Here is a 56787-nt window from a genome sequence, read left to right on the forward strand (position 1 = left end):
GTTCCTACGTTTGCTGAGCTTCCATCAGAATCTTGTACAAGGGGTCCTTGGTCCAGAACAATCGTTGTTTGGTTTTAGAATGTCCTTTTCTCCTGTCGAATTAGCAACCAAAGCTAGCCAAGTGGCACGAAGCTGTCCATCATCACCAAACGCAGAGAACGGAAAAAGCCAAAACTCCCGATAAACTTTCAATAATCTGATGAAACTATATTGAAAAAAACATACTTTACGATGATATTATCACATTTATCAAATAAAATCAAAGCCGGAGATATTAGCCGTCTATAACGAAAACTTTTCAGAACGCAATCCAGGGTTCCTTCCCGCGGCTTGCTGAACAAAGGAAAAAGTGGTCACGTCATTCCAAGAGCTCTTGTTCGGCCTCAGATCAAGCTAGACACCCCATTCCACCTCTCACTGCCTCTTGACATCTAGTGGAAGGCGTATGAAGTGCATGTATATCCATAGATTTCAAGCAAATGAATAGGAAGGCCCTGGAACAGAGCCTCGATTTCAGATTTTTCACTTCCTGACATGAAGTTTGCTGCAAAATGAGTTCTGTTTTACTCACAGATATAATTCAAACGGTTTTAGAAACTTGAGAGTGTTTTCTATCCAATAGTAATAATAATATGCATATTGTACGAGCAAGAATTGAGTACGAGGCAGTTTAATTTGGGAACGATTTTTTACAAAGTGAAAACAGCGCCCCCCTATCCCAAAAAAGTTAACAGATTTTTGTCCTCTGATGTCCTTGGGTAGGCAGAAGGAGTCTGGAAGGGCATCAAGGAATCTTTGTGTTGTCTGAGAATTTATAGCACGACTTTTGATGCTCCTTGGTTGGGGTCTGAGCAGATTATTTGTTGCGATTGCAAACATAATAAAATGGTGGTCCGATAGTCCAGGATTATGAGGAAAAACATTAAGATCTACAACATTTATTCCATGGGACAAAACTAGGTCCAGAGTATGACTGTGGCAGTGAGTAGGTCCAGAGACTGTCACGTTCTGACCATAGTTCTTTTGTGTTTTCTTTGTTTTAGTGTTGGTCAGGACGTGAGCTGAGTGGGCATTCTATGTTGTGTGTCTAGTTTTCCTGTTTCTGTGTTTGGCCTGATATGGTTCCCAATCAGAGGCAGGTGTTGGTCGTTTGTCACTGATTGGGAGCCATATTTAGGTAGCCTGTTTTGTGTTGGGTTTTGTGGGTGGTTGTCTTCATGTCTTCGTGTGTCTGCACCAGACAGAACTGTTTCGGTTTTTCACATTTTGTTGTTTTGTATTTTGTAGTGTTCACGTTTATTGGCTTTAATTAAAAATGATGAACACTAACCACGCTGCCCTTTGGTCCGATCCTTCGTCCACAGAAGAAAGCCGTTACAGAGACATGTTGGACAAAACCCACTGAGTCGATGATGGCTCCGAAAGCCTTTTGGAGTGGGTCTGTGGACTTTTCCATGTGAATATTAAAATCACCAAAAATTAGAATATTATCTGCTATGACTACAAGGTCCGATAGGAACTCAGTGAGGAATGCTGTATATGGCCCAGGAGGCCTGTAAACAGTAGCTATAAAAAGGGATTGAGTAGGCTGCATAGATTTCATGACTAGAAGCTCAAAAGACGAAAACGTCTTTTTTTTTTTTGTAAATTGAAATTTGCTATCGTAAATGTTAGCAACACCTCTGCCTTTGCGGGATGCACGGGGGATATGGTCACTAGTGTAACCAGGAGGTGAGGCCTCATTTAACACAGTAAATTCATCAGGCTTAAGCCATGTTTCAGTCAGGCCAATCACATCAAAATTATGATCAGTGGTTAGTTCATTGACTATAACTGCCTTTGAAGTGAGGGATCTAACACTAAGTAGCCCTATTTTGAGATGTGAGGTATCACGATCTCTTTCAATAATGGCAGGAATGGAGGAGGTCTTTATCCTAGTGAGATTGCTAAGGGGAACACCGCCATGTTTAGTTTTGCCCAACCTAGGTCGAGGCACAGACACAGTCTCAATGGGGATAGCTGAGCTGACTACACTGACTATGCTAGTGGCAGACTCCACTAAGCTGGCAGGCTGGCTAACAGCCTGCTGCCTGGCCTGCACCCTATTTCATTGTGGAGCTAGAGGAGTTAAAGCCCTGTCTATGTTGGTAGATAAGATGAGAGCACCCCTCCAGCTAGGATGGAGTCCGTCACTCCTCAGCAGGCCAGGCTTGGTCCTGTTTGTGGGTGAGTCCCAGAAAGAGGGCCAATTATCTACAAATTCTATCTTTTGGGAGGGGCAGAAAACAGTTTTCAACCAGCGATTGAGTTGTGAGACTCTGCTGTATTTATACTACTATCTGTACTTACTGGTGGCACAGACGCTGTTTCATCCTTTCCTACACTGAAATTACCCTTGCCTAACGATTGCGTCTGAAGCTGGGCTTGCAGCACAGCTATCCTCGCCGTAAGGCGATCGTTCTCCTGTATATTATGAGTACAGCGACTGCAATTAGAAGGCACCATGTTAATGTTACTACTATGTTACTATTACTACTACAACAGCTTTGGCTGTTGAAGGTGCTGACGAACCATGTCCAGATAAAGCGTCTGGAGTGAAAAAGTTGAATGAAAAAAAAAGCTGAAGGAAAAACTAAAAATATAAACGGTAATTAAAAAGTAAAAACCGTAAAGTTGTCAGGTAGCAAAGTAAAGTTGGCGACAAAACGCACAGCAACACGTCTGCAAGTTGCAAGTTCAAGAGGAAGTGACGAGCGCTGAAAAAAAACAATAATTGACTGTTGCCTTCTACTGTCTTCTAATTGACTATGATTTCAATATTCTGTTATTAAATCAGGCTATTGATTAGGCATGCTAACATTAGTATGTCCAGCTGTCCTATGCACTTAAGTGTCACCTTCTCCTCCTGTGGTCTGATGTACACCTGTCTTTGCTCTATAGCATTATATCTGTCCCTATATGTACCATTTACTCCCACAGTATATATTCTTATTCCATTCCTTACTTAGATTTGTGTGTATTAGGTAGTTGTTGTGGAATTGTTAGATTACATGTTAGATATTGCTGCACTGTCAGAACTAGAAGCACAAGCATTTCCCTACACTCGCAGTAACGTCTGCTAACCATGTGTATGTGACCAATAACCTTTGAATTGATTTGCTTTGATTTTGATTTAAATGCCAAACTGTGCCGGCAGTCAAATCAAAGACACTCCTTCGATATAAAGTTGTTTTTGACAAATGAAAACGTGTCAGTTTGTCGCTTTGACTCGAATCTAGGTTGTGCTTTTAGATTTCGAGAAAATTAACAACTAAGGAAGAATTTTTAACCTTCTCTCATTGACTTCTCACAGCCCAAACCTCGGCTTGGTCTGCTTGGTCTGTTTCGCAATCATTTCCGGAAGTCTTGCGCCTCTGGGTTAACAAACTCTGTGGCAATAGTAATGGCGTCTTTTTGTAGGCACTAAATCCACCATGATTCATTGGACAAAGCCTCTGGGAAAAATTTCGTTTTTGTCGTTTTTTTTACGGTTTCCCTAAGGTGCTAACCAGCTTTCCAAATTATAGGTTGTGAATTTTGGTAAAAGGCTTCAAATATTTTACAATCCTACAAAGTTTGGTAATAGGCTGCAAAGTTTGGTAAAAGGCTATGAAATACTGTATTTAAAAGCCCTGCTAAATATTTCAAAGACCTGCAAAATATTTGAAAGTTTTCCTAAAATGTGTTTTTGTGTTATACTTGTAGCCCTGGTTGTCCTGAAAATAAATGGTAAAACACTTAATTATGAGGCTAAATGCCGATAAATGAAAGTCAGATAAATGAAAAGCCAATTATTGTTGGGGTCTCGTGACTGATAGGGTTCATGTCTTCGGGATCGGTGTCCCTTCCACGGGATGGTTGAGCTAACGTAGGCTAATACAATTAACATGAGGTTGTCAGTGACAAGAACATTTCCCAGGACATAGACATATCTGATATTGGCAGAAGCCTAAATTCTTGTTAATTTAACTGCACGGTACAATTTACAGTAGCTATTACAGTGAAAGAATACCATGCTATTGTTTGAGGAGAGTGCACAATTTTGAACATGAAAAGTTATTAATTAACAAATTAGGCACATTTGTCTTGGCAGTCTTGATACAACATTTTGAACAGAAATTCAATGGTTCATTGGATCAGTCTAAAACGTTGCACATACACTGCTTCCATCTATTGGCCAAAATCTAAATTGTACCTGAGCTGGAATAATACATTATGGCCTTTCTCTTGCATTTCAAAGATGATGGTAAAAAAAAAATACAAAAGAGCGGTTGTTTTTTTCTTTGTATTTTCTTTTACCAGTGTTATATCCTCCTACATTCCTTTCACATTTCCACAAACTTCAAAGTGTTTTTTTTTTTTTTTAATAGGTGTGCCTGTGTTTTTAAAAATTGAATATTCGAAACATACAATATACTTGCAGTGAAGCCGCTCAACAACTACATCATACCAGTCATCCAACAGATTCTCATTCAGAGCGACACACAGAAGCATCCAGGGTCAATGCCCTGCTCAAGGGCATGTTAACCGATCTACCACCAGGCCAAAAAATGTGAACCTGAACCCTCCAAGATCCCCCCCCACAGTTCCCCAATAGCTGTCCCTCAACCATTCGAGACCCCTCCCACAGTCCCCCCCAGGAAGAAAAATAAAAATACAATTAATTCCATTCCCCACCCCCAAGAACCCCCCAATGCACCAACAACCAAGAGAATGAACTAAAGAGAAAAAAGGAAAAGACAGAAGAAAACAGCAAGCAACAATGCAATTAAAAATAATAATAATAATAATAAATGTAAAACAAAGGACATCAAGGACAACTAAAGTCATAACAGCAATGCCAACTGTATATGTTTGTTTGCATGTCTGGCACTATTACATGTATGTGTGTGTTCTTGTATGTGTTTATTTGAATGAGAGTGTGTGTATAGGCATGTGTACAAACACCTGCACGGCATCAGCCTCAGGCAAACCAGCATTAGTTGTAAAAACACTGCCACTTAGTGTCATTCAAATGTACTTTTTATTATGTTTTATTTTGATTATTTTAAATGTTTTACTTTTATCTTTGACCATCATTCTATCTTCCACACAGCAACTCCACTCCCACTTGGCTCCACTTCCACATACCAACCCTCAGCTTCCCTCAGCCCATCTCATCTATCTCTGCTGGCCACCCACTTCGGGTTTCTACGCAACACATATCGTTCCACTATGCTGTGATGTTTAACGTACAATTTCAATCGATCTAATCGAATGGAATCAACAGATTGCGAGTTGAAGATAAATACTTTTACTAAGACTATTAGTATATTAGTAATTGACTGACCCGGTCTCTCTAGATCTCCTAACGGTACTATTTCTAGGGTCAATTTTAGATCAATGCTATGCATTTTCAGCCATTCCTGAACCTGAGACCAGTTTTGATCCTTTATATTGGGCAGACAGACAAGTTCCCTACCTCCTCACGCTGCCACCTGCCTCCTCCATTTTTGGGGCAATGCTGTAATCAATTGGTTGTACTCTTGGATTGAGCAGACCTTTCCGTACAATTCTGATAACTCCATGAAGGACATAACTCTACCATTTCAATTTACAATATAATTTAAGAACAAAATACCCTTTTCAAACATCTTTCCCATAAATACAGGTATTTTATCAACCAGCACATTTGAGTTCCGCCATAATATTTATTGTAATATTTGTTCTATCTTTTCAGGGGGATGAAATTGAAAATGTAGCCAGCTCTGCAATGCTTGTTTGAAAAAGAGTGATACTTAGAAAAAAGTATAATTTTCAATTAATAAAAAATGAGACACGGCAATCTGCACAAAGGCAAAAAGGCAATTTTTAAACAATAGATGAGCTTTTCTTAGTAATCTACTTGAGAACCATTTAAGGCTCAAATAAAAATGTTGAATGAGTGAAGCTTTTAGAGAGAGGTTTAGTGCTTTTATATTTAATAATCTCAACCCACCCAATTCATATTCATTATATAGATAGGCACGTTTTATTTTGTCTGGTTTAGCGTCCCAGATAAAGCAAAATATTTTTTGCTCATATGATTTGAAAAACGAATCATCAGGAGTAGGCAGCGCCATAAGTAAGTGAATAAACTGAGACATGACTAAGGAGTTAATCAGGGCAATTTTTCCAAAAATAGACAGGTATTTACCTCTCCATGGTTGCAGGATCTTGTCTATTTTTACAAGTTTTCTATTGAAATTCATTGTGGTGAGCTTATTTATATCTTTTGTGATATGAATACCGAGTATGTCTACTTCACCATCAGCCCATTTTATGAGCCCAAACAACAAAAAAGACAACATTAAATTACAGCTCTAAAATCAGTCAAGGATAGAGTGTGGTTGTTGCACATCCAGCTGGCTGTCCTCTTTAGTCAGTTTACCTAACTGCAGGCCCTCCGATTTGACACTCTGAACTCTATCTAGAATTAGTTGGTGAACCAGGCAAGGCAGTCATTTGAGAAACCAAGGCTGTTGAGTCTGCCGATAAGAATGTGGTGATTGACAGAGTCGAAAGCCTTGGCCAGGTTGATGAATACGGATGCACAGTAATGTCTCTTATCGATGGCGGTTATGATATTGTTTAGGACCTTGAGCGTGGCTGAGGTGCACCCATGACCAGCTCTGAAACCAGATTGCATAGCGGAGAAGGTACGGTGGGATTCGAAATGGTCGCTAATCTGTTTGTTAACTTGGCTTTCGAAGACCTTAGAAAGGCAGGGTAGGATAGATATAGGTCTGTAGCAGTTTCGGTCTAGAGTGTCTCCCCCTTTGAAGAGGGGGATGATCGCAGCAGCTTTCCAATCTTTGGGAATCTCAGACGATATGAAAGAGAGGTTGAACAGGCTAGTAATAGGGGTTGCAACAATCTCGGCACATAATTTTAGAAAGAGAGGGTCCAGATTGTCTAGCCCGGGTGATTTGTAGGGGTCCAGATTTTACAGCTCTTTCAGAACATCAGCTATCTGGATTTGGGTGAAGGAGAAATGGGGGAGGCTTGGGCGAGTTGACCGGGGTAGGGGTAGCCAGGTGGAAAGCATGGCCAGCCGTAGAAAAATGATTATTGAAATTCTAAATTATAGTGGATTTATCGGTGGTGACAGTGTTTCCTAGCCTCAGTGCAGTGGGCAGCTGGGAGGAGGTGCTCTTATTCTCCATGGACTTTACAGTGTCCTAGAACTTTTTTGAGTTTGTGCTACAGGATGCAAATTTCTGTTTGAAAAAGCTAGCCTTAGCTTTCCTAACTGCCTGTGTATATTGGTTCCTAACTTCCCTGAGAAGTTGCATATCAAGTGGGCTATTCGATGCTAATGCAGTACGCCACAGGATGTTTTTGTGCTGGTCAAGGGCAGTCAGGTCGGGAGTGAACCAAGGGCTATACAGTTGAAGTCGGAAGTTTACATACACTTAGGTTGGAGTCATTAAAACTCGTTTTTCAACCACTCCACAAATGTCTTGTTAACAAACTATAGTTTTGGCAAGTCAGTTAGGACATCTACTTTGTGCATGACAGGTAATTTTTCCAACAATTGTTTACAGACAGATTATTTTACTTATAATTCACTGTATCACAATTCCAGTGGGTCAGATGTTTACATACACTAAGTTGACTGTGCCTTTAAAGAGCTTGGAAAATTACAGAAAATTATGTCATGGCTTTAGAAGCTTCTGATAGGCTAATTGACGTAATTTGAGTCAATTGGAGGTGTAGCTGTGGATGTATTTCAAGGCCTACCTTCAAACTCAGTGCCTCTTTGCTTGACATCATGGGAAAATCAAAAGAAATCAGCCAAGACCTCACAAGACCTCCACAAGTCTGGTTCATCCTTGCACGAACAATTTCCAAATGCCTGAAGGTACCACGTTCAACTGTACAAATAATAGTACGCAAGTATAAACACCATGGGGCCACGCAGCCGTCATACCGCTCAGGAAGGAGACGCGTTCTGTCTCCTAGAGATGAACGTACTGTGGTGCGAAAAGTGCAAATCAATCCCAGAACAACAGCGAAGGACCCTGTGAAGATGCTGGAGGAAACCGGTACAAAAGTATCTATATCCACAGTAAAACGAGTCCTATATCGACATAACCTGAAAGGCCGCTCAGAAAGGAAGAAGCCACTGCTCCAAAACCGCCATAAAAAAGAAAGACTACGGTTTGCAACTGCACATGGGGACAAAGACTTTACTTTTTGGAGAAATGTCCTCTGGTCTGATGAAACAAATATAGAACTGTTTGGCCATGAGGACCATCGTTATGTTTGGAGGAAAAAGGGGGAGGCTTGCAAGCCAAAGAACACCATCCCAACCGTGAAGCACGGGTGTGGCAGCATCATGTTGTGGGGGTGCTTTGCTGCAGGAGGGACTGGTGCACTTCACAAAATAGATGGCATCATGAGGGAGGACAATTATGTGGATATATTGAAGCAACATCTCAAGACATCAGTCAGGAAGTTAAAGCTTGGTCGCAAATAGGTCTTCCAAATGGACAATGACCCCAAGCACACTTCCAAAGTTGTGGCAAAATGGCTTAAGGACAACAAAGTCAAGGTACTGGAGTGGCCATCACAAAGCCCTGACCTCAATCCTATAGAAAATCTGTGGGCAGAACTGAAAAAGTGTGTTCGAGCAAGGAGGCCTACAAACCTGACTCCGTTACACCAGCTCTGTCAGGAGGAATGGGCCAAAATTCACCCAACTTATTGTGGGAAGCTTGTGGAAGGCTACCCAAAACGTTTGACCCAAGCTAAACAATTTAAGGCAGTGCTATCAAATACTAATTGAGTGTATGTAAACTTCTGACCCACTGGGAATGTGATGAAATAAATAAAAGCTGAAATAAATCATTCTCTCAACTATTATTCTGACATTTCACATTCTTAAAATAAAGTGGTGATCCTAACTGACCTAAGACAGGGAATTTTTACTAGGATTAAATGTCAGGAATTGTTTAAATGTATTTGGCTAAGGTGTATGTAAACTTCCGACTTCAACAGTATCTGTTCCTGGTTCTACATCTTTTGAATGGGGCATGCTTATTTAAGATGGTGAGGAAGGCACTTTTAAAGAATAACCAGGCATCCTCTACTGACAGGATGAGGTCAATATCCTTCCAGGATACCCGCGCCAGGTCGATTAGAAAGGCCTGCTCGCTGAAGTGTTTTAGGGAGCGTTTGACAGTGATGAGGGGTGGTCGTTTGACCGAAGACCCATTACGGATGCAGGCAATGAGGCAGTGATCGCTGAGATCTTGGTTGAAAACAGCAGAGGTGTATTTGGAGGGCAAGTTGGTTAGGATGATATCTATGAGGGTGCCTGTGTTTATGGATTTTGGGTTGTACAGTGATGAGGGGTGGTTGTTTGACCGAAGACCCATTACGGATGCAGGCAATGAGGCAGTGATCGCTGAGATCTTGGTTGAAAACAGCAGAGGTGTATTTGGAGGGCAAGTTGGTTAGGATGATATCTATGAGGGTGCCTGTGTTTATGGATTTTGGGTTGTACCTGGTAGGTTCATTGATAATTTGTGTGCGATTGAGGGCATCAAGCTTAGATTGTAGGATGGCCGGGGTGTTAAGCATGTCCCAGTTTAGGTCACATAGCAGCACGAGCGCTGAATTAAGATGGGGGCCAATCAATTCACATGTGTCCAGGGCACAGCTGGGGGCAGAGGGTGGTCTGTAGCAAGCAGCAACGGTGAGAGACTTGTTTCTGGAAAGGTGGATTTTTAAAAGTAGAAGCTCGAATTGTTTGGGTACAGACCTGGATGGTAAGACAGAACTCTGCAGGCTATCTCTGCAGTAGATTGCAATTCATTTGGCAGTTCTATCTTGTCAGAAAATGTTATAGTTAGGGATGGACATTTCTGGGTTTTTGGTGGTCTTCCTAAGCCAGGATTCAGACATGGCTAGGACATCCAGGTTGGCAGAGTGTGCTAAAGCAGTGAATAAAACAAACTTAGGAAGGAGGCTTCTAATGTTAACATGCATGAAACCAAGGCTTTTATGGTTACAGAAGTCAACAAATGAGAGCACCTTGGGAATAGGAGTGGAGCTAGGCACTGCAGGGCCTGGATTCACCTCTACATCACCAGAGGAACAGAGGAGGAGTAGGATAAGGGTACGGCTAAAGGCTATAAGAACTGGTCGTCTAGTACGTTAGGAACAGAGGAAAAGGAGCAGGTTTCTGGGTGCGATAGAATAGATTCAAGGCATAATGTACAGACAAAGGTATGGTAGGATGTGAATACATTGGAGGTAAACCTAGGCATTGAGTGATGATGAGAGCGATATTGTCTCTAGAAACATTTAAACCAGCTGATGTCACCGCATGTGTGGGAGGTGGAACTAAAGGGTTGGCTAAGGCATATTGAGCAGGGCTAGAGGCTCTACTGTACAGTGAAATAAGACAATAATCACTAACCAGAACAGCAATGAACAAGGCATATTGACATTAGGGAGAGGCATGCGTAGCCGAGTGATCATAGGGGTCCAGTGAGTAGTTAGGCTGGCTGGAGACACGGCAATTCAGACAGCTAGCAGGCCAGGGCTAGCAAGCTAGCAGAAGGGCCTTAGAGGGACGTCGCGACGGAGGAAATCTGTTATAGCCTCCTCGTGCGGAGAGTCCTTGTGCGGTTACGTCGATAGACCAGTCGTGATGGATTAGTAGGGTTCCGTGTAGCAAAGGGGTCCAGTCCAATTGGCAAAATAGGTATAGTTGCCCAAGAAATTGGCCGATGGATCTCTTCAGCTAACAGTCCAATATGCTCTAGACAGCTAGCGGGCCGTGGCTAGCAGGCTAGCAGATGGGCATTCAGGGGATGTCGCGACTGTTGGGGAAAAAAAACCTTGGGCAGATTACGTCGGTAGTCCAGTCGTGAAGGATAAGCAGGGCTTTGTGTAGTGAAAGGGGTCCAGGCCAATTGGCAAAATAGGTATAGAGGTACTTAATACATTGAGGTACTTAATACTTTGTTATAGTCTCCTACCATAATGATTAGATCATTTGTTGCCTGTAAGTTCAATAAATTGGTATAAATGTTTTCGAAGAAGTGTGAATCATCCTGATTTGGACCATATAGATTAATGAGACAAATCTCTTTATCCTACACTTTCATATTCAAAAGGATCCACCTTCCTTGCGAATCATTCCTGACTATTTGCACATTCAGATCGACATTTTTGTTAATTAATATCATCACACCCTTTGAGTTCCTTTGTCCATGACAGAAAATGATTTCACCACCCCATTCCTTTTTCCATGCAACTTCATCTAAGGAGTTTCCTGTAAACAGTATATGTTATATTCCTTTTCTTTTAGCCATGTAAAGACTGATCTTCTTTTTTTATAATCTACTAAACCGTTTACAATTATAACTGTTCTGTTTTTATGACAACGCCTATAAGCACATCTGTCATATAGTGAAACATCTCAGTAAGCTGTTTGTGTTATATAGCTACTAGAAATAAAAAGTTGTACAGCAGTATTAGCACAACTGAGGGGAGGAGAATGGGCCAGCCAAGAAAATAAAATACCCTGTCAGATTTTTATTTTACCTTTATTTTATCTGGGAGTCATACAGAGACCAAGGTCCCGTTTACAGACTAGCCCTGAATTACAGAAAATGCATGCATATAAATACAAATTGCTTTTTTTTTTTAAAAACACATTCATCAGTAATAAGGTCCTCAATCTGCTGTCTGAATTGCCCTTGAGGCACCAAAACATCACATTTAAGAATATTTTGAAGCTTGTTCCACAAATAAGGTGCAAGAAAACTAAAAGCTGATTTACCCAACTCAGAGACCGAAGGTCTCATAGACTGATCTCATAGAACAAAACGTATAAGACCTTCTAAGCCTGTGTTAACCACAGACCTTATTTTCGGCGTATATCCCAAAACCCCATTCTTTCCCCATCAATTTCCCCAATAAAAATGTCTGAATGAACCACAGGTAACTAATTTCCAGTTTGTAGGACTACAAAATGACGAGCTCTATTATCTGTGTTATAAACAGATAATTCTGTATTTTGCCAAAAAAAATACTTCATAGATAAGGCCAAACTGTTGTTTATTATGCATTTTTCAGAGTAATACAGACATCATAACATGTGCAAATGTTTACAGTGGATATGGGGTCTGGCAGGATAACAAAATTTTTGGTACCAATCACTCCAAATAGCGTGGTAAGCATCCTTGCAATTCAATCATCTCTGGCCAGGAGTCATACTTGTTTTTGTCTCTATTGTTTTTAATATGCTGTGGGGGGTAAACGGATCAATTAGATTCCTGCAACAGCAACATAACCACATAGCTCATCCAGCTCAAATGATATCAGTAAAAAGTGGGGAACTGCAGGTACAATCCAAAAAACTGGATAACAGAGACAGTGAAAACATATTATACATGTTGGTATGGTATTACCTTCTCCAAGGTACTCTCGACATCTGCTCCTTTTCCTCCAACAAAGACCCAGTTGTCTCTGAAGCCTAATGACTGGATAGCAGAGCTGCCAAGCTCTCTGATAAGCTTCCTTGCTTCTTCGTTCAATCTGTCAATCAATTACTAAACCATTCAGTATTTTTCCTCACTACCATCATTAATTGTATCACTAAAAACAATATGAATAGGCTTGCGATAGGACTTTGTATGAGCATGCAGAGCGCTTCAATTAATTAAATGATTTTGGTGCACACTCCAAAGATCCCAAAGCATTATCATATAGTATCCTGGATGACCATATTGGTCAAGTTCTGCCATGAAAGTTGGTTTAATGTTAAAATGAAATGTGACTCACTTTGTAGCTGGGTCGTCGTAGGTGGCAATCAACACAATGGATCCATTCTCAATGGACTCCAGAAACTCCACCAGAGATTCAATATCTGCAAGACAGAGATAACATGTCAGCTTTTCAACATGATCAATGGTTTTCTTCTTTATTGAGCAGTGGAAATTAGAATTATGTACACTCAAATTGAACAAAATCTATGTATTATTTTAAGAAACACTGTACTTCCGTTTTCAATGTGCTGGATATGGTTGACCAACCCATACAGGAATGATTGTATCTGGTTGGTTAATAGCTCAACATTTATAACAAGGTACAGAAACCGATCATGGAAAGGGTGGAGATGCATTTAACTAATGTTGCTAAGCAGGAAATACAGTGCCTAGTGAAAATCTACACACCCCTTGCAATCTTCACATTTTGCTGCCTTAAATAATAAAGTTTCAAATGATAGACAATGTTCTAAATACATTTTGAAATATTAAGTCTTTATTGCATATGTCTTCACACCTCACAGTTAATACCTGGTGGAAGCACTGTTGGAAGCCATTACAGTTTGCACATTTTTTGCCAAAAACCTGGTTGCTTCTGTCAGGAGGCTGACACTTGGCCGCAAGTGGATCTTCCAGCAAAACAATCCAAAGCATGAATCAAAATCCACAAAGAAATGGTTAATTGACCACAAATCAACATTTTGCAATGGTCATCTCAGTCTCCGGACTTGAACCCCATTGAAAACCTGTGGTTTGAATCAAAGAGGACAGTCCATAAACGCAGACGAAGGATATCAAGGATCTTGGAAGATTCTGTATATAGGAAGGGTCTAAAATCCATCCCAATGTGTTCTCAAAACATTTTGAAAAAAGTCTGTCGTTATTCTTGCAAGGGGAGAGTGCTGGAGTACTGAAAACAGGGTTGCCAATAATTTTGACCCCTTTTTTTAATTTATTACTAGTTTAAAAGAAAATCTGATTAATTGTATTAGTATAAAATAATATAATTTCCCAATTTTATTTAGCATAGAATATAGCCCAGTATTTGTATTATATATTTTTTACTAATCTTTATCAAGGGTGCCAATAATTATGGAACTCTGTATATCCATTGTTTTTGTCAGAATTGCTCAAGCTCAGTAAATTTGGTTGGGAATTATTGATGGACAGCAATACACTGAATATACAAAACTGTCTCTTTCCATGACAGACTGACCAGATGAATGCTATGATCCCTTACTGTTGTCACTTGTTAAATCCACTTTAATCAGTGTAGATTAAGGGGAGGTGACAGGTTAAAGGATTTTTAAGCCGCGAGATAATTGAGACATGGATTGTGTATGTGTTCCTTTCAGAGGGTGAACGGGCAAGTGCCTTTCAAAGAGGTATGGTACTAGGTGCCAGGAGCACCGGTTTTTGTCAAGAATTGCAACGCTGTTGGGTTTTTCCACACAACAGTTTCCCGTGTGTATCAAGAATGGTCCACCACCCAAAGGACATCCAGCCAACTTGACAACTGTGGGAAGCATTGGAGTCAATATGGGCCAGCATCCCTGTGGAATGCTTTCGACCCTGAGACTAAACACCTTCCTCTGCCACTGGATCCTGGACTTCCTGATGGGCCACCCCCAGGTGGTAAGGGTAAACAACAACACATCTCCCATGCTGATCCTCAACACTGGGGGCCCTCATGGGTGCGTGCTCAGTCCCCTCCTGTACTCCCTTTTCACCCACGACTGCGTGGCCACGCCACTCCAACACCATCATTAAGTTAGCCGACGACAACGGCGGTAGGCCTGATCACCGACAATGATGAGACAGCTTACAGGGAGGTCAGAGACCTGGCAGTGTGGTGCCAGGACAACAACCTCTCCGTCAACGTGAGCAAGACAAAAGAGCTGATCGTGGACTATAGGAAAAGGGAGGCCGAGCACTCCCCCATTCACATCGACTGGGCTGTAGTGGAGCGGGTCGACAGCTTCAAGTTCCTTAGCATCCACATCACTAACAAACTATCATGGTCCAAACACCAAAATCGTGAAGAGGGCACGACAACGCCTATTCCCCTGAAATTATTTGGCATGGGCCCTCTGATCCTCAAAAGGTTTCTACAGCTGCACCATCGAGAGCATCCTGACTGGTTGCATCACTGCCTGGTATGGCATCCGACTGCTCAGCATCCGACCGCAAGGCGCTATAGAGGGTAGTGCGTACGGCCCAGTACATCACTGGGGCTAAGCTTCCTGCCATCCAGGACCTCTATACTAGGCGGTGTCAGAAGAAGGCCCTAAAAAATTGTAAAAGACTCCAGCCATTCTAGTCACTGTTCTCTCTGCTACCGCACAGCAAGCGATACTGGAGTGCCAAGTCTACGTCCAAAAGGCTTCTACCCCTAAGTCATTAGACTGCTAAACAGTTAATCAAATGGCTACCCAAACTATTTGCATTGACACCCTTTTTTACGCTGCTGCTAGGCGCTGTTTATCTATGCATAGTCACTTTACCCCTACCTACATGTACAGTGGCAAGAAAAAGTATCTGAACCCTTTGGAATTACCCGGATTTCTGTATGAGTTGGTCATCAAATTTGATCTGATCTTCTCCTAAGTCACAACAATAGACAAACACAGTCTGCTTAAACTAATAACACAAACAATTACACGTTTTCATGACTTTATTGAACACACCATGTAAACATTCAGAGTGCATGGTGGGAAAACTATGTAAACCCTTGGATTTAATAACTGGTTGACCCTCTTTTGGCAGCAATAACCTCAACCAAACGTTTTCTGTAGTTGCGGATCTGACCTGCACAATGGCCAGGAGTAATTTTGGACCATTCCTCTTTACAAAACTGTTTCAGTTCAGCAATATTCATGGGATGTCTGGTGTGAACCACTCTCGAGGTCATGCAACAGCATCTCAATTGGGGTGAGGTCAGGACTGACTGGGCTACTCCAGAAGGCATATTTTCTTCTGTTGAAGCCATTCTGTTGTTGATTTACCTCTGTGCTTTGGGTTGTTGTGTTGTTGCATCACCCACTTCTATTGAGCTTCAATTGGCGGACAGATAGCCTTACATTCTCCTGCAAAATGTCTTGATAAACTTGGGAATTCATTTTCCGTCGATGAGAGCAAACTGTCCAAGCCCTGAGGCAGCAAAGCAGCCCCAAACTATGATGCTCTCTCTACCATACTTTGCAGTTGGGATGAGGTTTTGATGTCGGTGTGCTGTGCCTTTTTTTCTCAACTCATAGTGATGTGTGTTCCTTCCAAACAACTCAACTTTAGTTTAATCTGTCCACAGAATATTTTGCCAGTAGCGCTGTGGAACATCCAGGTGCTCTTTTGCGAATTTCAGACGTGCAGCAATGTTTTTTTTAACAGCAGTGGCTTCTTGCAGTCATCTTTGCAGGATGGCAACTGCTAGGGAGAGTAGTAACAATGCTTAACTTTCTCCATTTATAGACAATTTGTCTTATCGTGGACTGATGAACATCAAGGCTTTTAGAAATACTTTTGTAACCCTTTCCGGCTTTATGCAAGTCAACAATTCTTAATCTTAGGTCTTCTGAGATCTCTTTTGTTCAAGGTATGGTTCACGTCAAGCAATGTTTCTTGTGAATAGCAGACTTACATTTTGTGAGTGTTTTTTATAGAGCAGGGCAGCTCTAAGCAACATCTCCAATCTCGTCTCATTGATTGGACTCCAGGTTAGCTGACTCCAATTCACTTTTGGAGGTCATTAGCCAAGGTGTTCACATACTTTTCCCAACCTACACTGTGAATGTTTAAAATATATTACATTTAGACAAGAAATATACAATTTGTGTGTTATTAGTTTAAGGGGGGGGGGGGGGGGGGGGGGGGTGCAGCTCAATATTAGGAAGGTGTTTGGTATACTCTGTATGTCTCTGATTTTCAAGCTAATTTAATTCAGGATAGACTGGACCACTCAACACCTCTTGGAAAGCCATTTAATGTCTTTGGCATTAAAATGTCCTCAATTCCTAAGCTTTGCACCTTTCAAATGTATTTGATCTTGACCAACTCCTCAGTCCCTGCCGGTGACAAGAATACCCATAACATAATGCTGCCACCACAATACTTGAAAATAAATAGTGATTCACTTCGTGTTGTACTGGATTTGACCCAAACCTTTAGTTTTTAATTTATTCCAAAAGTATTTTTCTTTGCCGTGTTGTCTTGCAGTATTACTTAACTGCCTTTTTGCAAACAGAATCAATGATTTAGAGTGGAGTTTAACACGGCCTTCCTTTTTTCCCCCATACAGGTCAGTAATGTGTCAAGTATTGTAGTGGCATGTTATGGGTATGCTTGTCACGGGCAGGGACTGGGGAGTTTGCTAGGCTCAAAGAAATATGAAAGGTGAAAGGTTAGATAAAACCTAATTTTATTTTTTTATATCATTTATTTCACTTTGAAATGTGGAGTATGTTGTGTAGATTGGTAAAAAAAAAATCCCCAATTTAAACCATTTAGATTTGCAAAATGTGAAAACTGCAATGTGGTGTGTAGATGGTCACTAGGCAGTGTACATGGCCAATTTTTTATTATTATAGGGGGCTGTACACCATCTTACCACCATCATACATGTTAAAAAATGCTGTCTTCATACCCTTCCCTGTGTGAAAAAGAGAGACTAATTAGGTATTTAAAATCAGATAAACACTGAATACAACATGTAAAATATAAGAAAACTGTTAATACTATTTGTGTGTATATAACCTTTTGCCTTACCGTTCACAACAGCAATGTTAATTCCGTACCCTACATTTTTTTCCACATAACCCATAACCCTGAAGAGAACATAGAACAGAGTCTTACAACCTGACAACCCCTCCCCCACAACAGTGAACAATAATAGGGCACTCTCTACATCAAGATATCACTCTCACTTACAGACAGATACATTCCCCAGCAAAAAAAAATAAAACATTGCTCAAACAGAAGGCACTAACAAAGAGTCACTGACCAACAACCAAAACAGGTGGGGTTTTAGGAGGGTTCTGAAAGACTCATGGGGGTGTCTACTAAAGGTTGACTAGCATCAACAGGAACCTAAAAGACACCCACCATGAGAGCCGACTGAATTTGCCCAAGAAAAAGCAAACAAAAGTAAAACCCATACCAAATGTAAAGACAGGAAGTAAAACAAAAGTGTGGCGCAAAACCAGATAAAGCCTTGTTGGTCTACAAAATAAAAATAGGGAGCGCCAACTAAAGGTATTAACCCTTCGGATCTATCAAGACAACTGGAGCAGTGGGCCAGCCACTCTTAAATAGCACCTGGGCAAGCTCAGGTAAAACACCTTCCCACTAACGACATGCAACCAGCACAGGTGTAACACATACTGACTAACAAGGTGATAGTGAGCCCTACATGCTAAAAGTCCAACCCCAAAACATAAATGGAAAAAACCTGTAACAACACACACAGGGATATGTTCCTTACATTTTGTCCTCTATGCAGATTTTGGGTCCAACCACATTAGCAGCTCCACTGGCGATTAAAAAGCTGAAGTCCCCCTCTGGACAGGGCTTTGGGATGCCACACGGACTTGGTCTTTGTCTGGAGGCTGCGCAAGTATTCAGGAGGAGAAACACACACAATCACACATATTAATGGTTCCCCATACCATTCATTTGATGGGATAGACTAGCTTTTTGGCCTTGCCAGCTACAACTTTGTTTTGTTAAAATGTTGAATATGTGGATGCTAGTAGCCCAAACATGTTGCACAGGTGGAAATACACATCCTTCTGATTACTCACTGGTCTCTTGGGGTACATTAGGCACCTGTAGCCACTCTGGACCAGGAAACTCAGGATACCAGGAGAGGGTGTGGCCTAGAGTAATAGGGGGAAGGAGCAGCGTGTATCATTATGAATGGGAATTATTGTAGCGGGTACTTACTCTTGAAGAAAACATGAACTCTTTTCCTGATAAATTCATCAGTAGCTAGGCTAGATGACAAACGTTTATTCAAATGTTATGCCGGTTTTATTAACAGCATGTAATTAATAGTCGTTATCAAATGAATGTGTCCTTGTGTGACAAACATTGTCATCGAGACTTACTTTGAGACCGCATTATGATTAAAACAGCAAAGAAAAGGACTCCAAGCACTGCTATGATTGGAAGAAGGCCTGCAAGATAAATAATGGGGATATCGTACTGATACGGGATAATCACCAAGTCACTTACAGTATATATTGTGGAGAAGCATAGACAGCTGTCAATGAATGGATGACTACAACTGTAAAATGTACAACCAAAGGGCTGATTTCACTCATGTTCAATTCAATTTCCTATTGACATACAGTAAATGCATGAATTATGAGAAAGGCAGTACTCGCATGGATCACAAGCTAGGATCTGGGCCCTACACTAAACACTAAGGTATATTTCTACACTCACCCTACAGTAGAAAAGGGTTAATAACACCTGACTGGCCTGAGCCAGAGATAAATAGAAGACTGCTCTACCAGTAAAACCACATTGTTGATTGGTAGTCTTCACCCCTCTATGGAAAAAATATTTTGTTTATAATCTGGTTTATTCATTTGTTCATAAAATAGGAGATACCATAGTACTCTATACACACTATTAAAACATTCATATATTGAGCAGTAATACATAAAACATGCTGAAAAAAACCCTGGCTTTGCAACTTGTGGAGCCCTGTGTTTTATGCACCCTTTGTCCTACAAGAGATTAACTTGTCATTGTTCTTAAAGTAAATACTGTATTGACAGACAGATTGATATCCAGATTTCTCAGTAAACATAAAACATTGTCATTTTATGGGAAAATATGACTTACCTATGCGTACAGTGAGCATGATATCTGATTACTCTCTCTCCTCTTGCCTGTATGAGAAGCCCCTTATGAGAAGCACAAAAGAGCAAATGCAGCTGGTTGCTAGTCAGGTTGATCCAGTTAGGTTAAAAGCTAAGTTTCTTTCTTCACCAGATTCTTTTACTCAATCATCCCTCCCTTTTCTCCACCCCCTCAAAACATTATACTACTGCAGCACTATGCACAGGCAATTGCCTGTCAAAAACACATTGTGCATTATGTTTGAACAAGGCCTATGCAAGAAAAGAGGCAATGAATCTCCTGGGTAATATGGAACCTTTCCACCCGGAAACACTTTGCTCACTGTACTGGAGGCTGCAGCCGCGATGACACTTCAAGCTGGACAGTCGGTGGAACTGCAGGACCTCCAGGTCCTTGAAGAAAGAAGGACTTGTCCCAGCACTTGGCACACTGTCCATGCCAGTGGAGCAGGTTAGACAAGGACTTTATGAAGTCCACCTGGAGATTCTCCTAGCAAAGCTTCTTCAGCTGGCTACAAAGGGCATCTGGATACAAACATATTTCATTCCATGCATTACTATATTGAGTTAAATAAAGGTTAAATAAAATAGCTGTTGCGTTCAAACCTAACCATCCATTGATTTTAGCCCCTAGTCCTCTACATTTGTACAGATCCGATAACAAGAAAATAATGAGCAGAGTATGGTCCTTTTTATTGTAGGCTATACACAATTGTTGAGCGGGTACTATTTCCTCAAAAAATATATTCCGTCACATTTCTCACTTGAGCTTTGGTCATACTGTGATTTGATTTCTCAAACAATATTTCACTTCCATACTTTTTTGGAAGTAATTTATAGCATATTCATTGTTTGAAAATGGAAACAGCTTTCACATTAGAGAAAAGTAGTCAGTACATAAAAAGTTAACACTTCTATAACAAATTCAGTTCTCTCACTTATGGTGCTAATTTTGTCTTATATTACAATATAATTGCAACCGAGACTGAAAAGACAGGATGAGGTCATTGAGATAATGAGTCACACCACAAACACTTTAAGGGTTACATGACATCATTAGCCTGTTCTGTCAAAAGAAAGAGAAATTCTCAAATGACATTTAAAACAAGTCCACAATGTTACAGGTTGAAGTCTCTGTCACTGGTTAGTTTAATAAACCATTACGTTTAGATGTTTGGAATGTATCAATCACAAATCAAAGAAAGGACGTTCTCTTGTGAGTGTAAAACATTTATTAGTGGTGTGGGGGCTGTGCTTTGGCAAAGTGGGTGGGGTTATATCCTGCCTATTTGGCCCTGTCCGGGGGTATCATCGGATGGGGCCACAGTGTCTCCTGTCTCAGCCTCCAGTATTTATGCGTCGGGGGGCTAGGGTCAGTGTTATATCTGGAGTACTTCTCCTGTTATCCGGTGTCCTGTGTGAATTTAAGTGTGTGCTTGTGTTGTGTGTTGTTGTTTGTTTTGTTTTGTTTTTTCTCTCTCTCTCTCTCTCTCTCTCTCTCTCTCTCTCTCTCTCTCTCTCTCTCTCTCTCTCTCTCTCTCTCTCTCTCTCTCTCTCTCTCTCTCTCTCTCTCTCTCTCTCTCTCTCTCTCTCTCTCTCTCTCTCTCTCTCTCTCTCTCTCTCTCTCTCTCTCTCTCTCTCTCTCTCTCTCTCTCTCTCTCTCTCTCTCTCTCTCTCTCTCTCTCTCTCTCTCTCTCTCTCTCTCTCTCTCTCTCTCTCTCTCGGACCTGCTCCCTAGGACCTGCTCCCTAGGACCTGCTCCCTAGGACCTGCTCCCTAGGACCTGCTCCCTAGGACCTGCTCCCTAGGACCTGCTCCCTAGGACCTGCTCCCTAGGACCTGCTCCCTAGGACCTGCTCCCTAGGACCATGCCTCAAGACTACCTGGCATGATGACTCCTTGCTGTCCCCAGTCCACCTGGCCGTGCTGCTGCTCCAGTCTCAATTGTCCTGCCTGCGGCTATGGAACCCTGACCTGTTCACCGGACGTGCTACCTGTCCCAGACCTGCTGTTTTCAACTCTCTAGAGACAGCAGTAGCGGTAGAGATACTCTTAATGATCGGCTATGAAAAGCCAACTGACATTTACTCCTGAGGTGCTGACTTGCTGCACCCTCAACAACTACTGTGATTATTATTATTTGACCATGCTGGTCATTTATGAACATTTGAACATCTTGGCCATGTTCTGTTATAATCTCCACCCGGCACAGCCAGAAGAGGACTGGCCACCCCTCATAGCCTGGTTCCTCTCTAGGTTTCTTCCTAGGTTTTGGCCTTTCTAGGGAGTTTTTCCTAGCCACCGTGCTTCTACACCTGCATTGCTTGCTGTTTGGGGTTTTAGGCTAGGTACAGCACTGAGATATCAGCTGACGTAAGAAGGGCTATATAAATAAATTTGATTTGATTAATCTCGAGCCAATAAGGTGAAAACATGCTGAAAAGTCTTCTCTAAATAACTTGAAGGCTCTTGATCAGTCCTTGGCTTCCAAGGCAGTTAATACCATAAGTCTACATCCCCATCCCACAGTGGTTGACGTGTCCAGTGTGCACCCCTGTAGCACTGTTCATCACCACTGCTGCCCTTTGGCTCTCAAAGGCCTCTCTCTCTCTACCCAATGCCGCCATGTCCTGTTCCAACAGCATCCTGTCTCTTGCCAAGTTGGCTCTCTCGCTCTCCAGCCACTGCCGCTCTCTGTCTACCGCCGCTCTATCCCCCTCTATCGCTGCCCTCTCCCTCTCCACCATCTCCCACTCTCTCTCCAGTGTCACAGACTTCTGAGCAGCAGTGCCCCCTGCTGGCCCCCTACCCAACCTCTCCTCTATCAGTGCACTCTCGCACTCCGCTGTGGCCCGGTGGCACTCCTCTATGGTGGGGTCCACATAAATCTCTTGTTCGTACTCCAGTGTGATGTCACCCTTTTCCAGCAACGGGCATCCTCTATTTCGAGAGGACTGTGAAGGGAAAGGCTCGGGGTCATCACCCTCCGTTATAGGGGTCAAGACAGGTCCGCTGGCAGCAAGGCGGCCCTCCATGGCCTCATTCATGAGGTAGAACCATGGCCAGGAAGCAGCGTTGTCTGCTATGCTCTCCATGCCCACAGGAGGGTACTTCAAGTCCTGTTCAGGGAACAACAGGGGACAAGTGTGACCACAGTGTAGAATACAAACAACAGAGCAGATTTCAGATGGGTGAAAGTGTTTGAGCAATGCATGGACATTATTAAGGATTGGTCCTTCAATATAAACATTCTGATTTGATCTACTTACACTTTGATTATTTCATGTTGCAGAAATTTGCCGGAAACACTTGACAGTTTACCTTATATCTTCTTTTTAAGTTGTCCCACTTCTTGGCCACCTGGTAAGTTGACACCTTTCCCAGGAGACCCAACTCTTTTAAAATGGCCCTGCACACAAAAATAACCAATGTGATCAGTGTTGATTATGCATATCTGACTTTAGTGCTTCGTCATTGACATTTACTTTCATACTAAATCCTACTCACTTCCATGCAGCCTTGGCAGCATTTCGCCTCCCAGTGAAGAGAACTTCATTGGCCGCACGCAACTTAATCAGCCTCCTCGTATCCTGCTCTGTCACTGTCATCAAAACAAAAATAAAGTTTATATTTCTTTGCCAAAATGTTTTTCTTGATTGTTGCCTACAGTGCCTTCAGAAAGTATTCATACCCCTTGACTTATTCCACATTTTGTTGTTACAGCCTGAATTCAAAATAGATTTTTTTTCTCTCACACATCATGAAATACAGAAATCTCATTTAAATAAGTATTCACACCCCTTTACTCCAGATTGAGCTCAGGTGCATCCAATTTCCTTTTATCATCTTTGAGACGTCGCTACAATGTGATTGGAGTCCACCTGTGGCCAATTGGATTGTTTGGAGATGAATTAGAAAGAAAACACCTGTCTATATAAGGTCCCATAGTTTACAGTGCATGTCAGAGCAGAAACTATACCATGAAGTCCAAGGAACTGGCTGTAGAGCTCTGAAATAGAGGTGATGAGGCATATATCTGGGGAAGGGTGTAAAACTATTTCTAGAGTGTTGAAAGATTCCAACAGCACAGTGGTCTCCATCATTGGGAAATTGAACAAATGTGGATCTACTCTGCCTAGAGCTGGCCATCTGACCAAACTGAGCAACCAGGCAAGAAAGACCTTGGTCAGGGAGATGACCAAGAACCTAATGACCACTCTGACAGAACTACAGAGTTCCTTGGCTGAGATGGGAGAACTGGCCAGAAGGACAACAATCTCTATAACACTTCACCAATCTGGACTTTATGGAAGAGTGGCCAGAAGGAAGCCACTCCTGAAAAAAAGCCACATGGCAACCTGAAGTTTGCAAAAAGGCATGTAAAAAACTCGGCGCATAAGGCGAAAGATTATATGATCTGATGAGACAATTGTAACCATTTGGCCTGAATGCAAAGCACTGTCTGGAGAAAACCAGGCACAGCTGGTCACCGGTCTGAACACCATCCAAATCATGAAGCATGGTGGCAGCATCATGCTATGGGGATGCTTTTCAGCGGCAGGGACTAGGAGACTGGTAAGGATAGAGGGAACAATGAATGGAGCCAAATACAGGCAAATCCTTGACGAGAACCTGTTTCAGAGTGCAAATGACCTTAGACTGAGGCAAAGATTTACGTTCCAACAGGACAATGACCCCAAGCATACAGCCAAAGGAACCCTGGAATGGCTTCAGAACCGAAATGTGAAAGCGCTTGAGTGGCCCAGCCAAAGTTCAGACTTGAATCCAATTGAAAATCTTTGGAAAGACTTAAAGATTGCTGTTCTCCCACACTCCCCACCCAACTTATAGCTTGAGAAAATCCTCAAATGCAGATATTTGACCTAGATAGTTTGTTTGTATGCATTGATATGTAGGCTACGTGTAAACATTTTTTTTTATGTAGTTCTGTCTTTGAGCTGTTCTTGTCTATTGATGTTCTGTGTTATGTCATTATGTTTCATGTTTTGTGTGGACCCCAGGAAGAGTAGCTGCTGCTTTTGCAACAGCTAATGGGGATCCTAATAAAATACCAAATACAAGCAAACAGTGCATTCGGAAAAGACCCCTTGACTTTTTCCACATTTTGTTAGGTTACAGCCTTACTCTAAAATTGATTAAATTGTTTTCCCCTCTCAATCTACACACAATACCCCATAATGAAAAAGCAAAAACAGTTTTTTTTTTTTTTTTTTTTTTTTTTATCTTTGTTTTATGTTTTAAATATGGAAATATCAGACCTTTTACTCAGTACTTTGTTGAAGGACCTTTGGCAGCGATTACAGGCTCGAGTTTTCTTGGGTATGACACTACAAGCTTGGCACACCTGTATTTGGGGAATTTCTCCCATTCTTCTCTGCAGATCCTCTCAAGCTTTGTCAGGTTGGATGGGGAGCGTCGGAGCACAGCTATTTTCAGGTCTCTCCAGAGATCGGGTTCAAGTCCGGGCTCTGGCTGGGCCACTCAAGGACATTCAGAGACTTGTCCTGAAGCCACTCCTGCATTGTCTTGGCTGTGTGCTTAGGGTTGTTGTCCTGTTGGAAGGTGTACGTTCGCCCCAGTCTGAGGTCCTGAGTGCCTTGAAGCAGGTTTTCATCAAGGATCTCTCTGTACTTTGCTCTGTTCATCTTTCCCTCGATCCTGAATAGTATCCCAGTCCCTGCCGCTGAAAAACATCCCCACAGCATGATGCTGCCACCACCATGCTTCACCATTGGGATGGTGCCAGGTTTCCTTCAGAAGTGACACTTGGCATTCAGGCCAAAGAGTTCAATATTGGTTTCATCAGAACAGAGAATCTTGTTTCTCATGGTCTGAGAGTCTTTAGGTGCCTTTTGGCAAACTCCAAGTGGGCTGTCATGTGCCTTTTACCAAGGAGTGGATTCTCTGGGCACTCTACCATAAAGGTCTGATTGGTTGAGTGCTGCAGAGATGGTTGTCCTTCTGAAAGGTTCTCCCATCTCCACAGAGGAACTCTGGAGCTCTGTCAGAGTGACCATCAGGTTCTTGGTCACCTCCCTGACCAAGGCCCTTCTCCCCCAATTTCTCAGTTTGGCCAGGCGGCCAGCTCTAGGAAGTGTCTTGGTGGTTCCAAAATTCTTCCATTTAAGAATGTTGGAGGCCACTGTGTTCTTCGGGACCTTCACAGCTGCAGCCATTCTTTTGGTACCCTTCCCCAGATCTGTGCCTCGGCACAATCCTGTCTCGGAGCTCTACGGCCAATTCCTTTGACCTCATGGCTTGGTTTTTGCTGAAATGCACTGTCAACTGTGGGACCTTATATAGACAGGTGTGTGCCTTTCCAAATCATGTCCAATCAATTGAATTTACCACAGGTGGACTCCAATCAAGTTGTTGAAACTTCTCAAGGATGATCAATGGAAACAGGATGCACCTGAGCTCAATTTTGAGTCTAATAGCAAAAGGTCTGAATACTTATGTAAATAAGGTATGTTTAAAAACTTTTTTTTTTATATACATTTGCAAAAATGTCTAAACCGGTTTTCATGATTTGGTATTTTGTGTAGATTGATGAGGAAAACATTTAAATGTAATACATTACAGCCTTATTCTAAAATGTAACAAAATGTGGAAAAAGTCAAGGGGTCTGAATACTTTCCGAATGCACTGTACAAGACAATTCATGCTGTAATCTCGGCCAAAGGTGCTTCTACAAAGTATTCATGGGTGTGAATTCTTATGTAAATTAGATCTGTATTTTATTTTTAATACATTTGCAAAAGTTTCTAAACATATTTTCACTCTTCATTATAGGGTATTGTGTGTAGGTGGGTGATAAAAAAATATGAATCAATATTGAATTCAGAATGTAATGACAAAATGTGGAATAATTGAAGGAGTAATACTTTCTGAAGGCATTGTATATGGTTCATATTAAGGCTGACCGCATTTAGTCAACTGGTTGATTGTTTGGTCGATATAAAATCTCGGCCGGCCAAGAGCCTACGTTGAGCAGTCGCAAATATATCGATTTTTTCATGGCACACTTGACATGTCTGATTCGCGCCGGTCTCAGTGGACTAAATCCATTGAGGAAGTCGCGGGGATGCCACTATCAAAGGAAAAGGGGAGTGTGGCTAAGATGCACAAAGCACGTCTCTCCCGTCATTTCGTGCACATTTATTGTTTCATAACTTCCTTGTGTGAATTGTTTGCCCTTTTGATTGTTAGTGTCTATCAATTCCCCATTACATATAATCACCAGTAGTAACCTACATTTACTTTAATTCACATAATTTCTAATCTACAATATTTGTTTGGTTACGGTAATTTCTGTTAATGCATTCAATATTATTATTACAGTCGTGAAGCGCTCTCATTGTCGGAGTGGAAACGTTGTTTGCAGAGCTCACAACCTATGCTACACTTGTGAGAAAGTTTTGGTTTATTTCTTAACATTTACAAGTTGTCAATTTTTTTCCCATTGTCTTTTGTTTGGAGTGCTCCTGTCAATGTTGAGTAAGGACGTGCACCTGATTACGCATATAGAAGTAGGCCTAGGCTACCTGACTTGTGCGCAAATGTAGGCCTATAAATGTGCCTATTTGGGGATGTTGGATAGTATTTCTGATTGTCTTAACTCACTACCACTATTGAGCTGTGGAGCTTCTCAAATTAAAAATGTCTTCAACTCAAACAGCAACTCTTTTAGATTCCATTGAGAATGAGAATAGTTTCTCAATGTATTTGACAAATATTTCCAGCTCTCTCCCTTTTGATAACCACTCGGCCTGAATGGGAAAAATGTAATGCTCTGATCCAGTGTAAACTTCAAAATACTTGATGACTTATTATCCCTTGCACAAATAGCCTACAGCCGTGTCTGTCCTAAGCTCACTGGTGTGGGAAACTGAGGGCCCAGTATTTTTTATACAATGTTGAAAATTTGCTAGCGTGGGCTTTGGGCCGGACACAGTTGATATATGTTTCAAGTTCGTTGCAGACAGCCATGCGTAGCCAATGTGATTTATAGTATATTTATCAGGATATTTTCTACCTGCAGGCTACCATGTTTTTATTTGTTTGTTAGCTAGAATTTAGATTAACCACATTACCATGATTTTGAGATACAAAAGACTATAAATTAAATGAAACTGTTCCACAAAAATGTGCAAATGAAAATCATAACTGGCACACAGATGGATAGAAATGGTAAGATAAATTGTCACTCCAAATGGAAAAAGGTTGCCGACCCCTGGTGTCGCCTATTACCGGCAACTTCAGCAGCAGCGGGAGGAGGAAGGTCGGGAAAAGTAATTTTTCCCCCCTTCTGGTTAGGCTATCTTGATCTCTGGCTCCCTTGAGTCATTTGTGTGACTTAATTATTTAATAAAACAGCAAGCTTAAAGCATCAGACAAGCTCAGTACATATAGTTAATTTTATTAAAACATATAGGGTGTGTCTATATATGGAAAAGTACATGTTTTTACATTTCGACCAATCGATTGCTCAAAAGAAAAGACTACTCTCGTTCGACCAAGATTTATTTTAGTTGGGGACAGCCCTAGTTCATATACACCTGAGAACATTAATCCATTTTTAACTCATGAAATTTGACTTCTAAAAGTATATTTTATCCTCCTTGAAAAGAATATTCAGAGACATGAAGAATGAAGGAATGACACTGACTTTTATAGGAGAATTCCACAGGTGTGGGGCACTCCTCTCCACTGGCGTCTAAGAACGTAACCGTTCCATCCACCTCTGTCCCCTCTGGTCTCATTCCCTCTTCCAGCTCAGAAATCTCACTCCTTTCTGGCATGGGACACGGGTCTCTCTCTGTAGGCATTGGCGAGGATACAAACAAGTAGTCTTCCTCGCTCATCCATATGGGAGTTATTTTGGGGGCTCTCGCGGCCAGTCGGCCCTCGAAGGCATCATTCATGAGTTGGAACCAAGGCCAGGAGGCAGGGGTGCTCTGGTTCTCCATGCCACGCGGCGGATACTTCAAGTCCTAAGGGATAAGAGAAGATATAAACGTATTATGAGATATCACTTAGTGTGACCTATCCATCTTCTGGTCCCACATACGAGCATCCATGTACATATACACTGACTGTACAAAACATTAGGGACACCTCTTTCCATGAGACTGACAAGGGGAATCCAGGTGAAAGCTATGATCCCTTATTGATGTCACCTGTTAAATCCACTTCAAACAGTGTAGATGAAGGGGAGGAGACAGGTTAAATAATTATTTTTAAACTTTGAGACATGGATTATGTACATGTGCCATTCAAAGGGTGAATGCGCAAGACAAAAGTGCCTTTGAACGGGGTATGGTAGTAGGTGTCAGTCACACCGGTTTGAGTGTGTCAAGATCTGCAACGCCACTGGGTTTTTCACGCTCAACAGCTTCCCGTATGTATCAAGAATGGTCCACCACCTGTCGCAGGCCCATGGAGCGGCGCACAATTGGCCCAGCATTGTCTGGGTTAGGGGAGGGTTTGGCCGGCAGGGATGTCCTTGTCCCATCGCGCACTAGCTACTCCTGTGGCGGGCTGGGCGCAGTGCACGCTGACAGTCACCAGGTGTACGGTGTTTCCCCCGACACATTGGTGTGGCTGGCTTCCGGGTTAAGTTGGCATTGTGTCAAGAAGCAGTGCGGCTTGGTTGGGTTGTGTTTCGGAGGACGCACGGCTCTTGACCTTCGCCTCTCCAGAGTCCATACGGGAGTTGCAGCGATGAGACAAGACTAACTACCAATTGGATACCACAAAATTGGGGGAAAAAAGGGAATAAAGAAATATATATAATAAAAATAAAAAATAAATATATATAAAAAGAATGGTCTACCACCAAAAGGACATCCAGACAACTTGACACAACTATGGGAAGCATTGGAGTCAACATGGGCCAGCATCCCTGTGGAGCACTTTTGACACTTTGTAGAGTCCATGCCCTGATGAATTGGGGCTGTTCTGAGGCCAAAAGAGGGTGAAACTCAATATTAGGTAAAGTGTTACTAATGTTTTGTACACTCAGTGTACATGTGCAAGTACACACACAGCCCCTGATAAACAGGGTGAGAAAAATAATGGACAAAATGTACATGGACACACACTAGTTACAATACCTTGAATTTTGTCTTCAGGTTGTCCCACTTTTTGGCAACCTGGTCAGCAGACAACTTTCCTGCGAGGCCCATCTCTTTTACTATAGCCCTACAGAGAAATAATGGAGGTATAAAATAAACTGAGTACATTGACTGGAAAGATCACATTTTTATTTAGCCAAATAGTTTCTTCCAACACAAGCTAACTTACCTCCAGGCAGGCTTGGCAGTATTTCTCTTCCCTGTGAAAAGAGCCTCATTGGAAGCACGCAGCTCTATCAATCTCTTGGTGTCCTCCTCAGTCACTGTAAATCAAGCAAATATAACAACTAGCGTTATTCTTCACAAAGAATTGTTATCGAAGTAACTTGTTGCTAGTTAGCTTATTGCCAATAACTCAAACATGCACTTTAAAAACTGTCTGGGTCGACCCATACCATTCCAAGAAAGTGGAAAATCATATTGATTTGTATTTTGAGCAAATAGTCCCTCTGAAAGGCAAAACATCATCACTTACGCTTATATGAGAATTCTGTGGCTGTGTGATACTCCCCTATGGTGGCCCCTTGGAAGACGGCTGCTCCATTCCTCTCCTCCGTTTCCACCAGCTCATCAATCTCAGACTCTGTCAAGAACTCAGACATCCCCCCCCTCCCTGGCGTCCGACGAGCCCTCTTCCTTGGTGGTGGAGAGGGCTCAAACTCCTCATCACCCTCCTCTACTACTGGCGTCAGGATGGGGGCACAGCCGGCGAATCGTCCCTCCATGGCATCATTCATGCGGTAGAACCAGGGCCAGGAATTTGGGTTGCTCTCCATGCTGCGGGCTGGACATTTCAACTCCTGCACCAAAAGAGGAACACAGTGTCTGGGTTCAGTGGACAAAGCAGTGTGGAGTGGAATTGAGAAGAGATGTGTGCAGGAGGTGATGAGAGAGCGATACATTGTGGATCAAGAATAACTTCAAGAAACTTTGGGAATGTTTCTTATACACTACACAAAATAATTCAAGAATGAAAATGAAACACACAAATACGCTAGTTGAGTACTGCCGTCACTGTCACATTACCTTATATCGCCTCTTGAGGTTATCCCACTTTTTGGCAAGCTGGTCAGTAGTCAGCTTTCCCTGAAGGCCCAACTCATTCAAAATAGCTCTGCAGGAAAACATGGAGACAACGCAGGAGGTTGGTGGCACCTTAATTGGGGAGGACGGGCTCATAGTAATGGCTGGAACGAAATCAATGGAATGGTAATCGAACTCATCAAATACATGGTTTCTATGTGTTTGATACCATTCCATTTACTCCATTCCAGCCCTTATTATGAGCCGTCCTCCTCTCAGCAGCCTCCTGTGAGAGACAAACAAAAATGCCGAAGACAACAATTTGCTAACTAATTCTCATTTAGGGCAGTTAACAAAATTATAAAATAGGTATAAGCAATATGGTAATAGCTCCAAGTCGAGCTAGAAAGACTTATCACCATATTGTTTACACCTATCCAGTCCTTTTAGACATACATAAGTGCAAAGGAGCTGGAGGTGGATTTGGGACACATAATCACAGGATGTGCTGGGCCAAACTATGGTCTGTATATGTCCTTCCCAAACATACTCACCTCCAGGCAGGCTTGGCAGTATGTTTTCTGCCTGTAAAGAGAGCCTCATTCACGGCACGCAGCTTTATCATTCTCTCCGTCTCCTGCTCTGTCACTGATAAGCAGGAACCAATGTCAGTAATATGAATCAGGTACATCAGATTGAGCATATATTACCATGTATCAAATAACACCATTTTTTGCAGCAAGCTTGCTAACAACCAATAACTACAATTAAATTATTATTTTTGAATTTAACCTTTATTTAACTAGGCAAGTCAGTTAAGAACAAATTCTTATTTACAAAGACGGCCCACACCGGCCAAACCCGGACGATGCTGGGCCAATTGTGTGCCACCCTATGGTACTCCCAATCACGGCCGGTTATGATACAGCCTGGATTTGAACCGGGGTGTGTGTAGTGACGCCTCAAGCACTGAGCTGCAGTGCCTTAGACCGCTGCGCCACTAGGGAACCTTAAAAGACCAGAGTCTAGACCAGGGTTCTCCAACCCTTTCCTGGAAAGCTACTGTCCTGTAGGTTTTGCTCCAATCCATCTTAATCTACGGCACCTGATTCTAATAATTAGTTGAACTGAATCAGGTTAGTTACAACTGGGGTTGGACTGAAAACCTATAGGATGGTAGCTCTCCAGGAACAGAGTTGGAGAGCCCTGGACTAAACAGACCTCCTGGTCAAATTAAGGTTGAAGAAATAATTTGAATGGTCAACAGAATCAGAGTATCCCCAACTCACTTACTTTTATACGAGCATTCTGAAATTCTTCGCCAGCCCATAGTAGTAGGGCCCTCAGTCTGAGTTGCATCAGTGTTAACTGTTGCATTGTCCTCCAAGTTCTCTGTCCCCACACTGTCCTCCATCTCAGTTTTGATCAAGAACTCCAAAATGTCAGCACCGTCAACCCCCTGTCCTCTCTCGTTGGTTAATGGTGAGGAAGAACCTGGAGCCTCACCAGCCAAAGATGCCACTGCCAAAACTTGGGCGCTGTTGAAGAGGCGTCCTTCCATGGCCTCGCCCATAAATTGGAACCAGGGCCAGGAGGCTATGCTGGTAGCAACAGTGTACTTGCCAAGAAAAATGTATTTTAAGTCCTAAAAGACAAATACAAAAGTGGGACTATGGCTGGGATGAGGCTTTTTTGTTTTGACTTCATGATCAGTAAATATTGACAATATCAGTAAACACTTTTTTAGAAGTCCCAAATCTCAGTCTTCTAAGAACACAAGCCCACTTCACCTGGTATCTGGTCTTCAGATTTTCCAACTTTTTGGCAATCTGGTCAGCTGTCAGCTTTCTATCAAGACCCAATCCCCTTAGAATTGCACTGCACCGTTAAAAGATAGATATAAACCTGGTTGTGGTATACTGGTGTACACAATTTCCTACACCAACCCTGACATACTTGGAGAATAAGAGCACCTCCTCCCAGCTGCCCACTGCACTGAGGCTAGGAAACACTGTCACCACCGATAAATCCACTATAATTGAGAATTTCAATAAGCATTCTTCTACGGCTGGCCATGCTTTCCACCTGGCTACCCCTACCCCGGTCAACAGCTCTGCACCCCCCACACCAACTTGCCCAAGCCTCCACCATTTCTCCTTCACCCAAATCCAGATAGCGGATGGTCTGAAAGAGCTGCAAAATCTGGACCCCTACAAATCAGCTGGGCTAGACAATCTGGACCCTCTCTTTCTAAAATGATCCGCCGCAATTGTTGCAACCCCTATCACTAGTCTGTTCAACCTCTCTTTTGTTTTGTCTGAGATCCCCAAAGATTGGAAAGCTGCCGTGGTCATCCCCCTCTTCAAAGGGGGAGACACTCTAGACCCAAACTGCTACAGACCTATATCTATCCTAGCCTGCCTTTCTAAGGTCTTCGAAAGCCAAGTTAACAAACAGATTAGCGACCATTTCGAATCCCACCGTACCTTCTCCGCTATGCAATCTGGTTTCAGTGCTGGTAATTGGTGCACCTCAGCCACGCTCAAGGTCCTAAACGATAACATAACCGCCATCGATAAAAGACAATACTGTGCAGTCGTATTCATCAACCTGGCCAAGGCTTTGGACTCTGTCAATCACCGCATTCTTATCGGCAGACTCAACAGACTTGGTTTCTCAAATAACTGCCTCGCCTGGTTCACCAACTACTTCTCAGACAGAGTTCAGTGTGTCAAATCAGAGCCTGTTGTCCGGACCTCTGGCAGTCTATGGGGCTGCCACAGGGTTCAATTCTCGTGCCGACTCTTTCCTCTGTATACATCAATGTCGCTCTTGCTGCTGGTGATTCTCTGATCCATCTCTACGCAGACGACACCATTCTGTATACTTCTGACCCTTCTTTGGACACCATGTTAACTAACCTCCAGATGAGCTTCAATGCCATACAACTCTCCTTCCGTGGCCTCCAACTGCTCTTAAATGCAAGTAAAACTAAATACATGCTCTTCAACCGACCTCTGCCCACACATGCCCGCACATCTAGCATCACTACTCTGGACAGTTCTGACTTAGAATATGTGGACAACTACAAATACCTAGGTGTCTGGTTAGACTGTAAACTCTCCTTCCAGACTCACATTAACTTCTTATGGCTGGGGGCAGTATTGAGTAGCTTGGATGAACAAGGTGCCCAGAGTAAACTGCCTGCTACTCAGTCCCAGAAGCTAAGATATGCATATTATTAGTAGATTTGGATAGAAAACACTCTGAAGTGTCTACAACTGTTTGAATGATGTCTGAGTATAACAGAACTCATATGGCAGGCAAAATCCTGAGAAAAAATCCAACCAGGAAGTGGGAAATCTGAGGTTTGTAGGTTTGCCTATCCAATATACAGTGTCTATGGGGTCATATTGCACTTCCTAAAGCTTCCACTAGATTTCAACAGTCTTTAGAACCTTGTGGACCTCAACAGTCTTTAGAACCTTCTTCTACTGTGAAGGATGAGGGAATGGGAGCTGTTTGAGTCAGGGCTCTGGCAGAGTGCCACGAGCTCACTCAGGCACGCCCCCGTGAGAGTTAGCTGCGTTCCATCGCATTTCTACAGACAAAGTTATTCTCCGGTTGAAACATTATTGAAGATTTATGTTAAAAACATCCTAAAGCTTGATTCTATGCATCGTTTGACATGTTTCTACGAACCGTAATGGAATTTTTTGACTTTTCGTCTGGCCTGCACGTCATCAATTTGGATTTTGGAACTAAACGCGCAAACAAAAAGGAGGTATTTGGACATAAATTATGGACGTTATCGAACAAAACAAACATTTATTGTGGAACTGGGATTCCTGGGAGTGCATTCTGATGAAGATCATCAAAGGTAAGTGAATATTTATAATACTACTTCTGACTTCTGTTGAGTCCACAACATGGCGGGTATCTGTATGGCTTGTTTTGGTTTCTGAGCGCTGTACTCAGATTATTGCATGGTGTGCTTTTTCTGTAAAGTTATGAAATCTGACACAGCGGTTGCATTAAGGAGAAGTTTATCTAAAGTTCCATGTAAAACACCTGTATCTTTTATCAATGTTTATTATGAGTATTTCTGTAAATTGATGTGGCTCTCTGCAAAATCACCGGATGTTTTGGAGGCAAAACATTACTGAACATAACGTGCCAATGTAAACTAAGATTTTTGGATATAAATTTTAACTTTATCGAACAAAACATACATGTATTGTGTAACATGAAGTCCTATGAGTGTCATCTGATGAAGATCATCAAAGGTTAGTGATTCATTTTATCGCAATTTCTGCTTTTTGTGACTCCTCTCTTTGGCTGGAAAAATGGCTGTGTTTTTCTGTGACTAGGTACTGACCTAACATAATCAGATGGTGTGCTTTCGTCGTAAAGCCTTTTTGAAATCGGACACAGTTTTGGGATTAACAACAAGTTTATCTTTAAAATGGTGTAAAATACTTGTATGTTTGAGGAATTTTAATTATGAGATTTCTGTTGTTTGAATTTTGTGCCCTGCACTTTCACTGGCTGTTGTCAAGTCGATCCCGTTAACGGGATCTCAGCCGTAAGAAGTTAAGCATCTCCAATCCAAAATTAAATCTAGAATCGGCTTCCTATTTCACAACAAAGCATTCTTCACTCATGCTGCCAAACATACCCTCGTAAAACTGACTATCCTCCCGATCCTCGACGATGTCATTTAGAAAATAGCCTCCAACACTACTCAGCAAATTGGATGCAGTCTATCACAGTGCCATCTGTTTTGTCACCAAAGCCCCTTATACTACCCACCACTGCGACCTGTATGCTCTCGTTGGCTGGCCCTCGCTTCATATTCGTCGCCAAACCCACTGACTCCAGGTCATCTATAAGTCTTTGCTAGGTAAAGCCCCGCCTTATCTCAGCTCACTGGTCACCATAGCAGCACCCACCCGTAGCACGCACTCCAGCAGGTATATTTCACTGGTCACCCCCAAATCCAAGTCCTCCTTTGGCTGGCTTTCCTTCCAGTTCTCTGCTACCAATGACTGGAACGAATTGCAAAAATAAATAAAAAATAAAAAAATAAAAAAATAAAATCGCTGAAGCTGGAGACGCATATCTCCCTCACTAACTTTAAGCATCAGCTGTCAGAGCAGCTCACAGATCATTGCACATATCCCATCTATAAATAGCCCACTCAACTACCTCATCCCCATATTATTATTATTTTGCTCCTTTGCACCCCAGTATCTCTACTTGCACATTCATCTTCTGCACATCTATCACTCCAGTGTTTAATTGCTAAATTGTAATTATTTCGCCACTATGGCCTATTTATTGCCTTACCTCATTTGCACACATTGTATAAATACTTTCTATTGTGTCATTGACTGTACGTTTGTTTGTTCCATGTGTAACTCTGTGTTGTTGTTTGTGTCACACTGCTTTGCTTTATCTTGGCCAGGTCGCAGTTGTAAATGAGAACTTGTTCTCAACTGGCCTACCTGGTTAAATAAATAAAGGTGAAGAAAAAATAAAAAATAATAATACTTCCAGGCAACCTTGGCAGCATTTATTTTTCCTGTGAATATAACCTCATTGGAGGAACAGAGTTCTATTAAAACCTCTTGGCGTCCTTTTCAGATACCGTAAACAAAACACACTGTATTGTAATCACCTTGTCTATAACAAGCTATAGATCTCGACAACGGATGGAGGCACAGCTGATAAAAACAATCCACGTAATAAATGACTTTACTAGCAAAACAACCTGCAATTGCACACGTTACAATTTACCTTCTGCCAGCTAACTAAATGAGACAAGGGAAATTAGCTAATAACATTAGCTACTCACTTTTATAAGAGCTATCCGTGACATGAAGTGGGTCCACCATTTGCGCCAGCTAAAGAATGGAGAAGTGAACACTTACAGGAAGGAAGCGTGCCCGTGCAAAAGCTTTCCATCCAGTAAGCTTACTATAAGAATAGCTGAGTAGGTAGTTGTAGCTATCCTGCAGCCAGCATCTCGTTGAGTTTGATAATATTTTTCTCTTCAAGGTGCAGTTTGTTGAAACAAAGAACTTTGGATTTGCCAGCGCTTGATTCGTTGTTTAGCTAGGAGCTAACGTTTTCGTAGCCTAGGCAGGCGATAGTGGCCGCTAACGTTTTGGTAGCAAGCAGCTAGCTCAGATAACCCAACCCACTAACAGAATAACAATCAAAACAATTTCATCCTTTCATCTCGCAGTAAATTCGTCCATGTGTTAGGGATATTTCGAGTTGGTACCAAATAGAACAGGTTGTACAACATTTAACGAGATGTTATGCCGTTTTTCTTCTATTTAACAAGCTGGCTAGTGAGGGGATTCTATTAATCTGGCCCGGGCAGGCGTACTTTGCAACGCGTGGAAGATGATTGCATTCGTTTTGGAAGCGGGCTGTCTCCCGGGCATGAGCCGGCTGCCCCGTTCTGCCCGACAGTGATGTCGGCTCAAAACAAAAGTGGAGTAATCAAATCAAATTGTATTGGTCGCATACATGGTTAGCAGATGTGCGAGTGTAGCGAAATGCGTGTGCTTTTAGTTACTACAGTGCCACAATATCTAACAAGTAATCCAACAATTCCACAACAACTACCTAATACACAGATCTAAGTAAAGAGATGGAATAAGAATATGTACATATAAATATGGATGAGCAATGACCGAGTGACATAGGCAAGATGCAATAGATGGTCTAAAATACAGTATATACATATGGGATGAGAAATACATGATATGTAAACCTCATTATTAAAGTGGCATTAATAAAGTGACTAGGGATCCATTTGTTAGAGTGGCTAATGATTTCAAGTCTGTATGTTGTCAGCAGCCTCTTTGTGTTGGTGATGGCTGTTTATTCGCCTGTAGTTTTCCTTACATCCACCAACAGCAGTTAGGGACCATCAACATAGTGACCATTACTCCTAAAACTTTCAAAACTGGTTCTAGCTAACCCGATGGCGTAGACACACATTGCACACCTTTTTTTGTCGGTTTACATCTCACACTATTTTAAATTATTTATTTACATTTTTAAATTCAATGGTCATGTGACCCACACATCTCAAACAAGGTTCATAACGTACACTCAGTGGGCCTACACATTGGACACCCTTTTGTTTGTTCATTTTTGAAATTCAATAACCTTAGTCTTAGGACCTACAACCCTCAAACTACTTTCAGAATATCTACTGAGTAGCCATATATATAGCACAATCGTTTGTTTGTCCATTTTCATCTCACATGATTTTACATTCATTTTCAATGTTTTTCAATGTTTCTAATTTCAATAGCTCCTTGGTCATGTGACCTACAACCCTACAAGAATGTACACCGACTACCCTTCTATATTGCACACCCTTTAGTTCGTCCATTTTCATCTCAGGTGATTTTACATGAATTTTTCTATGTCTTCATTGTTTAATAGCTCCTTGATCATGTGACCTACTGGACTCAAACAAGGTTCAGAATGTACACTCAGTTGGCCTACACATTGCACACCCTTTGGTTTGTCCATTTTCATCACACACAATTTTACATTAATTTTTCAAACTTTATAATTTCAATAGCTCCTTGGTCATGTGACCTACTGTCCCCAACCAAGGTTCAGAATGTACACTGACTGTCCTTCTATATTGCACACTCTTTAAGTTTGTTCATTTTTCTCTCACAAGATTGTACATACAGTGCCTTGAAAAAGTCTTCATCCCCCTTGTCGTTTTTCCTATTTTGTTGCATTATAACCTGTAATTTAAATAGATTTTTATTTGGATTTCATATAATGAACATACACAAAATAGTCCAAATTGGTGAAGTGAAATGAAAAAAACAACTTGTTTCAAAATATTGAAAAATAATTCAAACGGAAAAGTGGTGTGTGCATACAGTTGAAGTCAGAAGTTTACATACACCTTAGCCAAATACATTTAAACTCAGTTTTTCACAATTCCTGACATTTAATCCTAGTAAAAATTCCCGGCCTTATGTCAAATAGGATCACCACTTTATTTTAAGAATGTGAAATTTCCGAATAATAGTCGAGAGAATGATTTATTTCAGCTTTTATTTCTTTCATCACATTCCCAGTGGGTCAGAAGTTTACATACACTCAATTAGTATTTGGTAGCATTGGCTTTGAATTGTTTAACTTGGGTCAAAAGTTTCAGGTAGCCTTCCACAAGCTTCCCACAATAAGTTGGGTGAATTTTGGCCCATTCCTCCTGACAGAGCTGGTGTAACTGAGTCAGGATTGTAGGACTCCTTGCTCGCACGCACTTTTTCAGTTCTGCCCACAAATGTTCAATTGGATTGAGGTCAGGGCTTTGTGATGGCCACTCCAATACCTTGACTTTGTTGTCCTTAAGCCATTTTGCCACAACTTTTTGCGACCAAGCTTTAACTTCCTGACTGATGTCTTGAGATGTTGCTTTAATAGAGCCACATAATTGTCCTCCCTCATGATGCCATCTATTTTGTTTAGTGCACCAGTCCCTCCTGCAGCAAAGCACCCCCACAACATGATGCTGCCACACCCGTGCTTCACGGTTGGGATGGTGTTCTTCAGCTTGCAAGCCTCCCCCTTTTTCCTCCAAACATAACAATGGTCATTATGGCCAAACAGTTCTATTTTTGTTTCATCAGACCAGAGGACATTTCTGCAAAAAGTAAAGTCTTTGTCCCCATGTGCAGTTGCAAACCGTAGTCTGGATTTTTTATTGCGGTTTTGAAGCAGTGGCTTCTTCCTTGCTGAGCGGCCTTTCAGGTTATGTCGATATAGGACTCGTTTTACTGTGGATATAGATACTTTTCTACCTGTTTCCTCCAGCATCTTCACAAGGTCCTTTGCTGTTGTTCTGGGATTGATTTGCACTTTTTGCACAAAAGTATGTTAATCTCTAGGAGACAGAACGCATCTCCTTCCTGAGCGGTATGATGGCTGCGTGGTCCCATGGTGTTTATACTTGCGTACTATTGTTTGTATAGATGAACGTGGTACCTTCAGGCGTTTGGAAATTACTCCCAAGGATGAACCAGATTTGTGGAGGTCTACAATTTTTTTCTGAGGTCTTAGCTGATTTCTTTTGATTTTCCCATGATGTCAAGCAAAGAGGCACTGAGTTTGAAGGTAGGCCTTGAAATACATCCACAGGTACACCTCCAATTGACTCAAATAATGTAAATTAGCCTATCAGAAGCTTCTAAAGCCATGACATAATTTTCTGGAATTCCAAGCTGTTTAAAGGCACAGTCAACTTAGTGTATGTAAACTTCTGACATACTGGAATTGTGATACAGTGAATTATAAGTGAAATAATCTGTCTGTAAACAATTGTTGGAAAAATTACTTGTGTCATGCACAAAGTAGATGTCCTAACCGATTTGCCAAAACTAAATAAATTTGTGGAGTGGTTGAAGAATGAGTTTTAATGACTCCAACCTAAGTGTATGTAAACTTCCGACCTTAACGGTGTGTATTCACCCCCTTTGCTATGAAGCCCCTAAATAACACCTGGTGCAACCAATTACCTTCAGAAGTCAAATAATTAGTTAAATAAAGTCCACCTCTGTGCAATCTAATTGTCACCTGATATGTCACATGATCTCAGTACATATACACCTGTTCTAAAAGGCCCCAGAGTCTGCAATACCACTAAGCAAGGGGCACTACCAAGCAAGCGGAACCATGAAGACCAAGGAGCCCTCCAAACAGGTCAGGGACAAAGTTGTGGAGAAGTATAGATCAGGGTTGGGTTATAAAAAAATGTCTGAAACTTTGAACATCCCACGGAGCACCATTAAATCCATTATTAGAAAATGGAAAGAATATGGCACCACAACAAACCTGCCAAGAGAGGGCCGCCCACCAAAACTCATGGACCAGGCAAGAAGGGCATTAATCAGAGGCAACAAAGAGACCAAAGATAACCCTGAAGGAGCTGCAAAGCTCCACAGCGGAGATTGGAATATCTGTCCATAGGACTGTCCATAGTACACTCCACCGAGCTGGGCTTTATGGAAGAGTGGCCAGAAAAAAGCCATTGCTTATTAAAGAAAAAAATAAGCAAACACGTTTGGTGTTCGCCAAAAGGCATGTGGGAGACTCCCCAAACATATGGAAGAAGGTACTCTGGTCAGATGAGACTAAAATTAAGCTTTTTGTCCATCAAGAAAAATACTATGTCTGGCGCAAACCCAACACCTCTCATCACCCCGAGAGCACCATCCCCACGGTGAAGCATGGTGGTGGCAGCATCATGCTGTGGGGATGTTTTTCATCGACAGGGACTGGGAAACTGGTCAGAACTGAAGGAATGATGGATGGTGCTAAATACAAGGACATTCTTGAGAGGAAACCTGTTACAATCTTCCAGAGATTTGAGACTGGGACGGAGGTTCACCTTCCAGCAGAACAATGACCCTAAGCATACTGCTAAAGCAACACTCGAGTGGTTTAAGGGGAAACGTCTTGGAATGGCCCAGTCAAAGCCCAGACCTCAATCCAATTGAGAATCTGTGGTATGACTTAAAGATTGCTGTACACCAGCGGAACCCATCCAACTTGAAGGAGCTGGAGCAGTTTTGCCTTGAAGAATGTGCAAAAATCCCAGTGGCTAGATGTGCCAAGCTAATAGAGACATACCCCAAGAGACTTGCAGCTGTAATTGCTGCAAAAGGTGTCTCTACAAAGTATTGACTTTGGGGGGGTGAATAGTAATGCACGCTCAAGTTTTCTGTTTTTTTGTCTTATTTCTTGTTTGTTTCACAATAAAAAATATTTTGCATCTTGAAAGTGGTAGGCATGTTGTGCAAATCAAATGATACAACCCCCCCCCAAAAAATAACATTTTCATTCCATGTTGTAAGGCAACAAAATAGGAAAAATACCAAGGGGGTGAATACTTTCGCAAGCCACTGTACATTTCTCAAACCTTCTAATTTCAATAGATCCTTGGTTATGTGACCTACTGACCTCAAACAAGGTTCAGAATGTACACCGGCTACCCTTCTATATTGCACACTGTTTAGTTTGTCCATTTTCATCTTACAAGATTTTACATACATTTTTCAAACTTTCTAATTTCAATAGCTCCTTGTTCATGTTACATACTGGACTCAACCAAGGTTCAGAATATCCACTGACTACCCTTCTATATTGCACACCCTTTAGTTTGTCCATTTTCATCTCACCTGGTTTTACATGAATTTTTAAACGTTTTAACTTTCAGTAGTTCCCTGGTCATGTGACCTACAACCCCCAAACTACTTTCAGAATATCCACTGACTAGTCTTATACATGGCACACCCTTTTGTTTGTCCATTTTCATCTCACACGATTTTACATTAATTGCCTGCTCTGTTCCCCTGAAGGACAGTGTCACTCACACACCTATTCACTTGGGCCTTCCTGACCTCCAGGCAGGCACCCATTGACATGGTGACCTCTGACTCCAGGCCTCTATGCCTACACTCCCTGCCGCCTGCCTGCCCTCTCCCTGGGCCTGAGAGTGTATAGCTTACTCCCTGGAACTACAGACCTCCGGGCCTCTACACCTACTCTCCTTACCCGGTCAACACCCCTCTCACTGGGTATCACCCATCACCGCGTCCCGGCCAGGGCTCAGCCATCTCCATAACCTTGCCCATCAGGCAAACCGGGGCAACCACACTTAAGCACCCCTCCCCGGACACTAAGACGTCTATATTTCCGCTGTCAGGAACCACGTGCACCTGGTAACCCGAAACAGTCTCTGTGCAGTTGGTAACCCGTCCACTTTTTTCCACTCAGAGACTCTGAGTGGGGCTCCCGAGTGGCGCAGAGGTCTAAGACACTGCATCTCGGTGCAAGAGGTGTCACTGCAGTACCTGGCTCGAATCCAGGCTGCATCAAATCCGGCGTGATTGGGAGTCCCATAGGGCGGCAGACATTTGGACCAGCGTCGTCCGGGGTAGGCCGTCATTGTCAATAAATCTAGAGAAACCTAGAGAGGAACAAGGCTATGAGGGGTGGCCAGTCCTCTTCTGGCTGTGCCGGGTGGAGATTATAACAGAACATGGCCAAGATGTTCAAATGTTCATAGATGACCAGCAGGGTCAAATAATAATAATCACAGTGGTTGTAGAGGCTGCAACAGGTCAGCACCTCAGGAGTAAATGTCAGTTGGCTTTTCATAGACGATCATTCAGAGTATCTCTACCACTACTGCTGTCTCTAGAGAGTTGAAAACAGCAGGTCTGGGAAAGGTAGCATGTCCGGAGAACAGGTCAGGGTTCCATAGCCGCAGGAAGAACAGTTGAAACTGGAGCAGCAGCACGGCCAGATGTATTGTGGACAGCAAGGAGTCATCAGGCCAGGTAGTCCTGAGGCATGGTCTTAGGGCTCAGGTCCTCCGAGAGAGAGAAAGAAAGAAAGAGAGAAAGATAGAAAAAGAGAGAGAGAGAGAATTAGAGAGAGCATACTTAAATTCACAGGGGACACCGGATAAGACAGGAGAAATACTCCAGATATAACAGACTGACCCTAGCCCCCCGACACATAAACTACTGCAGCATAAATACTGGAGGCTGAGACAGGAGGGGTTGGGGGACACTGTGGCCCCATCCGACGATAGCCCTGGACAGGGCCAAACAGGCAATAAGAATTTGTCCCAAACAGTCCCAATAAGAATTTGTTCTTAATGGACTTGCCTAGTTAAATAAACTCCATGGCCTCCGTGTCCGGCCGCCCCTGCTCGGACTCTGAGTGCCCCCTGCCTTGATGGAGTGCACCTGAGTGCACCTCCTCGTGCACCTGGTGACCCTTTGACTTCCACAGCAAGCCCCAACCTGACTCACAGTCCCACCAGAGGATTGGCCCGGGGTGGATGGGTGACCACCACCTAGCCCCCTACCTATCCAGAGACCCATGTTAATGTCTTACGCCTTCTACCTGCCTGCTTGGGCTCTCTCACACTTTTGGCCCCTGGCCCTTCTGCGTACATCTGGTAACCCATAAGTAAAGAAGGAGGATGGTGGAGGAAGACGCCTTCCGTCCCCGACAAAAGCTTGGATCGATGGCTGACTTTCAATAGATCGCAGCGAGTGAGCTGCTCTGCTACTTACGGAACGCTGACCCAGAATCAGGTCTTCTGCAAGTGATTTAGCACCATGTTCCCCACAAACATGCGGTGCGCATCAGGAGAGGGGCGGTAACTCATCCGGCCGCACCCCAACCCCGTCACAAACAGCTCTACTCACCTGCCAAAAGAGGCAGGCTATCCCGGGCCAACCCGAAGATCTGTGGTGCTATGGTATCGTTACGTTTAGGAGGGATTCTGACATAGAGGCATTCAGTCATAATCCCACAGATGGTAGCTTCGCACCATTGGCTCCTCAGCCAAGCACATACACCAAATGTGCTTGTGTGATTTGAGTGCGACCGCGACAGGTGGATATGCTCCTTTGAATTTCATCAAGTTGACATTCAGTGATCCGTGCCCAGTGGGAACCTAGGCTTCACTCGTCCATTTTATGGGTCTGCAGCAAATCAATGGGCGTGGATGGTACTAACCACATCAGATGTAGGCCTCCCTCCCCAGACAAGCTGGAGATACCTCTCCCCACTTCGTAGGGCATGATCCAGATCCATTCAATGCCCTATCACTGTGGGGCCAATGGGTTTAGTCTCTGCCTCGAGTCTAGTGAGCGTAGAGGAGACCTCCCCACCTACAATGTGTGGTGTCCCGCACTCAGGCAAGCCTGAGGCTTGGTAGTGTCAGCTAATGGTAAGGCACACGCTACATGCTGCAAGGAGTGTGGAGGAGAGCCCTCACATAGAATGTGTAGAGTCCCGCACCCAGGCGGACCTGAGACCTGGCAGTGTCCATAACCGCTAAGCACATTCCATCTCCATTTAGTGCTCCACTGTTAGCGGGTCCAGCCGAAGCCAGCGTTCGATTGACACCTTTGCGGTTTACAGTTAGCTAAGTATACGGGGACGCGTGTTTAAACGTTTCACCACAGCCGCTCTGTGATAAGACTGATGCCAGTAGTACACTTTCATCAGCCGTCCCCAGGACTTGACTCCCCCCCTCCCAGCCAAAGCCAGGGATAGGTTTGAGCCATCATTCTCTGATTGGCTTCCTGTCAAGGTCAGGATTCGTTTACAAGAGCCCCGCAGCAAATCATTGAGTCTGGTGGAACCGCCGTCACATTTTCATGCTTGACCGAAAGTCCCATATTCCAGGACCGACTGCTGCCTTCTGTTAACTATCAACAGCCATCCCCATCTGCAGGACTCTCTTTGCGTACGTTAGCGACACCTGAAAACAGGTGACATACAGGGGGGGATTGGAAGAGCCCTACTAGAGGGCTACCTCGTTTTCTCCCTTACTAAGGCTAAGGACTCCTTAAGAGAGTCCTTGTTACTCCCGCCGTTTACACGCGCTTCATTGAATTTCTTCAGAGCACTGGGCAAAAATCACCCACCTCGGGCCTTCGTGATGCTTTGTTTTAATTAAACAGTCGGATTCCCCTGGTCCATACCAGTTCTAAGTCAGCTTCTAAGGGCCGGCTAGCACCGTAGCTGGGGAGATCCGCAAGAAGGGCGCGTCCAGAGTCACTGTCACCAACCGTTGGACCCAACCCCCCACCGGTCCGCTTTCTGCCCGCCGACGGAGACCAGCCCGACGAACCCCCGCACGCAGCCACTTGCGAGACCACGCACAGGAGACCGCACAACGAACTTCTAACGGTGGCGAGAGGAGGCCGAGCGGCTCGAGCCCCGCTTCGCACCCCAGCCCGGCCGACTCAGCCCTTAGAGCCAATCCTTATCCCAAAGTTACGGATCTGACTTGCCCACTGAGTGTACATTCTGAACCTTGTTTGAGGTCAGTAGGTAACATGACCAAGGAGCTATTGAAATTAGAACGTTTGAAAAATGTATGTAAAAACGTGTGAGATAATGGACAAACTAAAGGGTGTGCAATGTGTAGGCTCACTGAGTGTACATTCTGAACCTTGTCTGAAGTCAATAGGTCACATGACCAAGGAGCTATTGAAATGTAACATTTTGAAAAAAAATATTTTAAAATCGAGTGAGGGGAAAATGGACAAACTAAAGGGTGTGCAATATAGAAGGGTAGTTAGTGGACATTCTGAACCTTGGTTGAGGTCAGTAGGTCACATGACCAAGGAGCTATTGAAATTCAAATGTAACAAAAGTTTGTACTTTGTTTACGCTCCCTAACTAATTCAACTAGGAATACTTAATGCTGCTCACATTTCCAAATGTTTATTAGCTTTGGAAAGCGAATGAATGTCCAAATCGTGAAAATAAGACCTGTGCAGTGTTTTGCGCAATTTTTCCAACATCGTGACACTTATTTGGAGTCTGTGGCTCAAGTGGTTTGAAAGTGCGAATATCCAACTTGAAACTGTCTTTACCTCGGTTATGTTTCTGAACAACAGATCCTGCTACCTTGTTGACAACATAACTGAGGCGAATGGTGCTATTCTGGCTGCACTGTTTGACGTGACTGTAAATTAGCCGTAGTTGGCTAGCTAGCAACCATGGGATAAGAACGTTGCCAGCCAGTATGGCAATAGAACATTAAGATCGAACGACTGGGTCCATAGATGCAGAACAAAAATACTTAACGACTGGGTCGCGTCTCTGGCAAACGAACCGATAGAATGAACGACCAACCAGTTAGGGTAGCAACCCTAGATTTGTGTCGAGACTACATCTTGTTGAAGGAAGAATGAATTCATAAAAATAAAATATGTAATAAAAATATGTAAATCATTATTTGAATATGTTGGTAACCCGTTGTATAAAAGTGATCATGCCCTCAAAGCGGGTGTTTGGAGGATATATTGGCCAATATATCTTACAAATACTGGCTTCGAGGGCATTATTACTTAAGTAAGGTTGGCTTCTTAGTGTTCATAGCAATGGTTATCAACTGTACCGCAGAAATGGAACATAAACCACAGAAAATAGATGTTGTGGTGGTAGCTGCAGAGAAGTATTTTGGTATACGAGATTTGACCTCAGAAGTTACAGGGTATGTTGAGTGGTGGTGTCCCGTCCTCCCAGGCCGTTGGCATGGTGCAGGAGTTGATAGGGTCAAAGTAGGGGAATGTGGTAGTGGGTTTTTAATGAGTGTAGGGTTAGTTTGAAGGGAGGGTATCTTTATTATTATTTTTAACCTATTTCTTTTCCCATTTTGTATTACAAAGCATAATATATTTATTTTATAGTCCAGTTGGGGGCGGTAATGTAACATATTGGATGCCAACCGCAGTTAAACTCCAAAGAAGAAGGGCGCGCCTCCCTCACAGCCTTCGGCCGGTCACGTGATGGGCCATAGCCCAGTGCACCCTGGGTCAGTTTAATAGAATCCCCTCAGTAAACACTTAATCGGGGAGGAAGAGGCAAAGCGAGAGGGGAAAAATCTTTCTCCAGGAGGCAATGTTTCGTTTGTTTTGCATGGAGGTCAATGAGAGTGGAATTTGGTCAACAAAAAAGTGTATGGCTTATTTGCTACGTAAGGTTTATTTAGATTGTTATGAGTGTACTGATATAGTGGTGCAGCTGTCTAAGGCACTGCATCTCAGTGCAAGAGGCATCACTACAGTCCCTGGTTCGAATCCAGGCTGTATTACATCTGTGATTGGGAGTCCCATAGGGCGGCGCACAACCGGGCTACCCCAGGTTTGGCCGGGGTAGTCCGTCATTGTAAATAAGAATTTGTTCTTAACTGACGTGCCTAGTTAAATAAAGGTTCAAAATAAATAAATGGACACGTGACATCCTAGGGGGAAAAAACACTATCGGAGTTGTCTCGAGATGGCATGGTGCATTCATTAAACGAGACTACTAGCATAGTCTACTAGCCTATGCCACATTCATCTGCAAGTCGGAACTAGGAAACTCAGACATTTCCGAAATGCTAACTGATTGAAAGCGGTTGTTGACTACAATGAGTTAGCAAGTCTGAAATTTTTCGAGTTCCCTAGTTCCGACGAGCACGTGAAGGCGACAATAGCATATCCCAATTGAATACAGGCTGTTGACGTCAACAACCCTTATCGAATACTAAAACATGTATTTAAATAGATGTATCCACCAATCCAAAGAGAGGAATAGGCGGGAGCTGCATATACTTCGACGTTATGGACGATCCGTATGAATTTGAGTGTCATGTATTTCAACCAATATGCTTGGTTGTTTCCTGTGTCGTAACCGTGTAACATGGGGTAGAAAAACAACGCACCTGGATTCAAATATTTGTTCATAAATTCTGCAGCAGTTTATAGTTGACACATCGCCGCTTTAAAAAAATAGTTTTTTCTTGCATATTCCGAGGATATTCAATATTTTCAACAAAACGAAAACATGAACAAAAATATTTTCTGTAGATGTCAATTCTGTGATATGCTAGCTACAATAGCCATTTGACAGAAAGGACCGTCCTAAACATAGATAACTTTTTTCCCAGGATATTAAAAAACAAACATTTGGTAGCTATGTGTTTTGATGCAATGGCTTTAAAATAACCACGAACATTCAGTCCTTGCTATCGGAAGTCGGTGAAAAAGCCAAGATGTTGCCAGGGAAAACAAGGTCCTTTGAACAGCAATCTGAAACTTCAGAGACAAAAACTACTCGTCATTAGAGCAATATCATGAAAGTACAGGCCAAAGAATCGCCATCACCGAGATGTTTATTATTGTGTCTCAGTGTGACGAGAAGAAATTGGGAGTACAATGTGGGCCTTTCACTTCGCCCCTTGGAACCATGGCCACGAATAATACTACCCATTTAATGAACATTGTCTACCAGGATATTTTCATTGATTCTGAAAGATTAGTAAATTCTACAGTTAAATGACCCCAGATAATTTTCTGCAAGCGTTTTCCTTCTCGCCATGGGACATGCATACATCAGCAGATAATGTGTTTGACTTGTCTTTAGACTTAACACACTTAAGATACTTTTGGTCATGTAGTGTATGTGGACAACTGCTCGTCGACCATCTCATTCCAAAATCATGGGCATTAATATGGAGTTGGTCCCCCTTTGCTGCTATAACAGCCTCCAGTCTTCTGGGAAGGCTTTCCACTAGATTTTGGAACTTTGCTGCTGGAACTTGCTTCCATTCAGCCACATAGTATTGGTGATGTTGGGCGATTAGGCCTGGCTCGTAGTCGGTGTTCCAATTCATCCTAAAGGTGTTCGATGGGGTTGAGGTCAGGGCTCTGCAGGCCAGTCTCTAAGCATTCCGGCAGGTAGCGGTTTCCTGGCACCCGCTAAACCCAGATTCGTCTGTCGGACTGCCAGATGGTGAAGCGTGATTCATCACTCCAGAGAACGCGTGTCCACTACTTCAGAGTCCAATGGCAGCGAGCTTTACACCACTCCACCCGACACTTGGCATTGCGCATGGTGATCTTAGGCTTGTGAGTGGCTGCTCGGCCATGGAAACCCTTTAAATGAAGCTCCCGACCAACAGTTCTTGTGCTGACGTTGCTTCCAGAGGCAATTTGGAACTCGGTAGTGAGTGTTGCAACCGAGGACAGGTGGTTTTTAAGCACTATGTGCTTCAGCACATGGCGGTCCCGTTCTGTGAGCTTGTGTGGCGTACTACTTCGAGGCTGAGCCATTGTTGCTCCTAGACGTTTCCACTTCACAATAACAGCACTGACACTTGACCAGGGCAGCTCTAGCTGGGCAGAAATTTGACGAACTGACTTGTTGGAAAGGTGGAATCCTATGACAGTGCCACATTGAAAGTTCTACAGCTCTACAGTAAGGCCATTCTACTGTCAATGTTTGTCTATGGAAATTGCATGGCTGTGTGCTCGATTTTAATACACGTGTCAGCAACGGGTGTGGCTGAAATCAAATTGCATTTGTCACATGTGCCGAATACAACCTTACAGTGAAATGTTTACTTACAAGCCCTTAACCAACAATGCAGTTAAAGAAATAGTTAACAAAATATTTACTAAATAAACAAAAAAAGTAACACAAGAAAATGACATAACAATATCAAGGCTATATTACAGGGGATACCGGGTACTGAGTCAATGTGCGGGGGTACAGATTAGTCGAGGTAATTTGGTACTGTTTGCAGTGCGGCAGCAGAGAGAACAGTGACTGCATAGATAATAAACAGCGAGTAGCAGCAGTGTAAAAACAAAGCACCCTATGCACTCTCAACATGACTGGCACACATTTGAACTTCGCACACACCGACTGCAGGCATCAAGGTGTGCAGTAAACATTGTTATCAAAAATGACCAACATTTTATAGAGCTCCATCTTTTGTATATTGTATGCTCTTCTCTGTCTGATGACTCCTTCCAAGTGTTTATAGTTATTTTGATGTTTCAGAGCTTGTACTTCTAATGCATGGTGGATTATCACATGCACATCTCTATTTCCTCTTGGAGGGAAATTTTGAGTCACTTTGGATTTTCCGTCCCACAGCCATGCACCCGTTGCAGCCTGTCAGTAGGGGTGCATTTTGCTTGGTCTTGCCCCTTGAAGTCAGTCAGTGTCTTCTCTGGCATGTCGTGCCACTGTCATGTAAATGTGTCACGTGTTGGATACAGGCATTTCCTCTAATGAACATCTATGCTGTGACAAGGTATCACAGATGTTTTGTTTAGGCACATCACTCTTGTGAGGTAATGGCCTAACGTTTTTCCAATGACTTCAGGATCTCTCAGGCCCTGGTGACCACAGCCAACCAATGGACACTCCCTGGCCTGGCAACCAGCTATCTGTCAATAAAAGGTCATGAGTGTTGAGTTGACTGGCAACTTTCTCTAGTTTTTTTGTATGTGAGCATTTTAAAATGCTAACACGTACAAACATTTTGCAGGGCCCGTGACACCTTTGGAAGTCTCCAGCCAATGGAATCTTACTTATTTTGCACAAAGCCAATAAGGTGTGACAAGATCTAATGCGTTTGGTGTTCAGAAAACATCATTACCTTTTTGACTTTATTAAACTTGTAATGCTGTACAATAGTGTCTCAGGAGCTGTCCATTAGGCACAGATGGAATTCGGTCACCGAAATAATAATTATGGAATGACTGTTGTCTAACAGATGTTTGAGATTATTTCTTTCTGCAAATTTTGACTGGATAAATACATATCTGGAAACCTGATAACATTAATCTGACTGTTTTTGCAAGATTCAAGCACACCTTTTTAAAGTAAATATAATGAAATGATCATAACATTGACATGGTGGGAGTGAGGAAGGCTATGTCATTATGTTATAGGTATTATTCCAGGGTCATAGAGGAGCATTACATTGTACCAGGTATGTAAATATAGGCAGTTGCATAGTGCTTATTGTAAAAGACTATAGGGGGAAAGGGGGGATACCTAGTCAGTTGTACAACTGAATGCATTCATGCATATTTACTAGCTTGGTAGAGGGTAATTACATAGTAATGGCAGTATATGACAACTACAGGAACGAAAAAAAAAAAAGTGGGCTTTATTAACAGTATAGCATTACACTGGTACTCTGGCAGATCGAACAGAACATAAATAATGGTCAAATGCAGTTTAACAAATGCATTTAGGGAACAGAAATTCTTGTCATTTCTCATAGTGTAAACCTATACTTAAATAGTGGATGACATTTAATGGTAAACAATCTACAAAGAAAAAAAAACAGAACAAGCGCAACAAACATCGTAAGGGTTCTTTTTCCAGGTGAAACCTCACACTCAATGCTCATTTCACCCAGCACTAATTAAATGACTGCACTCCCAGTGTCTGCAGGGAGGATCTGAGAGCCACCACTAGTTAACTTTATGAAAATGATCACAATGATAAGGGGCCTGGTGACATAGAAACCTATTTATGTCTTGTACGCACTGTGTCACCTATAGTATCCTTCACCTAGACACTTTTTTTGAATGATGTTTCATTTTCACAGCTTATCAACAAGTCTTTCAAATATGGAAAGCAGTCTTTCTCTCTTCTCTATAGTAGATGAGTCCAGTTCTACATCAGCAGAGCCGTTGTTCCTGGAAATCTTGCTTTTCATTAGGGTTTCCTTTTCTTTCTGCAGCTCTATCCTCTCTCTCTCGATTGACGCCCTATCCCTGTCCAGTATGGCTCGCTCCCGTTCCATCGCCGCTCGCTCCCTATCCATCGCCGCTCTGTCCTTGTCCAGTGATGCTCTGCCTCGCTCAACAGCCACCCTCTCTCTGTTCACCACATCCCTCTCTCTGTCCAGTATCAACCTCTCCCTGTCAAAATCAGCCTGCTCCCTCTCTAACACTTCTCTCTCCTTCTCCAAATCTGCTATCTGTCTCTCTAGTTCAGCAGTCTCCCTCTCAATGTTCCTGCCAGGATTTCTCACCAACATGGCTCTTCCGTCTTCAGCTATGGTCTCTACATCCTCAGCCATGGTCCTCCCGTATCCACCCACTGGCATCTTGTCAGGCGCGGCCCTCTCGTTCTGACCCCCACCCCTGCCCTCCTCTCGCAGGGCCCTCTCACACTCCACCGCAGCCCTACGGATCTCCTCTGTAGCTGCGTCTGTGTACGCCACTTGTCCATCTGCTACCGTGCTCGCAGCCCCAACACTCTCCCCCAACTGTGCTTTGGCCCAGAACTCAAAAATGTTTGTCCCCTCACCCCCCTCCGGCCTCATACAAAGTCTCTTGTTTGCTATGGGAGAGGTAGTGGGAGAGGACGCGAATGAAACGTCCCCAACTTCCCCAAAATCAAACAGTGAAGGGTTTAGGATACGGGCAGACCCAGATAGGCGACCCTCGATGGCATCGTCCATGAGGTGGAACCAACGCCAGGACATTGGATTGACTTTCTCCATGCCAAGAGGAGGGTACTTAAAATCCTACAAAGAAAGATGACAAAGGGTACAATCAGGTTAATGTTCTATTATTTGTCTTGGGTTGCATGATTTATGGTTATGACACACACTTGATTAAATGCATCATTGAGTCCTTGATTAGTTACATGGGGTTAGTACTGGGCTGGAACCAAAGCCTAGAATCTGTGTTCAAGAGTGATTCAAATAGGAGATAACACATCTTGAGTTAAGGCCAAGGGTGTTTGTTTCCTGTTCTCAATTGCATTCATAATCATTACCTTATATTTCTTTTTAAGGTTTTCCCACTTCTTTTTCAATTGCCCAGTTGTAAGCTTTCCTTCGAGACCCAACTCCACTAACATTGCTCTGCAGAATCAAAGTGAGTTAAGTCAGATATTGATAGGGTTTCATCTTCATAACTAGCTCTTAAAACACTGACTTTCCTATAGGCCTTCATGTTTTTCAAATTCTATTTTTGTTAGGAAATGCACATCAGTGATTCAACATTGATTTATCAACAAAATTGATAAAATATAACATTCTCATATCAAATAAAGTGGCATACGATACAGTTTATTTTGAGGCAAGCATATAGATGAAAGCCAAAACTAATTGTCATTATCAAAGCCATCAAACATCCACTTTTGTTTTGAGTATCAGACATTGTATCACTCACTCACCTCCAGGCAGGCATGGCAGAGTTTCTCTTCCCAGTGAAGATGGCGTCATTCGTTGCACGCAATTTTATCAATCTGGATATGTCATTTTCCGACACTTATTGGGTGAAAAATACAACAATGTTAGCATATCCATCATCAGCAGTAAACAAATAACTTTGATAACTTTAACAGACTCCAAGTCGGCGACGTCGCAAAATAATACCATACTTAACATAAACAATTAACGTTAGGTTAACACACATGTTAGAAAACGACATTCGTGGTTGGCATAAAACTTACTTTTATAGTTATATTCTGAACCAAAAGGCCTTTTATCCATCGCTTCCATCATGAACAAATACAAGGGTACTAAAATGAAGGGTACACGAAACAAAGCACGTATCTCGTAGTGCACTAGCTAGCAAGAGAAAATATGGCGGCGTCCCTCGATCCCTCGTCGCACCCGCCTAGTCCTCCTTCGTGAAGTGCCCTATTTATATAATCCACAATAAAGTCCAACAATATACGGGTTTTCTTACTATTAATGATTTACATATATCTGATTACAGTCCGATGTTTAGGACTGATCAAATAAAAAGGAAGGATATATTCATTCCACTCACCCTGGAGGAGGGTTTTTCACAAGGGCAGTAGGGAAGAAGGCTCCGTCGAGAAATAGACGAATTCGATTGGTTAGGTTGTGCGCGATGCTTTCTTTTAGTATGCTCAGTAAGGGAGGTCCCAAAGGGTAGGCTACTTAAAGCATCTAGGCCACAAAATACTGCTAGGCCTACCATCTTTGGTAAACATATTCTATTTCAAACTAGCCCGAACTGCGTCATTTTGCAATTAAAGTGTGAAACCACACAGAACACAGCAACCCCACAATTTTGGCCTATGAACTACCCCTAATCACATGTCTGTGCCAACGTTATATAATGCATAACCTATTATAAAGTAAGCCTAAGCAAATATAAAACAGAGCGTTCCAGAGGCTACTTTAAAACACAATGAAAGCTTTGGAGATGTGTACATTTATCACTGCATAGATTACAAGGGTTTACATCTCATTCTCACTTATAGAAGTTGAGAAAGTAAAACCTCATTAAAAATATTCATACATAATCAAATCAAATTGTATTTATCACATGCGCCGAAAACAACAGGTGTAGACCTTACAGAGATATGCTTACTTACAAGCCCTTAACCAACAATGCAGTTTTAATAAAAAATAAAAATAAATAAAAGTAACAAATAATTAAAGAGCAGCAGTAAAATAACAATAGCGAGGCTATATACGACTGGTTAGTCGAGGTAATTGAAGTAATATATACATGTGGGTAGAGTTACTAAAGTGACTTAGGCATAGATAATAACAGAGAGTAGCAGCAGCGTAAAAGAGGTTCTACATTGGGCATTGCAAATAGTCTGGGTAGCCATTTGATTAGATGTTCAGTAGTCTTATGGCTTGGGGGTAGAATCTGTTTAGAAGCCTCTTGGACCTAGACTTGGCACTCCGGTACCGCTTGCCGTGCGGTAGCAGAGAGAACAGTCTATGACTAGGGTGGCTGGAGTCTTTGACAATTTTTAGGGCCTTCCTCTGACACCGCCTGGTATAGAGGTCCTGGATGTCAGGAAGCTTGGCCCCAGTGTACTGGGCCGTACGCACTACCCTCTGTAGTGCCTTGCGGTCGGAGGCCGAGCAGTTGCCATACCAGGCAGTGATGCAACCAGTCAGGATGCTCTCGATGGTGCAGCTGTAGAACCTTTTGAGGATCTGAGGACCCATGCCGAATATTTTCAGTCTCCTGAGGGGGAATAGGTTTTGTCGTGCTCTCTTCACACGACTGTCTTGGTATGCTTGAACTATGTTCGTTTGTTGGTGATGTGGACACCAAGGAACTTCAAGCTCTCAACCTGCTCCACTACAGCCCCGTCGATGAGAATGGGGGCGTGCTCGGTCCTCCTTTTCCTGTAGTCCACAATCATCTCCTTTGTCTTGATCACGTTGAGGGAGAGGTTGTTGTCTTGGCACCACACGGCCAGGTATCTGACCTCCTCCCTATATGCTGTCTCGTCGTTGTTGGTGATCAGGCCTACCACTGTTGTGTCATCTGCAAAATGAATGATGGTGTTGGAGTCATGCCTGGCCATGCAGGCAGTCATGAGTGAACAGGGAGTACAGGAGGGGACTGAGCACTACCTTTACCACCTGGGGGTGGCCCATCAGAAAGTCCAAGATCCAGTTGCAGAGGGAGGTGTTTAGTCCCAGGGTCCTTAGCTTAGTGATGAGCTTTGAGGGCAATATGGTGTTGAACACTGAGCTCTAGTCAATGAATAGCATTCTCACATAGGTGTTCCTTTTGTCCAGGTGGGAAAGGGCAGTGTGGAGTGCAATAGCGATTGCATCATCTGTGGATCTGTTTGGGCGGTATGCAAATTGGAGTGGGTCTAGGGTTTCTGGGATAATGGTGTTGATGTGAGCCATGACCATCCTTTCAAAGCACTTCATGGCTACAGACGTGAGTGCTACGGGTCGGTGTCATTTAGGCAGGTTACCTTAGTGTTCTTGGGCACAGGGACTATGGTGGTCTGCTTGAAACATGTTGGTATTACAGACTTAGACAGGGAGAGGTTGAAAATGTCAGTGAAGACACTTGCTAGTTGGTCAGCACATGCTCGGGGTACACTTCCTGGTAATCCATCTGGCCTTGCGGCCTTGTGAATGTTGACCTGTTTAAAGGTCTTAATCACATCGGCTGCGGGGAGCGTGATCCCACAGTCATCCGGAACAGCTGATGCTCTCATGCATGTTTGTGTTAATTGCCTCGAAGCGAGCATAGAAGTAATTTAGCTCGTCTGGTAGGCTCGTGTCACTGGGCAGAAACCGGGAGGGTTGGGCTTCCCTTTGTAGTCTGTAATAGTTTGCAAGCCCTGCCACATCCGACGAGCGTTGGAGCTGGTGTAGTACGATTCAATCTTAGTCCTGTATTGATGCTTTGCCTGTTTGATGGTTCGTCGGAGGGCGTAGCGGGATTTCTTATAAGCTTCCGGGTTAGAGTCCCGCTCCTTGAAAGCAGCAGCTCTACCCTTTAGCTCAGTGCAGATGTTGCCTGTAATCCATGGCTTCTGGTTGAGGTATGTACGTACAGTCACTGTGGGGACGATGTCATCGATGCACTTATTGATGAAGCCAGTGACTGATGTGGTGTACACCTCAATGCCATCGGAAGAATCCCGGAACATATTCCAGTCTGTGCTAGCAAAACAGTCCTTTAGCTTAGCATCTGCTTCCTCTGACCACTTTTTTATTGACCGAGTCACTGGTGCTTCCTGCTTTAATTTTTG

General features: G+C 42.8%; 3 protein-coding genes across 5 annotated transcripts; all 3 read right to left on the reverse strand.

Moving 5' to 3' along the window:
- Positions 1-12233: 12233 nt before the first annotated feature.
- LOC120066746 (protein FAM3C-like) lies at positions 12234-19855 on the reverse strand. The gene is made up of 10 exons (XM_039018214.1): positions 19692-19855; positions 19541-19573; positions 18947-19015; positions 18641-18715; positions 18322-18445; positions 17595-17665; positions 17449-17490; positions 12862-12946; positions 12489-12615; positions 12234-12323 (listed from the first exon to the last, which is right to left on the reverse strand). Exons 1-10 carry the CDS (start codon positions 19708-19710, stop codon positions 12234-12236), a joined length of 735 nt encoding a protein of 244 aa, XP_038874142.1. The 5' UTR covers positions 19711-19855.
- A 2201-nt stretch (positions 19856-22056) lies between these two features.
- LOC120066395 lies at positions 22057-37254 on the reverse strand. 2 transcript variants are annotated; one of them, XM_039017735.1, is made up of 11 exons: positions 36746-37254; positions 32182-32533; positions 31443-31536; positions 30892-30979; positions 30341-30665; positions 30035-30128; positions 29845-29932; positions 28398-28722; positions 23216-23309; positions 23030-23117; positions 22057-22827 (listed from the first exon to the last, which is right to left on the reverse strand). In XM_039017735.1, exons 1-11 carry the CDS (start codon positions 36767-36769, stop codon positions 22219-22221), a joined length of 2181 nt encoding a protein of 726 aa, XP_038873663.1. In that variant the 5' UTR covers positions 36770-37254; the 3' UTR covers positions 22057-22218. The 2 variants fall into 2 exon arrangements, with proteins under 2 accessions (XP_038873663.1, XP_038873664.1); XM_039017736.1 differs by lacking the exon at positions 32182-32533.
- A 13863-nt stretch (positions 37255-51117) lies between these two features.
- LOC120066396 lies at positions 51118-54170 on the reverse strand. Of its 2 annotated transcripts, none has more exons than XM_039017739.1 (4): positions 54063-54170; positions 53461-53554; positions 53059-53146; positions 51118-52804 (listed from the first exon to the last, which is right to left on the reverse strand). In XM_039017739.1, the coding sequence occupies exons 2-4, from the start codon at positions 53472-53474 to the stop codon at positions 51872-51874; spliced, it is 1035 nt and encodes a 344-aa protein (XP_038873667.1). In that variant the 5' UTR covers positions 53475-53554; positions 54063-54170; the 3' UTR covers positions 51118-51871. The 2 variants fall into 2 exon arrangements, with proteins under 2 accessions (XP_038873667.1, XP_038873665.1); XM_039017737.1 differs by lacking the exon at positions 54063-54170 and adding an exon at positions 53740-54056.
- Between the last annotated feature and the right edge of the window lie 2617 nt (positions 54171-56787).

The sequence above is a fragment of the Salvelinus namaycush genome, chromosome 21 (genome assembly GCF_016432855.1).
Source record: "Salvelinus namaycush isolate Seneca chromosome 21, SaNama_1.0, whole genome shotgun sequence".
NCBI classification, from domain to species: Eukaryota; Metazoa; Chordata; class Actinopteri; order Salmoniformes; family Salmonidae; genus Salvelinus; species Salvelinus namaycush.

Coding starts and splice junctions, on each gene's coding strand:
- LOC120066746 (XM_039018214.1), bottom strand. Junction 18,716..18,946: donor AATCATAATGCGGTCTCAAA/GTAAGTCTCGAT, acceptor CTATTACTCTAG/GCCACACCCTCTCCTGGTAT. Junction 12,616..12,861: donor TACGACGACCCAGCTACAAA/GTGAGTCACATT, acceptor ATTGATTGACAG/ATTGAACGAAGAAGCAAGGA.
- LOC120066395 (XM_039017735.1), bottom strand. CDS start 36,769: ATGTCACGGATAGCTCTTATAAAA. Junction 29,933..30,034: donor ACTGCCAAGCCTGCCTGGAG/GTAAGTTAGCTT, acceptor ATTTCTCTGTAG/GGCTATAGTAAAAGAGATGG. Junction 23,310..28,397: donor TGTGGAATTCTCCTATAAAA/GTCAGTGTCATT, acceptor TTTTGATGACAG/TGACAGAGCAGGATACGAGG.
- LOC120066396 (XM_039017737.1), bottom strand. CDS start 53,791: ATGATGGAAGCGATGGATAAAAGGCCTTTTGGTTCAGAATATAACTAT. Junction 53,555..53,739: donor TTCAGAATATAACTATAAAA/GTAAGTTTTATG, acceptor TCACCCAATAAG/TGTCGGAAAATGACATATCC. Junction 53,147..53,460: donor TCTGCCATGCCTGCCTGGAG/GTGAGTGAGTGA, acceptor TTGATTCTGCAG/AGCAATGTTAGTGGAGTTGG.